Source organism: Arachis ipaensis, chromosome B4, assembly GCF_059453495.1.
Source record: "Arachis ipaensis isolate K30076 ecotype BB chromosome B4, ASM5945349v1, whole genome shotgun sequence".
Classification (NCBI taxonomy): domain Eukaryota; kingdom Viridiplantae; phylum Streptophyta; class Magnoliopsida; order Fabales; family Fabaceae; genus Arachis; species Arachis ipaensis.
The window spans coordinates 126,996,902-127,068,990 of record NC_142439.1 but is presented as its reverse complement, the minus strand read 5'-3'; the positions used below and the strand labels follow the sequence as shown (position 1 = coordinate 127,068,990).

Here is a 72,089-nt window from a genome sequence, read left to right as displayed (position 1 = left end):
ATTTAGTCTAGTTTGATTATCCAAAAATTCAAATAGATATAATTTAAATTAACGTTATTTTTTTAAATCAAATAAATATAATTAATCATATGAGTATAATAATACGAATATATATAATTTTATAAATCATTAATTTAAATTATATTTATTTAAATTTTAAATTACAAACTAATACAAATTTTATAATTTAAAATTCTAATTATTTAAATAAAATTAAATTGATTAAAAAATAAAATATATCAAATCGTATTAAAACGTAAAAAAGTTTGCTGAGTCTAGGGGTGTCGGGTGAAACCGGGTTTGATGTGACCCTTACCCGACCTGAAATATTTGAGACCCTTACCAGACTCTAAACTCGGTGAAATCACACCAAAATAGCCCCTAAAGTGTTCGGGGCCAGGCCGGGTCTTCGGACTAGAGCGGGCCATGCACACCCCTAGCTGAGTCTATAAACAAACTTTACGTAAATAAATAAGTTTAGTCAATGTGATAGGTGAATTTTGTGCACTTTATGAAAACACAATAAAAAAATTAAATCCTAAAAAATAACATGATTTTTTTAGAGTTAATTTTTTTTATATTTTATAATAGAAAAAAAAAACCTAATTAACATTGAGCTGGTCCAATATATTAGATAATTTTATTTTTTTAATAATTTTTAATTATAATTTTGGTTAAAAAAATTATATAATAAATAATTAATTACAATTTCTCAATTTAATTTAGTTAAATTATTTTTAAAATAAAATACGGTAAAAAATCTAACATTCATAGTTATATCAATTGATTTTTTAATTAAATCATTTATATAAAATAAATCAATTTTTTTTAAACCAAATAATAACACTGTCATCCATCCAAAAATAACTTTATGTGAAGTTGACTGTAAGTGAGTTAACATTTTCCTATCTTTGTCGGTTGGGTTGTTGTATACAGAAATAATCAGACAAATAAGAAAAAGAGATTTTAGATATCACACTTGCCCGTCTAGCTCAGTTGGTAGAGCGCAAGGCTCTTAACCTTGTGGTCGTGGGTTCGAGCCCCACGGTGGGCGTAAATTTTATTATTCTTTTAAGGCTCTCTGAAGCCTCCCAACGTCTTCGCCAAATTGCACCAAGCTTTCCAAACGGACCTAACATTAGTCGACTACATATTTCGACTTATATCCCAAATAAGCAATTCGAATGATTTAATAAAAAATAATAATAAAAGAACTACTAAAATTGCTATAATCATTATGGTGCCAAATGAAGTTTGAAACCGGTTTCTTTACGTGTTTTAGTGTTTACTCTTACAATATTCCCGCATTTATATTATCACATAAGCCTCATTAGCAACCAACATTGTCTATGTATTCTCATTTGAAACAAAACCAGCAACATTGTCTATAAGTACTATGAAATTGTGAGGTTCAAAGTCTAAGCATCAACAGAACTCTGCTTATGTATTTCTGGCTCATCCTTTAATTTTTCTTCCAATTTTCCGTGGTACAAACCATGCAGCTTTAACCATTTTGTAAAGTGACAGAACCAAAGAGGAAGAGATCAAAGCTGAGAACTTTTGAAGCATTCACTAATATAAATCAGTCGTCAGTGGGTGCTTGGGCATCCAAAATATTGCGATTAGCACACTAGAAAAGCGGTCAGGTTCAGGAGAGCGATGGAGATGCCCACAACTTGACTTTCTTGTCGGTGCTGGCTGTCGCCAACACCAAGACTTGTTCTTTTCCTGGAAAAGGAGCAACAAAATTTTCAGATAACAAAGAAAATTCATGCTCGTTAAGCACACCATACAAGCTAGGTATGCAGACACACTTCTGTTTTTTCAAGACAAAACAAGAATATCATTAGAATGAAGAAATGAATGCTACAGGGTGAGAGGATAAGAGATCCTCCTAACAATATAAAAAAAATAAGAATAAATAAAATGATCAAAGTACAGCTTTTCAAATGCAGACAGACAATAACAATAAGCAAGCAAACACAAAATGTATTGTGGTACACTTCAAAAAAATATTCATTGTAAAGATACCAATGAAATTTTGTGTAGTCAACTAAACTGCTTGGACAATAAACTACCAAGACATAGATCTAGCTGAAATTTTGTCAAATAAACTATGTTAAAAAATCAGACATGAAGAGTTAGATCAGCAGCTTTACCCATTGGAATACTTTTTGGTGCCCAGGACATGCACGTAATATCACCTGGAAGTGAAAAAATTAAAATAAAAAATTACTAGATTTTTCAATTGCAAGTATAGAAAATCCCAAAATTTGATACACGTGCATACCATCATGGGCTTTATCAGCTGTATCCAAAACCTTTCCAGTCTCAACACATAGCCACTGCAGTGTAGAACCATGGGTTGCAGCCAAAATTTTTCCATCTGGCGAAATACTAAGGCGGTCATAGTGCAAAGTAGTACCAGCAGAATCATGAAGAGGAATTGGAAACACCTTCAGTGTCTTTGGATCCTCAGAGAGATGATAGCGAACTTCAAGTTACAGGGAAAAATATTAGGTGAGAATAATTCAATTAAACATCAAAGAATGCACAATTTCCAAAAGAATGCTACTCACAGTAGAGGGAAGGACACCAGTAGCCAACCAAACAATATACACTCTTTTCAAACAATAGCCAAAGCAAATAGTAACATAGAGAAAAGAAAACATGCCTACGATCAGCCATAGAATATTATTATCCAAGTATTACTTTGAATTTTTCATTTAATAAAAGCATGACATATTTTTGTCTTGAACATTTAAACTATTTGCAAAGGTTACTGAGTTGAGGTTTTTTTTTTTTTTTTTTTTTTTTTTTTTTTTTTTATAGGAAAACTAAAGCAAATTTGACAAGTGGAAAATAATCAACTCTCAAATTTTGCTTACCATTGATATTCCATATTCTCATTGATCCATCCTTTGATGCTGTGATTATTTGCTCGGAGTTTGGGGAAAAGCATAACCAAGTTACTGCACTCTGACACAAAAGGAATAAACAAAATCATTGAGAATACCAAATCCAAAATAAAAGTAATCCATCAAAATATATGAAAATTAACATATAATATACCTCTTTGATAATGGAAAAATGAATCACCTAATGATATATATAATCTAAAAATTTTTTGGCCAGCAGATATAAATGGGAGCTTGATATAAATGTGAAATCAGTAAATCACCCGAAACTATATATATTATACCTTATGCCCCTTGAGCTGCATAACATTTGCAACTTCTTTGGCAGATCCATCCTTTGCATACACAATCTCCCAGACCTACCACACGTCATAAAAAAACATCAAGTAAAGAAGATATCAAGGATTCCAATGATAAGGAAGCAGTCCAATTCTGATCTTTTTCAATCAGAAAATATAGCAAAAGGGTATGCATTATTATGCTAATGGTTCATTAAAAGGCTCCTTGGTACATCTAACAAATTGGTAGATGACTTTACATCAAGTATGAACTAAATTGTAAGTGATAATCTCACTTGGATAAATTTCAGAATATTAAACCTCCATCTATGTCAATTCCAAAGAACAAACAGAATTAAGAAGTGGAACAGCAATGCATCGCATATTTAACTGATTTTGGCTTGCCAGTATTGTTCTTCAAAAGAAAAATTTATAGAAAGATATCAGATAAAAATGGTAGATCATAGAAAATATGTTGATCATTATACACTTAAAAGCTTCACTTGGCAAACTAGTACTACACTACTACAATACTTTGCATTACTTAAGCTTCATATTCTAAAGTGATATTAAAGTTCCTATTAAACTTCAATCTTTTATTTTGTCCCAAAACTTGCCCAAGCACAGCCTAAGGCATGATGTCTTGTGTCACAAGGATCAGCACTGGCTTCAAAATCCAGTTTCTGTTTTCTCCATCCTGCTCCCACTCATCCACCAACTGACTCGCTATATGTCACCAAGTAATTTCCTACTTTTTGTTCATTCTCTTGCTTCAAAATATCTCCATACTCCCATCTTTTTCACTCCTTTATCTATGTCAAGTTTCTCTATAAATTCCATTCTCACTCACTGGCCACAACAGAGAATTGTTAGGTCCCAAAATTGAAACATTAACAAACATAAACACTAATAAATAATTAGACGAAGAGAGAATAATAGGAGGGAAAGATAAAGTTAACGTGGTTGGATGTAGTTTAATACAAAAGTAGGGAAAGAAGGAGCATTACAAGCTACTTTCAACTTAAAATGCTAGAAGATATATAATAATCAGTTTACCAACTGCTCCACAGAACAAGGTTTATCACGTATCTTACCATAAACTTTGTACAAATATATATATATAAAAATGAAAGTAGCAACTTTTCCATGTTGCTTATTATCAATTGTTTCAATTGAATTGAAATAAATACAACAGGATACTTTTCAAGGAAAGCACAAAATATATTAAATACTACTGGGTGCAGCCTCATTGCATGGGCTAGGATAAGGGACTAAAACTGGAATTCAACCCTAGTTAGTGCAGGAATAGGAGAGGAAACTTAAAAGGCTACCTCCTACCTCCTATAGCATAACGCTGGTTAAGTGCATGTGAGACACAAAAAAAAAAGATTAGAAACTCTGTAACTCACAGAATTTACCTTAACATCTGCAGTAAAGGCCGCAGCCGCAATAAAACGCCCATTGGGTGATATAGCAGCCATGTTATTTTTCAATTGATTAGTATCGACATGACCCACATTCTTCCCAGTTCTTCCATGCCAAAGCATGATATCAGTCCCTGCATCAGAAATTAAAATTTTGGACAGACTGTAGAAAGCAACCATCAAGCAGTATATATTGGTGTAAAGATAGGGTTGATATTTTCATTCAGCTAGATAAAGGCATAATAAAACAACATACATTTGAATAATAAATAAAAGCATAAAACATGGTCTGTTTGAATCATAGAAACGTAAGATCGTTTGTGGTACTGGTAGCTGAAAGCTGTACAGCAGTTTGCAGTCATATACAAAGGTCCAGCCGTTCAGACAAGCAAAGGCAAGACATATAGGAGCCCGTATTCTATTCTAAATCCTTTTACCATAAAACCCAATTCTTTCTCAACAAGATATATTTAATTAACATTGACATTCCCTTTATAGTTGCTGAATACTATTAAATGAGAGCAATATATAAAGTGTGACATAACATTTTGTCTATAATTCCAACATGGCATTATGCTAAAAATACCTTCTGAACATGAGGCAATAATTGTACTTCCATCGGCACTTCCATAACTTGCCTTGGCTCCAAACAAAGTTATTATAGCTCTTCTGTCATGAACTTTGTGATGTTCCCACTTAATTTCGGGGAGAGGAAGCTTTGTTTGTGTGTTGTTTTCAGAAGCTTTAGGTTTCTCTTCCCCATACATGTATAATGAACTACCAGAGAGTGTATGAGATGCCACAACAATGGAGGATGTATCACCAGAAAATGCAACAGCCATTGGATGACCTCCAGCAGGCAAATTGATTCTCATAAACCTGCACAAGAGTTAAAAGGGGAAGATAAAGATTAGGCAAATAGAGCATCAATAATATCAAGATGACGTGTAAACATACGAAGAGATTTTTGAAATTCACATACTTGAAACTTTTACTTGAAGCATCCTCCAACTTAAATATCCTTATTATTCCATCCGCACAAGCTGTTTGCAACAATAAAACATTGTAAGAACATAAGAAAAAGGTTCATATATTATGCTTAATAGCTCAAACAAGTAGAAAAATAAAACAAAATTGATCATTAGAAAAATTGGAACAGTTAGGAATCCTAGGTTATATTAAGGCAGTCCAATGCACAAGCATCCTGCATTAATACAAGGTCTGGGAAATGGTCGTACACAAAGGGTGTAATGTACGCAGCCTAGCCATTACATTAGTAGTTGTTTCCACGGATTGAACCCGTGACCTTGAGGTCACACGGAAACAACTCAATCATTGCTCTAGGGCTCCCTTTCAATCCTAGGTTATATTAACTAGAAAGAAAATAGCCTACAACAGTGACGCATTATTTATAACTACATGTCAGCAAATGTGAAGTGACAACTAGGTATGTGAATATTGAGGCAAAAATATGTGTTGCAATATGTAATTTTAGGAGATACTTTGCGTCATGGGCAGTTTGTCCGCAACTTCAAAGGCCTTATGGGATAAAAGCAGGTGGGTTTATGGCTACCCAGCTCATAATTTCGTTACACTTGACAAAATAAATAAATAAGTCCACAATGAGGTTTGGATGTGCATTTATTTGTCAACTTCTGTAGAGAAAGTGTTGAACTGGATTTTTTAATCAATCATTTCATAATCATAAATCATATCCACGAAAGCTGTGAGATTTATCTTCACGACTCTTCACTTGAACAACGTACATATATAAACAGAACTATGGAAACATATTTTTTTTGCTACAGAAATTTTAAATCTAAAATTAAACTTGAACAAGGATCATGTATGAGCATCCATGAGGGTTGAGAAAATCTCCTTTAACTAGGTAGTAAACTACTGGCACAACTAAACAGATGTAAACAGAATATCCGAATACCTGTTGCCAGATTTTGCCCATCAGGAGAGAAGCATAACCCATTAACAGCATCACCATGGCCTTTCAGGGTGTTCAAATCCAATGGATGATGTCGCTTGGTTTGATCCTAATGTGACACAAACAGAAAAACTTAAATCCAGACCCCATAATTTCTAAACAAGTAAATTACTCAACTATCTCAATCACTACCCCCAAATGACCAAAACAGTAAATACAACCACTAACATAACCCATTTTTTCTCGAACATATTAAACATTATTTTGGTTGATAATTTAGTTAGTTAAAACTTACAACTAACAACTACTTAACCGTACAAGTTGAAACTAGCTCAATAACTTCAACCATAATTAAACATTCAAACATCATTGCAAAAAAATAAGTGTAAGACATAATAATACATCATTGCAGACACATCCATGAGAGGGAAATGGATAATTTTTTTCACATCACTAAAGAAATGCATGCAATGCCAGAGGAACTAGAAAAGAGTGAAAGAATACATACTACATAAAATAAATCATTTTTAATCGATAAAAAAAAGGGGGAAAAGGGACCTTATCGGAGTGGGAGTGGGATTTGGAGTGGGTTTTCTTGGAAGGAGGTGGGTGGGAGGGTTTGGAATGGGAGGAGGGGGGTTTGAGATTGATATTGGGATCGGCGAGGGATCGAATCTCCGATTGGCGGTTACGGAAGTAAGTGTTGAAGAAGAGGAATGCAATGATTGCTCCCAGGATCACTGACAGTGCTACAATCGGCATAATTGGATCCATTTCTTCAGATTCTTTATTTGTGATGCGATGCGATGAAGAAGAAGAAGAAGCAGTGGAACTTGGGGATGGGAAGAGGAAGAACTGAAGCAGGGGTTGGGGATTAACCCGATAACCCGTCACACCATATGTGCCGTCAGGGGAATTGGCGGTGCGGTTTAGACCGATTTTGAGCCAAAATTTATTTTATTCCAAGATTAATTTTATTTGTAGTGTGATTTAGATTTGATGATTTTTTAAAAAAATTTTGATTTGATCTAAACTAATTTTAAGCGGTTCAAGTTGAATTAGATTTACGATTTTATTATTTATAAATTAAAAAAATTAAATATATATAACAAATTTTAATATTAAATTTTAAATAACTATCAATAATATAACAAATTTTAATAATATCTTACAAAATTAATAATAACATAACAATAGAAATAAAATTATAAATTAGTTAAAATAAATAAATAAATAAATTATATTTTAAATATAAAATATTTATTAAATAATAATAATATATGAATAATATAAAAATGTATAACAAATTAAATATGTTGTGAGTATAATTATAAATATAATAATAAAATAATAATATTATAGTACATTGTACGGTTTGAATTGAATTAGATCAATTATGAGAAGTAGATCCAAAATCTGATTCGATCCAACAGTTTATAAAAAATAAAATCCAATCAAATTTAAATTAGTGCAATTTTAATCCATTTTCAATTTAGATAAAATTGGATAAACAATTTAATTTAAATCAATTTAGATTTAAACATCCCTACATACAGTATTAACTTTTTCAAGAAAAATACCAACCAAAAAATAATTTAATTCTAATAACTATCGGCTCATCCACAAAAATAACTATTTTTAAACGGTTGGAATGAATAGTTATTAAAAAAATTTAATTATTCAATCAAGTTGAGTTGGTCTAGTGGTTAGCTCACTAGTTCGCTTAAATAAGTGTTGGGGTTTGAATCCCACCTTGTGCATGTAGCAATCCATTGGCCAGCAACAAACCCTTAAATGGATCTCGGTACCGCGATAGATTAATCATTGACCTGTTGGACTAGGGGATACTATGGGAAACTAAAAAAAAATTAATTATTCTCTTCATTTTTATAGATTTACTAAATTTTTAATTAAGTTCTATATTTTTTAGTTAAATTTTTATATTATATTAAATTTTATAAATAAGTTTTTATCATAAAAAAAATATTAATTACAATAGAATATTCAATCAAATGTTAGACATATTTATTTTATTTAATAAAATATTCTGTTAATTTTAATATTTTTGTCACGGTAGAGACTTAATTAAAAAAATTAATATAATATAGGGACCAACTTAAAAAAAAACTATAGAGATCTATTTAAAAATTTGATAAAACTATAAAACCAACAAAATAATTAAACCTTAAAAATAAATATAATTAAATGATTTTATAAAACATTTTATATTGTGGAGTGTATTAAAATTTAAAATTAAGAGAAAATTTCACTTCTTTCTCCAGAAAGATGTTAAAATGACACTTTTTTCTTTACCATTTGTAAAATATACATTCATCTTCCTTATAACTTTTAAAAAATCTTCTCTTTAATCCATTTTAAATTTTTTATATTAACTAACGTTAACTTTACTTATTTTCCAAAAAAAAAAAATTAAATATTTTTTATCAAAAAATTTATTTTTTGATTAAATTTTGTTTATTAAAATACTTTATAACAAATGATTTTTTACCAATTAAATTGTATTTTTACTAAAATTTTTTTAAAAAAATTTTAATATTAAATTATTTTTTTTGAGATAACAAATTATTTTTTTAATATCAAATTAATTTAAAAAAAAAAAAACACAAATGACAGATTGACAGTCACCCTTGTTTCTAAAAGTTGTCCTTAGAGGATCAATACTTCTCCTTCTCTAGATGACTTTTTTTTTTTTTAAGTTTTTTAAAAAATATTTCGGTATAAATATAATTTAATCAATAAAAAAATTTGTTAAAAAGTATTTTGATAAACAAAATTTAATAAAAAAAATTTTTGTTAAAGGATATGTTTTAATTTATTTTTTCTTAAAAATGGATAAAATTAATGTTAATTAATACAAAAAATTTAAAATAGATTAAAAATAATTTTTTTTAAAAATTATAAAAAATGAGAGTGTATATTTTATAAATAGAGGGGAGAAAAGTGTCATTTTAGCATCTCTAAAAAAAGATTAAAATTTTTTCTAAAATGAAACTAAAAAAATATAAAAAATTTAATGCTCAATTTGAGTTAAATCAGTACTGAAAGATCGTACTAACTTAATTTATTTTTGAAAAATTTATCAATTTAATTTTTAAAAAAAATGTTAATGAGTTATAGTTCAAATGACATAATCTTTTTATTTTTGTTAAAAAAATTTAAAAAAATCTAAAAAAAAATACTTATACGAGTTAAATAGGTTTTTCGATTAATTCTTATTAAATCATTTTGATAACTTATAATGTATATGATATTATGTCTCATATTTTTAACCGAGGGTTGCTACACATCCAAATCTTTTTTATCCAAATTCATTCAAGTAGGTCTAACACCAACAAAAAACACTCTCATTAAAAGAATGTAATTACACGGGCATCTTCTTCTTCTTCTTACGCTCATTTACGCATGGAGCTTCTTTCGTTATTGTCATCACCAACAACACCAATATTTTACTAACAAAAATCAACATTTTGAATTTGAATTTATACAATGGACAATGTTCGGTTCATTTAGTATTATATAGTGGTTTCGCTTTGATAATATTTTTGGTTCATTCTAGACGCAAGTGTTTATGAATTCAAATTTATATAATGGATAAATGTTCGGTTTATTTGGTATTATACAATGGTTTCGGTTTGATAATATTTTCAGTTCATTTTAGACACAGGTGTTTCTGAATTCGAATTTATATAATGGACAAATGTTCGGTTCATTTGGTATTATACAATAGTTTCGCTTTAATAATATTTTCGGTTAATTTGCAGTCCAGATGTGTTGTCGATGAATAATTTGTCCCAATGGTTAGAATGGCTTTTAAGACAAATTGAATGGAATGTAATGAACACTACAACAAAACAGCATTTTGGCGACGGTTTTTTTTAATGCATGGTGACGGTTTTAACTGTCACTAAATGGTTTTGCGACGGTTAAAAAAAGCGTCACAGATTTGAGCGTCGCCAGCTGACATAGTGACGGTTTTGGACCACCGTTGGTAAGGAGTGTCGCTAAATTGTTTGTAACGGTTTTTAAAATATAAAACCGTCACTAATTTTTAACACTTGTAAAGGTGTTTTTTGTACTATATTTCGCGATGTTTTAAAATTGTCGTTAAATTACTAAATTCTGTGACAGTTTTTTCTTATAGTTCATGACTATTTTAAACTGTCAGAATATTTAGTGACGATTTAAAACCGTCATTAAATTACTAATTTTTATGACAGTTTTTAGACATATTTAGTGACAGTTTTTCGATTTAAAGCCGTTACTAAATTACTCATTCCTGTGACAGTTTTTTCCTGTATTTAGTGACTGTTTTAAACTGTCATAATCTCTCCAACATCAAAAATTTCTATTATCAAAAGTTGAATTCTCCAAAAATGACATTGTATTTCAACAAATTCAAAATCAATCCCACAAGTTTTACAAAAATAACAACAATGTGAGGCTAATTTTTCCCCAGCCATTTTATGGAGTGGAGGGGCTCAAAAAAAAGAGAAGAAAAAAGCTCATATATACTACTAAAAATTAAATGCATATAGCATAGCGAAGGGGTATGAAGGAAGCATATTGTTAAATGCTATTAATTTCTTTCTTAACCAAGGTGCCATCTGGAAATTCTCCATGTAGCAGTTGGTTTAGTGGTTCTTCTTCGATGTTATCTTGTAACACTTGTTGCCCAAAAAGCTGGGTTGATTCGTCGAAGATAATAGCCTAGCCCACATTCTATTTTAATAGGAAAAGAAGATAAACAGATTAAATTCGTCAAAGATAAAAGAAAAAGAAGACTAATCAGATCAAATTTGAATAAGATGAAGCAAAAATTCATTCATACCAAGTTCAAGTGATGGACGTGTGTTAGAACCTTGAGTTCAGCAAGGAATTCTTTTGATGCTTGCATATCCATTCTCTTAGTTGCCGCTTTCTGCAAAATAAATGAGTATAGAATTGCATCTCAATCTAGGAAACATTCTTATGATTTAATAGAGATTTTAAACAGCATGTGACATAAATAAATAGAAGTAGCGCCGGATAATAGAAGCCGAACTCTTCCACCTAAGCCTTGTTTTATCTGTCATAAAAGAAAACATCAATCCAATTTATAGGTCAAATTTCACCAACAAAAATCACAGTAAAGTGCAGTTACCTTATCAAATACAAGCCTATCAAAAAATGGTGCTGCTTTGTCTTGTGGAAGACCCTTCTCTAAGTATTCTAACTTGCTGTCATCAGAATCTAGACTAATTACTTTGCATGATATTGGAAATTAAAGGTCTAAAATAGAATTGTTTAGTGGTGAAACGTACTAATTATATGCATACTGAAACAATGCACTTCCGAATGCTCCTCCGGATGAAATTTGGCTATTGATACCTTCAGGAACAAGTCATTAGTTATAACTAAGACATTTATGAGTTAAGGTAGCAGTAGGACAAAAGTAATGTCTCTCTACTAGCATAAACACGCTCGAAAACTCTAGGAACACCACAAAATATAGTTAGCTTCAACACCTGAACATCCTCTATTAAGTACCTTACATTCTGAAACAATTAACATGGAACGAAGCATCAAAATGAGACATATACAAGAAAGAGCAAAATACTAATGATGAAAACTGAATCCGAATCTTACGCCTTGCCAGAATCCAATTAAGGCTCCCCTCTAAATGGAATAGGTCTCCATTCTCTGGTCATAGACATGAGCAAGAGGAAGAAAAGAGAAGTACACATCATCTTTGCTTGCCTGCAGCAAGTAGTATATATTATGAGTAGAGAAAATTCGAAACAGGACAAAGTGTGGTATGAAACTTGTGAACATTCAAGAAGATTGTTATCTTACTGCTTTGTCTGTTAAATGAAGTATCTGATCAATAGACAAAACTTCGCTATGAAAGCCTCATTCTTAATTATGACACCTTTCAGTTCGCCTGTGGTTCCACTTGTGTACATGAATGTGCAAATGTCAGTCTTCTTTTTTGGTGGTAGGTCCCCTGCATGCAGAGTAGAATATACAGGATTAAACAAATCAAAGTGGTTCAAAGTTTTTGCTTTTAAACATGAATATGAAATTAAAAATCAAGCTTTGTTTCCTACCAACTGGAAAAACTCTTCCCAAGAGAAGCAGGATGTACCATATTCCTCAGCTTCCTTCTTTTGCACGGTCGAAACATTACCAAAACTCACAATAGCTATATTATTAGATTGTAGAAGTTGGTTAGCATTGAGAAGAAGGAAAGATTAGCCTTAATATAACAGAAGCTCAGAAACTGAAAGAAAGTAGAATCATTTGACATACTTATAAGATTTGAAGAACACTGACCAAAATAAGACAAAATCTGTGAAATATAGAAACAGTTAATCATCTCCAACAAATTGAAGAACTAACTCAAATCCAAACTCAGGAAGTAAAACTCACAGAAGGAATCTTGTTTTCCTGTACAAATGCTATTGAAACTTGAGCATGGTTTATGATAAACTCCACTGCATTTGGACCTGTTCTTAGGTACCTCAAGAATCATTAGGGAAATGCTTGGAATAATAAAAAGCATCTAAAAATCAATGAGAAAAGGAGTGAAAAACATACCAAGTGTGTCATATAATGGGACATATGTTACTGAATGGCTATTACAAGCCTGCAGCCACCAAATTTAAATCAAGTTTAGTACTAAACAGTTTCTTGCTGATCAAGTATCATTTTAATCTGAACAAAATTTGAAACCTTGTTGAAATTAAATAAAACTTTTCTAGAGCAGTAAAAGCATGGAGTTACTGTGCAACCCTTTTAATCTTGTGTAAGACTTAAAACCAGTATTCTTCAAGCATTACTTGCACAAGTAACAAGAAGATAAAACTTCAAGCTTCACCGCGTTGACTAATGATTGCATCAATTTCATCAAGAAATATGGTTGAGGGGGCATGGTGTCTTGTAAGCTCAAATAACACCTTTATCAACTTTTCGGAATCACCTGCAACCTAGAATAAATTCTGTAAAAGTGTAGGCCCAGTTGCCCACTATATTATAAACTAAACAGAGAAGAACAAGGAGCACTTTGAAAGCTCTTTCTCTTCCTTACAAGATAAAGGCAATTTAATCCAAACAAAGGAGGAATCTAGGCATTCAAATGAAGCAATGTCATCTAAAATACAAGAATAATTCTAAAATACAAAGGAGGAATCTAGGCATTCTCATCTGGCCAAAGATCTTGCTTACAGCCTAAAGCTTTAAGATCTTTTCGAGCATTGAGGTGGTCTTTTGACTTGGTGCTGTCATTTAGCAACGTGTATATCACATTATCACATACATTTTTTTCTATATGCATCACATCAAGATTGTGACGCAATAGGTTATACTTCCAATAGGGAAGTTCAAAAAAAATGCTTTTCTTCCTCCACTGCTTAGCACCTTCTGTAGCACGCTCACCACGTCTTCTTTTCCCCTTAACTTTTGCCTCTTCTTTTCTACCAAATGTGACATTGATGTCCTTGACATGCTCAAGTATATCAAGACCAGATAACCTCTTCGGTGGATTGCGAAATTCTTGCTCTCCATTAAATCGAACCCTATTCAATCTAAACTGATGCCTTTGATTAAGAAAATGACGATGTCCTATGAAACATGATTTTCTACTATGAGGAAGTTGAAAAGGAACAGAGTCGAAGTTACAAGATAGACAAGCAAGTCCAGTATACGTGTTCCACCCGGAGAGAATTCCTAACCCAGGAAAGTCACTTATAGTCCACATCAACGCCGCATGCAATTTGAACGCCTTTTTCTCAAAAGAATCATATGCATCCACACCCTCATTCCATAACTCTTTTAGCTCTTTGATCAACGGTTGTAAGTAGACATCTATATTGTTTCCTGGCATCTTTTTTCCAGGAATTATCATTGAAAGAATAAAAGACGTCCGCTTCATACAAATCCAAGGAGGAGTGTTGTAAGGAATGAGAATAACTGGCCAGGTACTAGAATTTGCATTCATACTACGATAGGGATTAATACCATCAGTAGCTAATGCCAAACGTATATTTCGTGGATCCTCTGCGAATGAAGTGTTTTTTAAATCAAACATCTTCCAAGCTTCTGAATCTCTAGGATGCGTCATTACACCATCTTCCTTAGGAGCAACATCATGCCATCTCATGGCCTCGGCTGTCTTTGAAGACAAAAATAACCTTTGCAAATGAGGTTTTAGTGGAAAGTAACGAAGAACTTTAGCAGGCACCTTCTTCCTAATATTCCCATCATTTGATTCTTGAATCTCACCACCCTTTGTATCTAGTTTCCATCTAAACCTATTGCAAACTTTACACATTTCTTTCTCCTTGTCTTCACCCCAATATAGCATGCAATTGTTTGGGCATGCATGTATCTTCTCATAATTTATACCAAGCTTCATAAAATGAACTCGGAATCTCTGCATGTTCAAATACATCATGTAAGAGTTCAAATATCATCGACATTGCCTTGTCAGTCATCCCACATATACACTTAATATGATACATCTTCACCAAAAAGGACAATCTTGAATATCTTGTACACCCTTCATACAAAGGTAGTTCTGCATAACTTGCTAATTCTTCAAACTCCGCTGCATCAGCTACATCTGGCATCACTCTTTCAACTCCATCAATGTCTTCATCTGACTCTAATGAGACTTCATTTGCCCAGTGCATATCAGTCCCAAAAGCATCTCCAAGCATGTCATGAATAGAATCTTGATTAAACAAAACATCAAAAGCATTTGAAGCATCACTATTTGAGACGTTACTACTGGGATCCCCTACCTCAGTCTCTCCGTGATAAAATCAAAGTGTATATTCTTTCGGGAATTGGGTACATATCAAGTGATCATACATCTCACCCTTTGTCACTTTTTTTCTAAAACCGCACTTCAAACAAGGGCATACAGTTGCTTCAGCTAAACTATTTTCGAAGGAAAAATCAATAAACCTCCTAACCCCTCGCTCATACTCTATTGAGTTTCGTGGCTTTGTGATCCATGACTTATCCATTGAACCAATATAAGAATATTCCTTCAAATTTCAAACAAGAGTATATCCTTAATTCTATCTACAATGCAATAAATACTAAACTATGAAAAGTACCATGCAAAAAAAATATAGTTTGTGCAGTAGTAAAAATGAATATAAACTAAGAAAGGCACTCCCAAACACAGTTCATAACAACACTTACAGATGAGAGGCTAAAATTTCTTAAGAGCAGATGCAGGTTCAAGGCTTGAGGGTAAACTTGCCAGGCTCGGTGTATTTTGCTTCTAGCTGATCAACTTTGTTAAATTTAAAACCCCTGATTCTCAATACCTCAGGCTCCTTGGAATCCTTATGGTCGACAGTTTCAAGGGTCCAACATTTGTTCTGAACTGAACCACTTGCATTAACCTATTAAAAAAGAAGAGAAAAAAAAAACTCGCATTAATCTAAACGTTAAATAAAAAACAAGGTCTTCCATGCATGTGTATTAATATTGAACAAGACAAATTTCAAGATTTGATTAATTTGGGATATGTAAAAATAAAAATGAAATAGAAACAATGCAATTATAAGGCAAATGACAATATAAAGTATTTAGGATATTCATAAAAAAATTCAAAACTTTTATTTTTTAAAACTGGGATATCTTCACTAGTTATTTGGATAAGTTGGAGTCCAGTAGATTGTAGGATTGACTTGATTTTATTTTAGTCTATATCTGTTATGGTGTTAAAAATTTAAATTATTATCTTCTCTCACCAAGCTCTAATTATTTTATCTGCGCTACATCTAGTAACTATTCCTTCTAAGCTGTAATTGGTGGAAAATCTGCTAGACTCTTGTGGAATAATAATAAGGTTTGAAAAGTAATTTTAATAGTTAGAAAAGTTTTGATTCTTAAAAATAAATCCTTATCATAAAAAAGTCAAAGTATATATATATATATATATGGGAAATGCTTTAATTAAATTTGACGGTCCAGGATCCCAATAGTAGATGTCTTAGTTCTATCCTTCCTGATCCTGGTCCAACATTGAAAAACACTAATTCTGGTCCAAAACTGGTATTAAAGAGAAAGAAAGCACTACTAAAAATAGCAGCAGCAGTAGTCTCGCGATGTGAAATATATTAGCAATGGAGAATTGGAAATCTCATATATATATTAGCAATTTTATTTCTGTCTCATGACACATATGCTACATTAATTTATTTCCTATAATATAGAAGGAGAAAAATATGCCACATTATTTATATGCAATTGAATAAATACATGATTATTACCTTCAAAGGAAGTTTCCTTTCTCTTCCTGTTGGATTAATCACACCCTTCTCCTTTAGATTCTTCAAGGCCTTGGTCCATGCAAATATCTATCCATCCCTCTTCAGAATTCAGATGCCTAACGTAGTGCAAAGCAAAAGTAGTGCAATCACAAATCATATAAAATGACCAAAGATATATTAGACACATGGAAAAAGCTGTGCCTTTGTTCTTGAAACAAGAAACACACACAAAAGCTAACTCAAAGAACAACATCATATATTATGATAAATTTTGCATTGCACAAACCAGAGCTGCAACTCTGAAGTTGGTTACAAGATTAGATTGAAACCACAAATTCTACCTATGACTAATCCACAATATAAACTCTGAGCCAACTAAAAGCATTGTTAAATACTCAATTGAAGAGCTAATTCACAATATAATATGAACAAAAGTAAAACATCAAAGCGGAGACTATAATAAAACTTAATGATAAGAGCATTTTTAATGTCAAACTTGTACTACAATAGCAATAGAAATAAGAGAAGGCAAAGAAAAAAAATCAAACAACTTCGGTTGAAGCATTTCATCGAACATGTTGAATATTATGGTTGAAAGAGAAGAAATGGTTACCGAAAAGAGCCCAGAGGTTAAAGAGCTCCTGCTGAATTTAATCACACATTGAATTTACATCTCATAAAGAGGCAATATCAAAGATAATCTAGTAAAATAGATCGATGAACAAAGAAATTTAAAAAGTTGAATCCATATATGTTAACACATCAAGTCATCAATAATCGATTAATCAGAAAACAAGATCTTGAGAGAGGCACAGAAACTAGACGAGAGCATATCAGTGGAGAGAACTGACCGAAGGCGGGAGAGTTCAGAGGCAGTGACGGAGATTTGAAGCAAATTGTGATGACTCCTTCTAGTGGGGGATCAGAGCAGAGAGCAGAGCAGCGGCGGCGAGAGCAGATTTGAAGCAAAAACAGAGCAATGGCGGAGAGAGGCACAAAAGAGAAAAAGAGAGCAGATCGGAGATTAGCTCAGAGGTGGCGAACGATAAATGCTAACTTCCTAGAGATTCAGATTCAAATCTGCGAATGCCATCTTTCATCTCATCTCTGCAGTAGTAGGACTGAACGACGAAGAAAGCTGAACCACGAAGAACGCGAACCGCGAAGAGCACGAACACCATTGTTACCTTCTCATCTCTTCTCGTATAATCTCAACTCCAATTGCTACATGACCAATTGAATCAGTTAGGGTTTTGGAAAATAGAAAATAAGAAGAAAAAGAAGCAAAAGAATAAATTGCTATGTTTCTTATTACTAGGACACCTAAATTTTTAGTAACTCTAAAAAAATTATATAAATAAGTGTCACCATTTTATTTAATAACAACTGTTTAAGTAAGGGTCATAAAATAAGTGTAGTTATTTATCTAATTTGGTGTAGTGAAAATCTAATGCAATTGAATAAAGTGATAATAAATAATTTCATTCTTTTTTGCTAAAAAAAGACTCAATCATTAATAAAAATACATCGAATTCATTTCTAAATCCAAATGAATCTTAATTAAACTAAGAAATAAATCAAAATTACTTAGGAAATAAAAAGTTTGGTCAATACTTATTAGTAGTGTCAAGTGAATCTCAATTAACACACAAATGAACCAAAACAAATTAAGAAATGAACCAAAATTATTTAATGATGGCAGCAGAGAAAATCATAACTAATAAAGATGTTCGCAAAATGTTGGTATTGTTGGTGATGATGACAATAATAAAAGACGCAATATTGAAGAAGAAGAAGAAGAATCTGCGTGTGTGAATTTATTTGGAAGAAAAAGAAAAAGAAAGAAGAGGAGAAGAAGAAGGAAAGAAGAAAAACATGCGTTACGCGAATTTAGAAGAAGAAGAAAACGGAGAAAGAAAAGAAGAAAGAAGAAAACGTGAAAGGAGAAGGAGAAGGAAAAAAGCGTCTAATTTAAAAAATTGTTATAACAACTTGATTAGATTTAGTTAAATATTTTGGTTAAATGTATAGTTTTATTGATTCTTAATATATTAATGGAGCTCTTAACAATCGTTTATTAAAGAAGAATTTATAGAATAACTTATTTGATTCATATCAGCAATTTTTATGGGATAAATTGAAGTATTAGATATTTAAAAATATTATGTCTATATAAAAAATATCTATCAAATTAATTAATAGTCGTATATTTGAATATATTTATACATATTAATTCACATCAATTTTAATTTTTTAACAATCAGTTACTGGAATAATTAAATTTGTAATAGATGAATAATTAAATATGTTTACAATACTATAATAAATTTTTTTATAAAATGCCTCGTACTTATATTTAATTATTTATACACATTAATTGATTAGTGACCGATATTTTTTTTACATCTAATCTAATATAATTATTAAATCTTTAAGAAAATAAATTGACTCGTGTGTTATTGGACATCGCTAATCCATGTAAATTAAATTAAACTGGTTTTCAATAAAAATCTTGAGTTATTGACCAAGATGGATGTTAGTTAATTTAAGAAACCAATTAGATTCAATTAATACTTTCTTTGGAGAAAATAGTTTAATTATATTTCATTAATCAAAAGAAATGAACTCAACACTATAACAATAATGCACAACAAAATTATTCATAAAACTCAAACCTAGTAGTATGCATGCAAGAGTATCAATACTCTAATTAGCAAGGTAAATAAAATTAAGACCCATCTAATTTGGTAATCAACAGGAGTATTGACTCCTAATTAATTTCGAAAATTTCGAAATTTCATGTGAGAGGATTTAATAATACTGCACCTATTGATCTAGTGATTGACTAGTAATACACTAATACTTTCATATTATAAATTTGGATTCAAATCTCATTTTTTACTTTTAACATAAATATGATAAATTAACTTACATCTAGAGTCAAATATCTGGGCGTGATGGGAAGAAGGATTATCTAAATGTTAAAATTTGCAAAACAGACAAATTTATTAAAGAAAAGCAAACGTTTTAATGTAAATTTGAAGAGACTTTGGAGAGTTTTCGACCACCGTAGAGACTCAAATGAGAGAACATAAAATGAGAAGACACTATATCCAACTCAAAACTTTAAGGTAATAAGTTAATGAGTTTCTCATCTTATAAACTCCTCACTCTTCCTTACTTTTTTTGATGTGAGACTAATTTCATACACTCTCACTCTTACAACATTAACAATCCAAAGGATTATCTTGTTGTTGCAATATGCAAAACAGAAAATTTTATTAAATAAAAGCAGAAAAAAATTCAATAGAGTATATAATTTAGTTATTAAATAATTAACTTACATATTAGTTGCATCATCTTGGTGTTGTCTGTTTTTCTTTCTTTACAACTTGATCATCTTTCTTTTGTCATCTACAAAGCACATAAATTATTTCCTATAGCACAATAAATTTTGAAGAATAGTACTAGAATTTGGAGACTTATTATTTTCCTAGCTCTTCTTGTGTCTTTCTTTTCCTTATAAAAATGTTTCTAATAAAACTATAGAATAAATTTGACATTAGAACTAAAAATATATTATAATGGTAAATATAATTTAACAAAAGAAATAAATATAGGTTAGTATTTAAAACTCACGCTACTGGAGCAACAACAAGATCATTTTCTCCGCGATGAGTACTCGTTTGTGTTGGGTTGGTGGGTTATTTTTGCTTGATGGATTAATTTGTATTTTGTGGTGATCTAAGGAGTAAATGACAAATAAAATTAGAATTTAAAATAAAATAAACTTATTCATTTGAAGCCTCCATACTTCTTTGTTTTTCTTTCACAATTGTCTTTTTTTTTTTTTGTGTATTGTTCTTTTTATAGTCTCTGCAAGCTTTGTTGCTTTTGTCTTATAAAAATTAAAAAAAAAAAGTTTTAGAAAACTCAACAACTATATTGAAGACATAGGAAACTTATTAACAAATGGACATCATAAAAAATTTGTTGTACAACACCTAAATTTATTATCATAGTACAAAAATATGGAAAATTGTATGGTATATAAAATTTATTGTCTTTGTTGTCCTTCAACATTTTTTTGTTTGCTTTGTATTTTCCTTTTTTTGTTGGTATTCTTCTTCACTACTAATACTACTTAAAAAATTGTTGAATAAGAAAGACAAAAGAATATTAGGAATTAATGTGAATTTTACTCAAATTTCGATTCAATTTTAGATGAAGAAAAAACTTCTATTGTTTTCTTTTTTTTTTTTCACTTTTTTCAGTCTCTAGACGAGCCCTTTTTCTCCTCCTGAAACACATGGTTATTAATCATTGATTTATACCATAATATTTAGATTTGTGAATATGTTAAAACTTACCTCATCTAATTTGGGTTCTTGCTCAATCTTCTTTATTATCCTTTTCCTGTTCTAATGTATTACCCATGCTCTTTGAGGGGCATCTGGACCTGACTCAATACCCCTCTTTGAGCTATGGAAGTATATTATGATCAGGGTATATAAACAATCATTAATAATTTTTTTTTTCGCAATACAGATAATTGGAAAAAATATAAGACAGCTAAAAAAGAGACAAAAGTGGCTGTAAGTAAAGCAAGAACAAAGTCCAATCTTTAGGCACAAAGAAAAGAGAAAAATGTATATATAGAATCGTAAAGAGCTGTGAAAGAAGAACGAGAGACTTGAATCAGGTTAAGTGCATAAAGGATAAAGACGGAGATTTTGGCTCAAGATGAGAAGATCAATGAAGGGTAGAAGAGCTACTTCTACAAGCTATCTAATGAAGGACAGAAGACTCTTCTGAGCCTTGGTCGGTTATGCACGAGGAAAGAAGATCAAAACTTTGACTATTATCATAAGATTCAAGACTTCGAGGTAAAAGAAGCTCTAAAATGGATAAAAAATGGCAGGGCAGTAGGACCTGATAATATTCCGATTGAAGTTTGGAAGGGCCTTGGAGAGAAAAGTATCAGTTGGTTAACCAAGCTTTTTAATGAAATTTTAAGGTCAAAGAAAATGCCAGATGAGTGGAGAAAGAGCATCGTGGTACCTATCTACAAGAATAAGAGGGATATTCAGAGTTACAAAAATTATAGAGGGATCAAACTCATGAGTCATACCATGAAGTTATGGGAAATGGTGACAGAACGGAGACTGAGACAAGAGACACAAGTAACAAAAAACCAATTTAGTTTTATGTCAGACAGATCCACCACTAAAGCTACATACCTGTTAAGAAGGATGATGGAGAGGTATCATAGTAATAAAAGTGATCTATATATGGAGTTCATTGATTTGGAAAAAATGTATGATAGGGTACCAAAGGGAGGTCTTATGGAAGGTTTTGGAAAGGAAGAGAGTAAGGATCGCATATATTCGTGCAATTAAAGACATGAATGATGAGGCTACAACTAGTGTGAAGAATCAAGGTGGTGTGAAAGAGGAATTTTCTATTGGTATAGGATCACACTAGGGATCATCCTTAAGTCCATACCTTTTCACATTAGTTTTGGAAATACTCACATAGCATATCCAAGAGCCTGTGTCATGATGCATGCTTTTTGCTAATAAAATATCGTCCTTATGGGAGAGTCAAGGGAAGACTTAAATAAGAAGTTGAATTTATGGAGATAAGCTCTAGAAGTGTATGGTCTGTGCATAAGCCGTAGCAAGACGAAATATATGGAATGTAAGTTCGGCCGCCGAAGGGAAAATCCTAATACGGATGTTAAGATTAGAGAAACATCCTACGAAAAGTTAAAAGTTTTAAATATTTTGGATGCATCATTCAGGATAATGGAAAGATTGAATAGGATGTAAATCATAGGATCCAAGCAAGTTGGTCCAAATGGCGGAGTGCGTCTGGTTTTATATGTGACAAAAAAATGCCTTTAAAACTTAAAGGTAAATTCTATCGCACTGTTATCAGACTGGCTATGCTTTATGGTACAGAGTGTTGTGCAGCTAAAGGAGAGTACGAACATAAGTTAAGTGTGGCAGAGATGAAAATGTTAAGATGGATGAGTGGTCATACGTAATTGGATAGAATAAGGAACGAAGATATAAGAGAGAGAGAGAGAGAGAGAGAGAGAGAAAGAGAGAGAGAGAGAGAGAGAGAGAGAGTTGGAGTAGCACCTATTGTGGAAAAGATGGTAGAATTGCGTCTCAAGTGGTTTGGACATGTGAGAAGAAGATTGACAGAGCACCCAGTCAGGAGGGTGGATGAGATGGAAGATGGACAAGGGGTAAAAGCCAGAGGAAGACCTAGGAAGACTATCCATGAGGTGGTCAAACAAGATCTACATGTAAATGGTCTCTCTGTAGACATGATACATAATAGAGCTCAATGACGTCGTATAATCTATGTAGCTGACCCCGCCTAGTGGAACGAGGTTTCGTTGTTGTTGTTGTTGTTGTTGTTGTTTTTTCTGAAGCTTTCAATTCTTTTCAAGAGAAAGTTATGGACATGGCTTACTAGTTCATCTATCTTATATTTGCCATGTTCAAGATGGCTAGGAGATGTGAGTTGGTGAAATTATTTTTGGTGCTGTTGTTGGGCACAAAAATCTCTTCTGAATAAATAGCACAAAAACTCTTTTAAATTTTGTTCTGTTATCTTTAGTATCAATAGCTGTTTGTAGAATCATTTGTTTCAGTTCTTCATTAGTGAGTTAGCCTCTTTTAACTTTGTAGCATGAGAGTCACTTACAAAAAGAAATTAAAAAATTTGTAGATAATAGTAAAAAATATTAAACAAATTGAAGTATTTTAAAAAAAATATGAATTATGCATTAAAACTACTTAGTACAAAAATTTTATTTCACAACACTATTTTTTACCAAAACACACAAATTCTTGAAAAAAAAATATCTTTTGCTAATACTTTAAGAGTCTGCACAATCTTTATTGTTATGATTGAGGTTATACTATAGAAAATACGTATACTATTGTCATCCTTATTTAAGCGTTTAATTAGCTCCATTTGAAGCTTATGGTTCAGGTTCAACGTTGAAATTATATAACACAGGATAGCGGTGAGTTGATCGCCTATGTGAAAATATCTCAGATTTTAGAGTTTTCTTCAAAAAAAAAAGTACTACTTCAATGTGGTGGTTGGAGACTGATGTATGTTTCTCATTTTCATAGCATCTATATAGTTGGTACAACTTAGTTCTCTTCCCTCTTTGCAAATTCGTAGTTAGTGGTGGTTGTGACGATGACAGATACTTCTGGTTTGCACAATTGTGATTCTCGGTACACACTATAATTTACTTCTCTGCGTGCTATTCTGCATCATTGGTAAGGTGGCTTTGCTCCTCTAAAATTTTATCTCATAATCCTATGTTTTTGGCTTGCCATGGTATTTAATTCTTCTGATTTTCGTTCAACTTTGTGTTTCAAGGTAAATAAAAAATTTAGGGTTCTTGTTCAGCAAATTCTTTGCCTCGTTTCTTGCGAAAAATACAAATCCTTTGTATTTATGCTCGATTAATTACTATGATTACTTATTATGGTAGGTTGTTTCTGTGATGATTAGTTCTTTGATCTCATAATCCTGTATTTATGGCTTGCCATGGTATTTACTATTTCTTATTTTTGTTCAATTGTGTTTCAAGGAAAATCAATTAGGTATTTAGGGTTCTTGTTCAACAGATTTTTTGCCCCATTTCTTGGGGAAAATAAAAATCCTTTGTATTTGTTCTCAAATAATTACTATGATTACTTATTATGGTAAGTTGTCTTTGTGATGTTTAGTTCTTTGATTTTCATGTCATTTGTATTTTCTTTTTGTTTTCTTGAATATGGTGCACCATGTGGTCAGTATGCTCATTGCTGGTTTCGGTTATCATGAGGTGATTCTTCCTTCTTTATGTTTTAAAAGCAAGGGGTTTCTACCTACTACTTGAATAGACATGATTTCTATTCAATTTAGTTTCTGAATTGTGAATGAATTGCTTTCTCATTTCTTATAGAATGTTTATTTTTATATTCTCTTTGATAAGATAGTTTCCTAGAAGTTTTATATATCAGTCAGCCTTTCTTTCTTGTTTGTATGCTTTTTTTGTGCATTGTTTTTTATCAACTCTTAGGATATTCTTTTACATAGTTAACTTTTATTTACCGAGATCTTTTGTAGGGTATGTTGTAGCTTACTTTTATTGGATAAAATATTAGTAAAATTATTGCTGGGTATTGTTATACAGGGATTTCCATGTATATAATTTTTTTATCTTTTCTAAAAAATCTTGGATAGTTATTCTTATTATTATACATTTTTCAGTTTTCTTTCTCCTTAATGTTTTAGTCTTCTGTTTCCTATTTGTTGTTTAGCTCATTTTTTAGTTATTATTGTTCTATAATTTTCATATAGATTAATTATGTGTTTTTTCTTGTTTCATTCTTTTTCTTTCAATTTCTGAATTCAACCAAATCAACTCATTCATAATTTAAATCATACTATTCTGTGTAGTACGTCAACAGTTATTATCAAATCAATAGACTCTAAATTTGGTGGTAGTTGGTGACTGGTGAACGTCAACTTCATGATTTAACCCTAGAGATGGTCTTTCTTTTCTCTTCCCATATGTGTTCTGATTTTGTAGATTGTATTTCTTCTTATTTGAAGACTTCTTTTAAGGGCTATGTATAGCCTATATGTTTACAGCGATATGTCTTGTTTTTCCTCTATCATCTTTTTTTTTTAATTCAAATTTCAACTTCTTCTGACAATTTGTCTATAAAAGGAGAGTGCAGTTGAGTATGTTGTGTATAAGTTCCTTTTCGTTATACATTATCTGCTGTGTTTATCTTTTTTAGCCTATTCTTATCATCTTTCTTGCTACTTTCTATTTGCTTTGCATCCTCCTTTTGATATGATTTCTAAGCTTCTATGGAGGCATGAAGACTGAGAGTAAGGGTGTTAAGGCTATGGGTTGTTCACTTATTTGGAAATCACGATGTACCTAATTCAATGGAAATGATTTTGGTTGATGAGAATGTGAGGATTTGTTCGAATTATTTTTTTTATGCATGATTTTCTTCCTTTGCTTTGTTCATGTTTCTTTTGCTTCAGTCATATCCTTTGTGTTATTTTTTACAATGTAATTTTTGTTCTTTGTAATTTAATTTGTTGTGTTTTGAGTTTTATTTTTCAACATAGATGGAAATAAAAAGATTGTATGCTTTTTAGACTAATATATTTTCGCATGTGTTAAATTTTCAAGGTACAAAAGTTCAGGCCACAGTGAAAAAATATTTAATCAATAGGTTTAAGGAGCATATTATTGAGGGTCATGTTTATCGAATGTCATACTTTAGTGTTGTGGAAAATGTAGGTAGTTATTACAGGGTTACCAATAATGAATACAAGCTAGTTTTTCTTAATCATGCTGTTGTTATCAATGTTTCTGATGATAACATAATAGCTAAGGCTTGTTTTAGCTTTTTTCCTTTGTTGAGCTTTTGAAAATGACTGAAGGCTATAACTACTTAATTGGTATGTTCTTCTTTTCTTTACTATTCTTTCATCTGATGTGTTTGTATATTTTTTGTGGTACTTAAATATTTTTTTTGCACTTTTTGTTAGATATTATTGGTCTTCTAATTTCTGTGGGTGAAGAGAAATAGTATTCCAAAGATGGCAAAATTGTAAAGATGATTGTTATTGAATTGGCTTCAAAAGAGTATGTCTATATTAGATTGCTCTCTTTCTAATAGTTACTTCCAATAAATCACATATTCTGTTATTCTTTTAATGCATTCAACTTATTTTGTTCAGTCTTAATAATATTAAGTTTCTATATTGTTCAAGTTTGAAAATGCGTTGTGCCTTATTTGGCGAGTATGTTGATGAAGTTAACCGTTTTTTAGCTTCTGGTTATGTTGAGCAACCTATTGTGGTCTTGCATCTTGCTAAAGTCAATTTTTAGGAGAAAATAATTTGTGGTTGTTGTTATGTGGTTTTAAATTCGAATTTTGTTAAATTTATCTCTTTAACTTTTAATTATTTTGTTTAGGACAAGTTGGTTTTCGAAATGTGATGCATGCTACTCAAATCTTATTTAATCCTGACATATCTGAAGCAGTTGAGTTTAAGAAGAGGTAAGTGTTGTTTCAACAATTGAACTGCGTTTACATTTTTTCTGAATGATTAATGAAAACCTCATTAATTATATATATCTTTGTTATTTATGATGAGAATGTTGATATTGATTAAATTTCTAAACATGGTAGAAAATTGTTTAACCTCCTATTTTTTATGTCTTCCAAAATTGTCAGCCTTGTGATTGTGTCACTTTTTTTTATCAACAAGGATTTCAATTAGTCCTCAACATATGCAAGACATTGAATTTGATATGGATGCTTTAAGTGCTGCACATGATATTGTGAAACTAGTGCGCTCTTACTTATCATTCTTTTTTTTCTTTTTTATTTGTTCATTTTGTATAAATTCATTTGCAACCTCAGTTTCTTATTCTTCTTTATTTTTTATTATTTAATACAAATTTGGTTTAAACTTAGTATTCATATGTATAAAAGGTTGGAACAATCTCAAGTATTGCTCATGATACTCCATGGTGGTATTCAATTTATTTATGTGGCGAAAAGATTAATGTTGGGCATTCTTTCTCATTTTGTGGACTTTGCTTAACTCATGCTTCTGATGATATACCAACGTCAATTTATGTTTTATGCTATTTTTTCTTTGTCATTGTTTTTTATTCAGGATTATTATCTATATTGAATGAAATAATTAATAATACTTCAATTATATTCATTAATTTACTATTGATTCTATAGATATGAAGTGAAGGTGTTTGTTACACATTCTCAGAATTGTAATATTTTCATTCTACATGAACAAGATGTCAGTTTTCTTATGAAAAGAAAATGTGCAGATATGCTTAACGATGAATCTTCATTTGATATGGTTCGTCAGATATAAATTATGTCTGGGTTATTCAATATGTTAATTCATATTTTGTGTATATAATTATTTTTTGTTCATCAATGTATTTATGTATTTGCTTTTAAATCCAAATTGTTTTATTTTGGTAATTATTTATTTCTTTGAAAATCAATCTGAAATTAATATATCTTCCTGTTATAGTAGAGTTATCAATCATCACAACATGAAATTACTGGAATAGCGACCGATTCTGGAAATTAGAAAATAGCGACCAACTTCGGTCACCAACCATTAGTGACCAATTTTTGAACAAGGCCACCAAGCCCCTCACCAAAGAGTATCGGTCACTAAATCGGTCGCTAACATAATCGGTCGCTAAATGGTGACCAAATTTTCCGTCACTAAATTGGTCGCTGAGTAAATCGGTTGCTAAATAGCGACCCACTTTTCGGTCGCTGATAAAATCGGTTGCTAAATTGGTCGCCGATGCCTAATTTGAAAATAAAAAATGGTCGCTAATTTCTTAACTAAAAACTAAATTGGTCGCTAAAGCGATCACTGTTCCTAATCTTATAATTATAAATTTTTACTAATTTCACATTTACCACTATTAAAACTTAATTTCATAAATAATTATATTTCCACAAAATATAAAAAGAATCAAACATAGATCAAATTTTCAAATAAATACCAAAAACATTCACAATCTACATAGAAATATAGAATTTAAAATATTGAAAATTTTTAAATACATAAAATTTATAATCCACAATCTAGATTAAAGGTAAAAATAATTCATGAATAACAACTCTCTATTCATGAACAATCAGTAAGGTTCAACAATTTTTGCACTAGTTTTGTCTCTTTGATTTTTCCACTACTCTTGGAGCTGCAACCAATACAAACCACAACAGGCACAACTTTGTTCTTCACCAAGGTTGCTAAAACACTGTCACAAGAAAGAAAATGAAAAATGAATGAAACTCACTTAAACCAATTTAATTCAAGTCTCAAATCATGTTCAAAACTCAAAAGTTTCACAAGGAAGCAAAAGTTTCACAAGGTTGGATACCTGCTGATAGGAGATGTGTACTTCCCATCCCTTATCTCTCGTTTATTCATGACAGTCCATCCGAAAAATGCAAAATTTCACAGTATACTCATTTATTCATTTATTCATCACTGATTTAATGGATTATTCATCAACGGAGAAAATTAAAGAGACTACTTAACAAGAGGTACACATATAACACAGAACTTCAATTTTGCCTGACATCTATAATGTAGTTTAATTTTAACAATTTTTACAGGAATATATCAAAAGTATTATCAGCTATAATGTTAGTGTCTCTTTACAACTTTGTATTGGTCAACTTCTATATATTCTTCTCTCTCAATGCAAAAAGGGAACACAAAAAAAAAACTCTATCTATAGCTTAGCCAATGAAGAAAAGAGAGTGAAAACCAGATTGATGCCAACGACATGAAAATAACTGGAGCTTATGGTATTTGCACAGAGAATGTCAAGCACCATTAGCTTGTGAATCATTCTGCATGTTGAAGTTGAAATCAGGCCAACGGAATGACATATGTACCAAATACTACAAGCTGAAGTTATGTTTTAATTTTTATATAAGGAATATGATTTACATCAACTTGTTGTAAAAGATTCTCAAGTTCAATCGTTATCTCCTGGAAACTCGGCCGGTTGCTTGGATCTGCTTCCCAACATCGTTGCCTCAAATATAATAGTTTAGGGTGACCATGCTTTGGAAGTTCTGGGCACAATCCCTAGAAAAGGATAATCTATTTAGTGCATGTATGCTCCCATAAGCATGCATTCTTTGAACTTAGCATACTTATTTATGTAAAGCCAGCTCCTTTGGTAAAGTTTTATTTCTTGTAAGACGCTGTAATTAATGGTTTATATACATGAGGAAAAATAAGACTTGAAATGATTGCAAAACAACATTTATCTCTAAAAAAATTGCTAAATAGTTATTTCTCAATAAAAAAAAGGGTCAAAATTTCTATCACACAATTAATTTGAGGGCATAAATATAATATCAATTACTGATTAACATTTTGGTTGATTTGATTTTGAATGAGAAAATCCCAGTTCAAGATTTTTGAACAAGAAAAAAAATGCTATGTTGCAAAGAAATGGTGTAGAACGGTAGATGCACACTGCTAAGTTGACATGTACCTTATGGTTCTAATTTATGAGGTTTTCAATTTTAGAGTATAATAATTTTGCTTAAACAATATAGTCTCCCTTCGAGGAAAGCAAACCTGTCTGACACCGAAGGCAGCTTGTAACGGAGTCATTGTATCATAAGGCACCTGAAATACCAGATGAACGTGACAAATAATTGATTTTATAACAATCTATTTTTATATGTCAATCATACTATTCAGAAAAAAAGAATAATTGAATAAACTAGTATCATTTCAATTTATTAGGCCATACCTTTGCCGTCACTAGTTCCCAGAGTATTATAGAAAAACTGAACACATCTGCTTTCTGATCATAAGGCTGATGGTTTATAACCTTGAAAAAATCCAACAACATTAAGATACTGAAAGTAAAGCAAGAATGAGACAAACAATTGCTATATCCATTTATATAACGAGTATAAACTACACTAGTATAAACTGCATTAAACTACATTATAGACTTCAATCACAAACAATTCCTGTATACATTTATATATATTTAGATAATGAGAATACTATATACATTTATATATATTTAATAAGTAAATGTGAAAAAAAAGTCTTCCTATCTAGAAAAGAAACTTATACAAGACTTATTATACTGATCACCACCTATAAAATTGTGTAACAAATGTCAATTGTTGAGTTTTCTGTATTACTGTATTACCAACATGATTACAACTTCAGAAAGATGAGATGATTGTCGCATAACCAAACCAACATCAACAGATTCAGAGGAGTTGGAAGGTCTGCAATCTGTACAGAACCATAATGGTAAATTTTTCTACCTTTCTACAAGGAACTGTCGAATGCTTGGCTTCAAGGATATCCAAAGCTTCAACTTCATCACTTCTTCCCCTATTTTACATTACAAGAAACGAACCAAAAATTCAAGTAGTTAGATCATAGACTCGTGCTTTCTAGGAAATCGACAACAAAAAATAACAATCAAAGATTATTCACTCAACTAGGACAAGGAAATTTCAGAGGATGAATTATCAAAACCAAATTTTGCTATAGAAGCTTCACTCGTACCTAATCAAAACCAGCAACAGCATAATTTACAAACCTTCTTTCATGCGTTCCACTGCATAAGTTATGGTTATTCCTCCTTTCATGTGTTCCACTGCACAAGGCTAAAATAGTAATAATAGTAATGGTAATTAGTAGAGATGCATGCTGTAAAGATGGTGTTAGGATTCAGCAGTTCAACAAGTAATAATGAGAAGGGGAAAAGTACCGGGAGGAGTAGGTTGAGGAGGAAGAAGAAGAAGAAGAGAGTTGCATTTGGTGACAGATTTGTTGAAGTTGTTGGAAGAAGATGAGTTAGTGCGATCGGAGAGAGGGTATCGTCGTCTTCTCGGCTTCGCACCTTTCATTTCCATTTTCACTTTGTCGAGTAATTAGGGGAAAAAACCAAGCCTAATAGAATGGATCAGAATCGACGATTAGGAGGTTACCTGCTTGAAGACGACGAAGACGGTGCCGAGATCTCAACGACGAAGGCGACGACACCGATAGTGCAGAAGAAGACGGTGACGAGATCTCAGAAGATGACGCCGAGACCACAGAAGACGATGCCGACGGGACCTCAGGAGACGGTGGCGAGACGCAGAACACGGCGGCGAAGAGGACGACAATGGTGCTGGGAGACGACAATGGTATCTGATTGGAGAAGATGAGAATGGTGTGGGTGAGTTAAGGTTAATAAGGGTAATTCAGATAATATCATTTTTTTAATTAGTGACTGTTTTCGTAACTGATTAGTTTATAAAATCGGTCACTAACTTAAAAATTAGCAACCGATTTAGTGACCACAACTTTAGCGACCGAATTAGTAACTAACCACGTTTCATTCTATTTACCTATATATAGGTTGCAAAATCGGTCGCTAAATTAAAAAATAGCGACCGATTTTGTGACCAAGAGTCCCAAGGACATTCATTCTTTTGTTTTGGTTGCTAATTCGGTCGCTAAATTAAAAAAAGGCGATCAATTTTAGTGACCAAAATTATTTTGGTTTTATAAAACTTATTGGTCACTAATTCGATTGCTATTAGTGACCGATTCAATTAGTTGCTAAAATCAGTCGCTATCTTAACAATTAGCAACTGATTTAGCGACTAGTATCTTAGCGACCAAACAGTTGTTCACTCTTTTTACTATCAGTTGCAAAATCAATCACTAAAGTAAAATATAGCGACCGATTTTGTGACCAACTGTCCCAAATACGTTACTTTTGTTTTGGTTACTAATTCGGTCGCTAAATTAAAAAATAGCTAGCGATTTTAGCGACCGGTTTTATTTTGGTTGTATTTAAAACTTATCGATTGCTAATTTGGTTGCTATTAGCGACTAACATTTTTTTGGTCCTGAAAATTCTATACCGATCACTAAATCGATCGCTATTAACAACTAATTTTTTTGGTTGCTATTCCGATACTTTCTTGTAGTGCATGCTTGGAAGGAGTATTATCCATAGAAAGCTTACTGGGTAAAGAGTTAGTTTACATGGTTGATACTCAACCTATAAAAAATGAAGACTGTGCTGCATTCAATGTATATCGAATTTGTGGTAAACCTTCGTTTATTAGGTTTATGAAAACCGCTGAGAATCGTGCACGTGTTGCTGTGGTAAATTTTATGCTATCAATTTTCTTATATTTTTTTCCATTAAAATAGTTTTCATCGATTTTTTTATTTCTTTTTTTCCTATGATCATTTGTTTCGTTATTATGTAATCGTGTTTTTTCTGTTAGCGATGCTTCTGTTTCATTTTTCAATTTGTATGTTCTTTTATCTACTTTTCAATATGATTTATATCTTTTATATGCAATGCAAATCCTTATTTTTTAAAACAGTTGTGTCAGAATTTTTATTCGTGTCATCCCTCATAATAGGTATTCTTTTTTAAATTAAACATTCTTATCAAAATGTTTTCAATCTTGAAAGTAACATGTCTTAATTATTGAATAATACAAAATTGAATATTATTCTATTGTTTATTATAAAATATATTTAATATATATATATATTTCAGTTGTTATTAATGTAAAACAGAATACTGCTGTATCTTCTGAACAAGATCTTGTTCCAAATAAAACTTTGATTATGATATATTACCTTATGCCAATATCTACGACATGAAAATTAGAAGCAGCTTTTATTCGTTGCACTGAATCAAGTTATATTATTGTTAAACTTGACATAAATAAAGACAACGATGATGACAAATGAAATTGAATTAATAATGTTCGGTTTATGTTATATTTTGTTATTTAGATACTCTTGAGGTTTTCTCATCTACTTATTTTCTATTATATACGGATTATTAATATTGTTCTATTCAAAATTATAATATTATGACTGTTATAACTTATATATTTTATTCACTATAAAAAGTATTATCGTATGTATATATTTTATTAATATAAACTAAGTCTTCAGTACGAATTAGTATATTAAAGTTTCATTAATATTATTCTATTCCTTTTTTTTTTTGTATTATATTAAAGTTTCATTCTGTGTAAATGATTCACAATTATTAAACTCAAAAATAACCATTATAATGATTATTCAATTTATTACGTATTATTCATAAAAAGAATCAATTAGTATCTAAAGACAAATTGAAAAATAATATATTTAGTTACATATTAAAGGATCATTTTATAAAACAAAATCATTATAATGTAGATAAATATATGAAAATTTTAAAAAGTTAAATAATAAAAATTTACTGTCAATATAATTTAACTTGTGATCTTTATTTAAAATATACGTTATCTTTAACTTAATATTCTGATTATTCTATATTTTGTTATCTTTAACTTGAAAATTTTGTTACAATTATTTTTTTATTTTAATAATTTGTTGAGCATTTATTAAAATAAAAAAATTTAAATTTTTTTAAATAACAATCTTAACTTGTATTCTTAGATATAAGAATTAATAATAACTAAATTTAAAATTAATTAATATTTTATCAAAATTAAATACTAAATAGAATAAAAATATTTTTATATGAAAATCAATCAATCATCTGCATATTATCGTGGTTAATAGATTCAATAATGCTAACTGACCAACAAAATATAATGTTTTTGGCAAATATTTCACTAATTTTAAATATTAAAGACTAAATTCTAAATCTTAATAAATATTTTTAGAAAATATTTTATTTTTAATAATTTATAAAAAATATTTATAATTATTATTTTTTTTATTTATGATTGAATGTACTCTTTATTGAATTCATTATGGATATTATTAAATGTACTCTTTATTGTACTCTTTATATACGCTTGGATCATATATAAATAGATGTAAATTAATTCGATCTACTATGGTAAAAAATTAATTCGAAGCTGACCCATTCGAATTACTAGGGACGTCCTAACGTGCATAATTTGAATCACCCTAATTCGAACTACCCTAAGACTACATGCAAGTATAATTCAAATTGGACAAATTCAAATTACAAGCATTACTACTAATTCGAATAGGACTAATTCGAATTAGTGTTGGTTTGTCTAATTCGAATGAGACTGATTCGAATTATATAGGAATGTGCTTTTGGGAGATCCTGGTAATGTTTTTCAATTTGGTAGAATTGTGTAATTTGGTCATCTATTTGATTTAATTGTGCATTTTACCCAATATATAAGGTGCCTATAATAACTATGATTAGATATAAAGTATACAACAAAAAATTGTGTGGCAATCAAATGTGTTCATATGATATATATAATTATTAGCGCTATATACATCGAAGAGACATTTCGGTTGGTGGTAACATGACATTGTTAAAACTTTTCCTTCTTCCAGGTTCCAGGTTCCAGGTTCGAAGCGGTTTAACGATTGAGTCGGTTAGACCAACGGACGGTCCGATCTTATTCTAATAACTATGAATGGAAATACTAAAATTTGGCGGCGGTTGCAAAACAAATGCTATTGTCGTTTATTTGCTATTTAGCGGCGATTGCAAATCACCGCAAAATTGATAGACATTTAGCGGCAGTTATTCCAACGGTTAGTTAAAACTGTTGCTAACCGTTTACTCGCGGCTTATTTTCCAGCATTTGGTTTAACCGCCGTAATATGTTTGGCGACAGTTAAAAACCGTCGCAATATGGCCCCCATAACCGCCTCTATCTGCCGGAATTATTGTAGTGATCAATTGTAGTTTATGACAATCTTTTATAGAACAAAAATAATATAGAAAAATTTTCAAATATACCAATACATTGGTATTTTAATAAATTTTAACCGTCAATCTTAATTATAGATATTATATATTTTTTTATAATTAAAATCAAAAATTAAAAATATTAAAATACTAATGTACCGACATATTTGAAAATTTTTCAACAATATAATAAATAGGGGAATGTTAGGGAGGCAATGACTTTATTGAACAATATGAACAACCACCAATCAAATAAAAACACACTACACCTCCAAATTAACTCTTTAAATTTTAATATTAAAATAACCATCCGTACACTAGTAAAATGAACATTCAATATATCTATTATTTACATTGTTTAATATTTTCATTGTTTACCTATACTTTTCCTAATAAAAAATACTATCAGATGTTGTGCAACTACTGCACGGACTATCAGCTAGTGTGTCTTAATTAGCTGAAGCCCATTTTATCTACAATGTCTATCATTGCTGGAGTGATTGCCTTGAAGATTTTCACAAACATCTTATATCATGAGTTTTTTTTGCAAAGATTTACATAATCATGTTAGATCATATTTCACATATTTAATGAAATAGAATATATATATCATATTTTCTCTTTGCAACTCTTTTTCTTGCTATTTTATCTAAAAATATCAAAATTATTAGATCAGAGAAATTAATAATTTGTTGAAATATAAAAATAATTGTTCATAGCACTGAAATAACTCATGATATATAGCACAAAAATTAAAAGGCATTGGACTGCTAGAAAAATAATAAACCACGACACAAAAATATATAAATGTTTGGAAGCCAATAACAAAATAGCCAAAACAGCCTAAAATTACTATTTTTATGTTCTTTAATTAAAATATAAACATTAAATTAACATTTATTATCTAACACACGTTGAATATAAACTACTACTCATTCGCACCTAATCCTTTCTTTTAAATGTTTTCCTTCCTTTCTTATATTATTCATAACAAGTAATCAATTTTAAATTAATTTGTCCAATTAATTTGAAATTAATTCAGATTTTTTCTTATTCTAAATTATGTATTTCCTTTATTATTTTATATCAATTTTACTTTAGTTGTTCTTATCTTTGATCGGCCAAGATTTTATTATATATAGCTAATTTTTATATAAATATTTTAGATTGACGTCTTATTATAATTCAAATAGGTTATAAATCATCAATTTTTTGAATTTGAAAATAATAATTTTATTTCTAAAACATACTACATAATCATTTACTGTCTTTTTCCGTTTTCTTTAACATCCATTTTTTATTATATAATGTGTATTTTATTTCATTTTTAAATCTTCTTTACATTAAAAGATGTTATATTAACACAATATATTAAAAGATATTAACATCTATATTTTTTCAAAAAATAATAAAAAAATTTACCATTCATATTTTAAGTACATAACTTTACTTGAGTAAAATAACATTCAAATATTATAATTCCATCATTTTTATATCACACAAAAATTTTATGTGATAATATAATATCCGAAAATTCAAGATTTAATATCTAAAAGGACATCAATAATAACATCCAACACAACCAAATCCTATCACCTCAACTTTCCTAAAATTTGGCTAGGCCTTGCTTATATGTCATATATTATCTCCTTCATAACCTCTATTATATAGAATAGAATGCATTAGCCACCAATTTTTTTTTTTTGTAAGATTAAGCAATTATATTAATTAATGGCATAAGTTTTAAAGAAAAAATATCTATAACACTAAGGTAATTAATATCCAATATTATGGGATGGGTATGTCTAAAATAAACACAACAAACATGCGTAATACATGTGCCACATTTATATACAATATTAGATTTCATTAAATAAAAATCAAAGTTCGTTTAACATAAAAGAAGAGTATTAATAGACTCTAATAAATACAGAATATCCTAGTACATAAATAAATATATTTTAATATACAATACTTTAAATGGTAATATAATTTTTTATTTTTAAATAGATAAATATAAAATATATAAATACAAAAAAATTAAATATTTTTTATTCATTAAAATTAATTATTATGCAAGAACATTTTTATAATATAAAAAATTATATTTAAAAAATATTTTAAACTTTAATAACATAAAAATATAAAATAATTAAATTTTATTTTATATTACTTGATGAATAATTAGATTATTATATTCAAAATTTATTAACTAACTATTTTTATTAAAAATATTATTATATAATATAATTTTTATCAAAATATTTTTAAAAATATAATTTATTTAAAAGTTATATATAATACATGGAAATAAATAATATGTATCAACTACGTATATGTATTATATGTGTGTATGTAATAATGACTGATATATATTTTTTTATTTTTCAAACTTTCTAATAATATATATTATTTCATGGCTCTTTCTTCTAGTTTTTATTATTCTTATTTATTTTGTGGTAATATTAAATAAATAATAATTTAAAATTATTTTTAAAATTTAATATTTATAATTTTATATATATTTATTATATTTAATATCATCTAATTATTTCAGTAATACTTAAAAATTATAAAATAAGAATATATTTTATTTTCTATTATTTCTAAATATTTTTTTATTTTAATTTACTAGTTAAATTTGTTATTCTTTAATTTGACCAGACTTATATATATATATATATATATATATATATATATATATATATATATATTAAAAACTTAATGTACAAATGTCTTTTGAAAATATTTTTTGTCATATATAATTTATTAAAAATATATTTTATTAAATCTAAGAGTAAAACATAATATGTTACCTTATTTCAATATTATCATATTATTATTATAATTATTTAATATATAAAAAATTAATAAATAGTATACAGATTAGAAAAGTAATTACTTATTTCATTATACGAAGGTGGAAGTTTTTTGTTCCAAAAAAATATAAAATATATAAATATAAAAAATATAAATATTTTTATTTCTTAGAATTAATTATTATGTAAAAAAAATTTTATAATATTAAAAAATATATTAAAATAATATTTTAAATTGCAATATAAAAATATAAAATAATTAAATTTTATTTTATATTACTTGACAAATAATTAAATTATTATATTTAAAAAAATTATTAACTAACTATTTTGTTAAATATATTATTATATAATATAATTCTTTAACAAAATATTTGTAAAAATATAATTTATTTAAAAATTATATATAATACATAAAAATATTAACTTTATTTGTTTTTTCAATATTTTTTAAAAAAATTAAATAAATAATATAATTTATTTTTTTAATTTTTTTAGACAAATTCATATATATGGGTATAATTATTTTTTTCAATTGTATAATGAGTGTATGATTATATTTTTGTAATAGTCTGACTTTGTATACAATTTTTAATATTTTTAATTACATAAGTCTCATTAATTTAAGTCTTACTAATATAAGTAAATATATAATTGGTAGCTAGGCATACATTCAAAAATATATTATTTATTCATTTTTTTAAAAAAATATTAAAAAAACAAAAAAGTTAATATTTTATGTATTATATATAATTTTTAAATAAATTATATTTTTACAAATATTTTGATAAAAAAATTATATTATATAATAATATATTTAACAAAAAAAATCTAATTATTCATCATTTTTAACAACCAAAATTTTTCAATTCTAACCTAAAACAATATAATACAACATAACATCCAAACGCCTTATTATTAACATCCAATTATATAACACACATTAACATCCTAAATAAATTAATATTGGGGTGTTATTAAATTTCACATACAGCACCTAAAACAATTATCTAAAAAAATTAAGACAAATAATAATAAGTCAATTGTGTGCAAAACAAGCAAACAAAAGAGCTAAACTAGTAGATCTCCATTAGTGTCCAAACCCTATATCTATGTCTCGTCAAGATGTTAAAGTGGTGAAGCCCTCTCTCTCCCTTCTTGGAGTTTTACTCGACCTTTTTGTGCAATAATTACGTCAAAGGCCTCCTTTCAAATTGTTTCACGCTAGAAACTTCAAATTATTTTGGATATATGAGATTGGGTAATTGTGCGAGTATGTTTTGACTTTTGAGTGTGATTCTATTTAGATGTTGTTCCTGTGTGAAAGTGAGTTTCGAGGTATAGCTCGTTTTGCTTATGCTTAAACTGGCTTTTTTTGGAGTAAAGAGTGGGGAACGTCGTTTTTTTGTGGGGAGGCGGCGTTGGATATCTGTAAAGGGACTCCAACGCTCAAGTAAGTATGAGTGTGAGAGTTCAGAGTAGAAACTAGAATGAATTGCATACCTTTAGATCAGTAGTTCATGGGTCTTTATAGTGAGTTGTTTGAGTGGTTTGTTATATGGATCAGATTTGTTATTCGTATCTTTGTTGCAGGTTTGACGGGGTCTGAGGTTTGTTATTCATCCGGATTTGTTGGGATGGTACTGGCCTGAGTAGGGAGGTTGTTCGGGAGAATATATCTGCCAGCTATACCAGGTTCCGAGGTTATAGCGGTTGTGGGCCAGGATTGAGTAACGGATCATAGCCCCCAAGCTTGACCTGTTTTTCTGAGCCGAGGTATAACAGGTCGAGCTTATTGTATAGCTCGGAACCGGGTATGATGGTAGCCCCCAAGATCGACATGTTTTGGTGTTGGCGTTTGAAAAAATGGTTCAAGCTTGGTGTTTTGGCGGTAAATTGGCTAGACATTTGGATGAGAGAGAAATTGTCGGGAAACGTGTGAAGTGCTTTTAAAGTTTTATTGGGAATAGGGATAGTCATTGATCAGAGACGTTGATTTTGAAAACGGTAATCAAAATCAATGGTAAGGGTTTGTTTGGGTGATTTTTGCTGTTTACCTGAAGATTAGGTTAGTTGGCTGGTGGATTTTGTGGACTTTTGGGTTACTGCTGCTATTTTTACTTCTTCCCTGCGATTGAAAATGAGCAGAAAAGGTTAGTGTTTTCTACTTCTGCTTCTATCCTATTGCTTTACTAATGGATAAGGGAAAAGGGGTTATGGTTGAGAAGAAGGTTAAGGGTAAGAAGAAGAAGGGGGTGGTGGATGATGTCGACAAAATTGTTGAGGAAGTTTTTGTTTGGGATCCTGCGGATCCTTATGGGTGGGTTTCTGAGTCTGTGAAGGGTTGGGTGTCTGTGTTTGACGATGATCGGAGTATTTCTCAATTGGGTTCGCCATCCTCTTGGATTAGGGTAGGTAGTGGGGTTAATCTTAGATTTTTGCCATGCAACGCTTCTGACCGTGTCTTCCATTGTGGTGAAAGTTTTGAGTATTTTTATATGTATAGTGCTGTTTTTGTAGGGTTAGGAGTTAGGTTTCCTTTTTCCGAGTTTGAGCGTGGTGTGTTGATGCAGTTAAAATGTGCGCCATCACAATTGCATCCAAATTCTTGGGCGTTCGTTAGGGCTTTCGAAATTTTGATGGGTGTATTGGAGATTGAGGCATTGTTGAAGGTTTTCTTTGCTCTGTTTCAATGTAAGGGGGTAAAGAGGGGTTACTGGTTGAACCTTGCTAGTGCCCCGGGCCGTGCTATCTTCAGCTTATACCGTTCTTCCTTTAAGGGTTTTAAATCTATGTTTCTGAGGGTTGGTGTTGTTGAGAGTGATTTTTTGTGGTATATTGATGATTGTTTGTTAGAGACATTTCCTTTATTCTGGGTTCCAAGACCTAGGCAGATTTTTGGTATGGATAGGATGGAGTATGAAAATGAAATGGTTGTTGAATTTCTGGTAAACCATATATCCTCGTCCTCCCTTCTTTTTGTTGTTGATATTTTAGAACTTGAAACTGATAGCGATGCGTTATCTGAATATATAGGTAAATAAGCTTGTTTCTTTGTTTGTTTATGTATTTTGTAGTTTTTGGTTGGTTTTCTGATTGTTTCGATTTGTGCAGTTGGGAGGGCTCCTAAGGTCACTTCTGATAGCTTGCGGCTGTTTTTCCGTAGTAAGAACATGAAAAAGCAATGGTCTAGTAGCCAGACTATGGCAGAGAAAGGAAGGGAGGTAAATCAGCCTTCTCCAGTTAAGAGAATCAGCTTGAAATGTAAGAGGGCTGATGCAAAGAAAGGTGAGTTGAAGGAGATTGATCTGGAGCAAGTTAAGAAGTTTACGGATAATCAAAAAGGGTTACATGGTTATAGTGGTGACAAAGATATGACGTTGCTGTGGAGTGAGCATTTCCCGTTTACTATGCTGGCCGATGAACATGGTCAGAGCCCTGCGGATGTGAAACTTGTTCATGAAGTCGGAGATGTTGGGGTGGCCCAGTACTTGCAGGTGATTAGTATTTTAGTATGTTTGTAGATGTATTGGTTTTGTTGTGCTGATGTTGTTTGTATGTTCTGTGTCAGGTGGTTGGTGCTCGGTTGATGTGCATTGGTCGGACTGAGGAGCTGAAGCATTCGAGGACTGCTTTTGATAAGGCTGCGATGGACCAACTTATGTGGGAGAACTTGGAGAAGAGTAGCAAGCTGCGTGATACATTGGATATGGTGAATCAGTTAGGGGAGAAACTGACTACTGCTGAAACTTCGGTAAAGAAATCTGGTGAAGAAAAAACAGCTCTTGAGGCTAGGTTGGTTGTGCTTGGTGCCAAGAAGAAACAAGCGGAAGCTGAAAAAGAGGACTATGGCTTGGAAATGTTTTTGGCTGGGTTTGAGAGGGCGGTTGAGCAGATTAAGTTTTTAGTGCCTACTGCTGATTTGTCGAGGATGGACCCTTGCAAGGTGGTCGTAGGTGATGACTTGGTGGATGATGAGGATGGTGTCGAAGGTGAAGGCGAGAATCCTGGTGCTTAGTTTGTAACAGATTTTCTTTTCGTATGTAGATTTTTTTAACTTTGTTTGACTCTTAGCCTTTCGGCTGTTTGTTATGAATTGCTGGCTTTTAGCCGAACAACTATGATAATATTTTGGCTTTGTTCGTATCTCATATTTAAGTTTGTTTGGAAAAAGTGTTGATATATTAGTGTTTGTTTGTAAGAATCGAATTATTAGGATATGACGTATGGTACAGGGTTTTGTTTTTCGTACCTCTAAACAGCTTGCATTTTGGTTCTGTGCATAAGACTGTGAAACGAAATATGCACGAGCAGTGCAATTCATAGACTTTTGACTGTGTTTATTTTGCACTATGTGCATTTGGAGGAAGTTTAATAAGTTGAGAACTGGGTTTGATAAACGTATGTGATCTTTGATTTGTTTTGCAACAGATTGAATGTGTCGAAGAGTTTGTATTGTTTGTTTGAGTTTAGTCCCGCGAATGAAATGTAAGATAGGATATAGATAGTTGTGTTTCTTAGTGTGAAATTTGATTGCAAAAGGTGCGGGGTGGTGTGCCTCATTAAAACCTCTCCAGCAAAACCCTCCTTAGGGATAAAATTTGGTAGTAGGAAAAAGAGTGCATCACCATGTCTGACTTATAGACTAACTGAAGTACATTTTCAGAGAGGATATGTTCCAAGTGTTTGGTAGTATAGTTCCATCGAGCCTTTGTATTTTGTATGCTCCCTTGCTGACGACTTTGTGTATTCTGAATGGTCCTTCCCAATTTGCAATTAGTTTGCCATGTCCTTGTGGCTTTCGTATGTCTTCAACTTTTCGGAGTACGAGGTCTCCTTCTGAGAATGTCCTTGTCTTGAGCTTCCTATTGTATTTCCGAGCTATAGCTCGTTTTGCCGCTGTCTGTTGTAGTGCAGATTTGTCTCAAGTTTCCTCTACGAGGTCGAGCTCGGCTCTTCTGTTTTTGGCATTGTCGCTTTCGCTTGTATGTGTGATTCTGCTGTTTGGTAGGGATACCTCGATTGGTATCATTGCGTCGCTTCCGTAGACTAGCCTGAATGGTGTTTCCTTTGTTGCTGATTGTTCAGTTGTGTTATAGCTCCATAGTACTTCAAGAATGAGCTCAGCCCATTCTCTTTTTTAGTCGTCGAGCTTCTTTTTAAGGCCTGCAAAATGATCTTATTGGCGGCTTCAACTAAGCCGTTAGTTTGTGGATGTTTGACAGAAGAGAACTGTTGAACTATTTTGAAATTTTGTAAAAAATTTGTGAACTTTTGATCTATAAATTGCCTACCATTATCGGTGATGATGGATTGAGGAATACCAAAGCGGCATAGTATGTTTTTCCATACGAAAGAAATCATTTTTTCGGAAGTGATTTTTGCCAATGGTGTAGCCTCTATCCATTTTGTGAAGTAATCTATGGTGACAATTAAAAATTTAACCTGGTCTGGAGCGGGTAGAAATGGTCCGAGGATATCTAGCCCCCATTTGTTGAACGGCCAGCATATCTCGGATGTATGTAACTGCTCAGCTGGATTATGAATAATTAGTGCATGACGTTGGCAGTGGTCGCAATGTTTGACTTTATTCATGCAATTTTGTTGTAACGTCGGCCAGTAGTAACTAGCTCGGAGGATTTTGGTAGCTAGGCTTCGACCGCCGATGTGTGTGCCACAGACTCCTTCATGGACTTCATCTATTGCCAGTTTGGCCTCTACTGTATTTAGGCATCTTAGCAGAGGTCATGTGAATCCTCCTTTGTATAAGTCGGCTTCGAGCATTGTGTAGAAATTCTTTCTTCGTTTGAACTTTCGTTGATTTTGGATGTTGCTGGGGATGTGACCTGTTTGTAAGTAAGTGATGAAGGGTGATCTCCAGTCGTCTTCCTGCGAAATACTCGAGATTGATGTTAGTATAACACTAGGTTCTTCGAGTGTTAGTTGGGATAAGGTAGGTGGTGTGATTTGACTTCTTGTTGTTGCTAGTTTTGAGAGAATATCTGCTCTATCATTTTGTTCCCGAGGTATGTGGGATATATTAAATTTATGAAAATTTCTGACGAGGTTATTTACTATGATATTGTATTTTTCTAACAATGGGTCTTTTACCTGGAAACTACCTATTACCTATTGCACCACAAGGAGGGAGTCGCATTTGACGTTTAAATGTGCTATTCCCATTGTGTGAGCCAATCAAAGTCCTGCTATTAAAGCTTCGTACTCTGCTTGGTTATTGCTTGCATGAAAAGTAAATTGCAGGGATTGCTCGAATTGTGTTCCATGTTTGTCTTTGAGGAGTATTCTTGCTCTGGAACCTTTACTGTTTGAGGCTCCATCAACATATAGTGTGCATATGTTATCTTCAGGATCTTGCTCTTCTGTAGTGAGTTCTGCAATGAAATCGGCTAGTGCTTGGGATTTAATGGCTCCTCTGGATTGGTATTGGATGTCATACTCTGACAGCTCGATCGACCATTTGATTAATCTTCCTGCTAGCTCGGGCTTCGTCAGTATTTGTCTTAAGGGTTGTTCTGTTCAGACCACGATGGTGTGGCTTTGGAAGTAGTGTCATAGGCGTCTGGCCGTTGTGACCAGAGCTAGAGCCAGTTTCTCTATCTTTGGGTAATGGATCTCGGCGTTTTGAAGAGATTTGATGATGAAGTACACCGGGTATTGCTGCTTTTCTGCTTCTGTTACAAAGACAGAACTGATAGCCTGGTCAGTAATAGATAAATATAGATAGAGCGGTTTACCAGCTTTTGGAGTTTGGAGGATTGAAGGGGCTGAAAGTATGGCCTTGAGCTCGGTGAAAGCTGTTTCGCATTCCTCGGTCCAGTGAAACTCTTCTTGTTTCCGTAAATTTTTGAAAAAATGATGTGATCGGCGGGCTACTCAAGGCAGAAACCTGGCTAAGGCTGCGAGTCGGCCAGTTAGTTGTTGGACCTCCTTGACTATCTTTGGGCTTCTCATGTTTAAGATTGCCTGGCACTTTTCGGGATTTGCTTCAATACTTCGGCAAGTGAGCATGAAGCCGAGGAATTTTCCACTATGTACTCCGAAAGCACATTTATCAAGATTAAGCTTCATATTGTACCTTCGGAGTTGTTGGAATATCTCCGTTAGGTCTTTAACGTGGTTTGCCGTGTGTGTTGATTTTGCCACCATATCATTGACATAGACTTCTATGTTTCGTCCGATTTGACTTGTGAAAATTTTGTCCATGAGTCGTTGGTAGGTAGCACCTGCATTTTTTAACCCAAATGGCATAACCTTATAACAGAAATTTCCATTGTCAGTAATAAAGGCAGTTTTATCTTGGTCAGATTTATGCATAAGGATTTGATTATAGCCAGAATAGGCATCCATGAAACTTAAACATTGGAAACCAGAAGAGTTATCAACAAGTTTATCAATGCACGGGAGGGGGTATGCATCCTTTGGACAGGCCTTGTTAAGGTCTGTATAGTCCACACACATCCTTCACTTACCGTTGTTCTTTTTTACCATTACCACATTGGCTAACCAAGTGGAGTATCTGAGTTCTTTGATGAAGCCAGCGTTGAGTAGCTTTTGAGTCACTTCCAAAGAGGCTGCTCTCTTATCGGTGCCGAGGTGTCGTTTCTTTTGGGCTATAGGTCGGACTGTTAGATTGATGACCAACTTATGGCAAATGACGTTAGGATCTATTCCTGGCATGTCTGCTGGGGTCCATGCAAATAGGCCAGCGTTGTGTCTTAGTAGCTCGGTCAGTTGATTCTGTTCTTCTTTTTTAAGTGCGTTCCCGAGGTATGTACACTTGGATTCGTCGTTCTTGGTTAATTGAATTTTACTTAAATCATCTGTTGGCATCGGCCGCTCTTGGTGGTTAGTTCTGGGGTCCAGATCAGCCAGGGCAGGCAGTTGATCCGAGTTATATACTGCTTGGACGTATTGTTGTTTGGGTTGTTTTGGCTGTTCATTTTTCAGACTGGCGTTATAGCACTGTCTGGCTTCTTTCTGGTCTCCATGGATAGTAATGACTTTGTGGTCCTGTGAAAGAAACTTAACACAAAAATGCACAGTAGAAACAATAGCATTGAATACGTTCAAAGATGGTCTGCCTAAAATGATGTTATATGGACTTCTGCAGTCTACAACAAGATACTGTATGTCTATTGTCTTGCTGTTGGGATATTCCCCGAAGGTGGTTTGTAACCAAATATAATCTCGAATGGAGACACGCTCACCTGAGAAACCTACCAGTTCTCCGGAAGATGGTTGGAGGTTCTTGTCGCTTAGTTTCATCTTTTGGAAGGTTGAGTAGAAAAGTACGTCGGCGCTGCTTTCTGGGTCCATTAGGATCTTCTTTACTAATGGTTCCCCGACTTGTGCTGTGATGACAACCGGGTCATCTAAGCTTCGATCGTTTGCTTTATAGTCTTTGGGGACGAATGAAATTTCTGGCTTGTCCTTGTCAACGGGTTGGGATGGGGTGGATTCTGTCATCGTCATCATAGCTCGGTATGACCTTTTTTGTGCCGAGTTTGTACATCCGCCACCTGCAAAACCACCAGAAATGCAGTTTATTATCCTACATGGTGGATTGACATCGCTGTCTACCTTCTTCCCTTTGTCTCGGGAATTTTCAGTTGCTTTGGGTTGTTGGCCGAGGTCTTCCGCATTCCGCCTTCGTCCTCGGGTGTCAATGTATTTGTCGAGCAGTCCCTAGCGGGCCAGCTTCTCAAGGACGTCCTTTGCTATTACGCAGTCGTTTGTGGTATGACCGTACTTTTGGTGGAAGGCACAATACTTTGATCTCTCCACATGTCGCTGGTCCTGGTATGTACCAGCTCTGTTTGGGGGTTTGATGATCTTTGAGTGTAGTATGTCCTTTATAATATCCTCCCTTTTTGTGTTAAGGGGGGTATAGCTATCGAACTTAGGAGTTAATCTGAATGATCTCTGCTCTGTTCTGCCGGTTGGGTGTCTGTTTCGTCTTTCTTCTTCCCTATTTGTGGTAGGTTTTTCCGCTCTTCGCAGTGCTCGGAATTCTTTGATTTTGATCTGATTCGTTGCCTTTTCTCGAAACTCGGCCAAGGTTTTTGGTTTCGCAACCACTATGGACTCCTGGAATTTCCCTGGTCGGAGGCCACTTTTTAGGGCGTGGAGGTGTACTTCAGGGTTTAGGTTGGGTATTTCGTTGGTTGCTTCAGTAAATCTAGTCATGTAGTCTTTCAGGCTTTCGTTCGGTCCTTGTTTGATGGTGCTCAGGTAATCGAAATTGTGGACATATATTTTGGATGCGGCGAAATGATTGACGAACTGGTCGGCCAGTTCATCGAAGTTTGAGATGGAGCCTTTGGGTAGGTTGGAGAACCAGATTAAGGCGGCTCCGTCCAGGAAGGTTGGAAAGGTTCGGCATAAGATCGGGTCAGACTCCTTATTCATGAACATCATAGCGTGGAACTTGGTGACGTGGACATTCGGGTATCCTATTCCTTGGTAGGGTTTGAGGGTTGAAGGTAAGGTGAAGTTTTTAGGCATTTCAAAGTTCATAACTTCTTTTGTGAAGGGGTTGGTTCTTTTGGTGGTTGTTTTTGTGGTCTTTGGGATGGTGTGTTTAGTTTCCGAGGTGTGCTCGTCATTGTCGTCCTTGTTTTCAGAATTTTTGTGCTCTCCTTTGCTGTGCTCATGCTCCATCTGTCGTAGGAGTTTGGCCGTTCTTTGATTTTTGGCCCTGAAGGCCTCATTGATTGCCAAGATCTCCGCCTGATTGATGGAGGGAGCGTGACTGTGCTCGTCCGCCATCTCTTGTGCCCTGCAAAAGGAAATGAAGAGATATACAGAATAAAAAAAAGTGGGGTTAGAGAGATTTGAGCCCCACGGTGGGCGCCAAATGTTCCTGTGTGAAAGTGAGCTCCGAGGTATAACTCGTTCTGCTAATGCTTGAACTGGCTTTTGGTGCGGAACTTTATAACCACAAACTAACCGGCAAGTGCACGGGTCGTACCAAGTAATACCTCAGGTGAGTGAGGGTCGATCCCACGAGGATTGATGGACTAAGCAACAATAGTTAAATGATTTACTTAGTTAGGCAAACAGAAAATAATGTTTGAGAGTTCAAAGACATTAAATAATAGCAAGAATATTAAAGAAAGGCAAGTAAATAAGTTGGGAATAAAATATGGAGAAACAGTTAAGGCTTCAGAGTTATTTATTTTCCAGATTGACTTTTCTTATTAATTTATTTTAATTATGTAAGATTTAATTCATGGCAAACTATATGTGACTAGACCCTAATTCCTTAGACCTTTCTAGTCTCCTCTAAAATTCATCAAACGCTAATTTCTTGGTCAATTAATTCCAATTAGAAGGTGAAGCTTAATTCTAGTTTATTATGCCACAAAAACTCTAATTACCCAAATAAAAGAGGATTATATGTCACGTATCCCGTTAAATCCAGATAATTAAAATTTAGGAGAAATTGTTTTCAAGCTGTTATTCAAGTAAACAGCTTTTCCAAGTTTTACAAGAACTCAATTAGAAAGAGGGTCATACTTCCGTTCTACCCAAATTCATAAAATAAAGAACGAAGACAATTCTTAAATATAAGTCAATACATGAATTAAAATAGAAAAATAATAAAATCAATCCATACAATAGACAGAGCTTCTAACCTTAACAGTGGAGGTTTAGTTGCTCATGGTTCAGAGAGAAAGTAAGGATTGTAAATTGGGCTAAGGTCCAATGAAAAGTTAACTAATTTCCCTTTTATATATAATCCTAATTAATTTAAAATCTATCTTTCTAAAACTAAAATTAATATCTTTTCCTATTTAAAATTTAAGTTTAAATTTGAATTAACAGGAATCAGCGTTTTCTGCATGTGACGGACGTCACGCGTACGCGTCAGTCACGCGTACGCGTCGATGGTCTTCTTCGCGTGTCACGCGTATGCATCAGGTACACGCACACGTCGCCATGGAAAACTCCAAATCACGCGCACGCGTCAGGTACGCACACGCGTCGCTCCTCGCTGTCATCTCCTTTAATTCTTGTGCTGCAGAAACTCCATCAAATCCAGCCGAATGCTACCTAAAATAAATAGAATTGCTCAAGACTCAAAGTAGCATCCATAGTGGCTAAAAAATAGTTAATTCTTGATAAAACTTAACAATTTAAATGCAAATTCACTAGGAAAAATAGGAAAGATGCTCACGCATCACAACACCAAACTTGAATTGACCAAATTAATATAAGCTTAAAATGTGAATTTGCACGAGAATGAGAGTTCGATTAAGATCATGTCTCTTCTTATAGTGAGGTTTACAACTGCAATCCTGAATAGTTTTGGCATCTCACTCTCCTTTGAATCAAAAGGATGTCACTGTCATTCGGAATTAGAATCCGGATAATATTATGAATTCTCTGATCTTTTGTAACTCAATTTAACCCTTGAACACAGCAATTTTTTCTTTTATTTTGTGCTTTGCACCTTGAGCCTAGCCGTGACTTTAAATGTTTTGTCTCAAGTTTTACTTGACACAGAAACACCAGAAGCACTTAACTGGGGAATTCTCTTTAAGTTCTGACTCCCAGACAGTGGTGCTCAAAGCCTTTGGCATACTCTGCTAATTGCAATTGATCTCGACTCTAAATGTTTTGTCTCAAGAATTACTTGACACAAGAACACCACAAGCATATAACGAGGGAAACAACTCTTTGAGCTTTTAATCATGTCTGACCTCCCTAGTCATTGATGCTCAGAGCCTTGGACCTTGCTTTTATATCTTTTTTTTTCAATGCTGTTTCTTTTGCTTCAATGATTAAATTTTTGTTTATTTCAGAGAAGTCATAATAATTCTCTAAATCCCTGTTCTTTGTACATCAACATTCTTTGATTCAAATTTAAATATGCACTGTTCATATCATGCATTCAGAATCACAGAAAATACCACCACATTTAAGTGAATAAGACTACTCTTCAATATAAACTCAATTTCTCATGCAATATATCACTTATTTTTCTTTTTCTTTTTAGATTCAAGTTCAGTGAGTGGTTCATGAGACAAAAAACATAATGAAACTAATTCTAAGAACTGAAAGTACTAAAGACCATGCACGCAATCAAAGCAACAGAAAACAGAAAACAACAAAATAAGAACGAAAGAGAAATAGAATGAAAGGAACTCAACCACCTCAGTTATGCTAGTGGCCATCTCATTCCTCCATGAAGAACATTCATCTCCCTTTGGTGCTATTAAAATAAGCAGAAAAGCCATAAGCGTAGCGACAACACCAAACTTAAAGGTTTGCTTATCCTCAAGCAAAGAAAAACTGAAAACAAAAACAAATAGTAAGATGAAAGAAGAATAAAAAGATAAAAGAACAAGAGAGAATTAGGATGGGGGGTGGATGATTTGAAATCAGGCGCTGAGGGGTTTAATTTGGGTGTTGCATGCGACGCGTACGCGTAAGGGACGCGTACGCGTGCATCGCACTAATTTCAAGCGACGTATACGCATGGATTTAGTTTGTGCGAATCGTGCGAAGGCGGCCGCGCGCACGCACAACTCTCTGTTCGCGTGGCCTGGGAACCAAAATTTTCATATGACGCGCGCGCGTCATGCACGCGCACGCGTGGATGGCAATTAGGGGAAAGGACGCGCACGCGTCAGGGACGCGTACGCGTGATCAAGTTTGTACCTCTAGCACAATTCCATCCCCAAGCCAGCACAACTCTCTGCCCAAACATTCATTGACGCCGATTTGCAGGGTCACGCGTACGCGTCAGGGACACGCATGCGTGGGTGGCCATTTGCACAAACGACGCGCACGCGTGAGGTACGCGTATGCATGATGCGGCTTATGCGCCCAGCACAATTCTAGCCCCACTCCTGCTCAACTCTCTGTTAAATTTTATTTTTCACGCACACACATATGACGCGTACGCGTCAATGACGCTTGCGCATCGTGTGCTCTCTCTTTTTTTTTTGTCGCCTGAAGTATTCGGTTCCTGTTCTAAAATAGCTGCATGATCAGAAAAACAGTAAAAACTCAATAAAAATCAAAGAAGTAAGAAAACTACTACTACGAAAGATGACTAAGGATACGAAATTATCGGGTTACCTCCCGACAAGCGCTTCTTTACTGTCACTAGCTTGACGGTCAGCTCCTCTAAGGAGGAGGATCATAGGGGCTCAGCTCTTCACCCCTTACTTTGAACTTCTTTCCTGTGTCTCCATAAATTAGCTCAATATGCTCCAGAGAGAGGATTCTGTTTACTGTATAAATCCACACTGGATTGCTAGTCAACACCACCTTCATTCCTGGGGAGAAACCTTCAGTGGGAATCTTTTTGTTTTTTCATCCCCTGGTATTTTCTTCTTTTTGGGAACCTCCTCCTTGGTGGATGATGCATTCCCGACACTAAACTTAGGTTTGATATCAGGAGGGATTTTATTGGTTGTCACTAAAGGAGGTTTGAGCTACAATTTCTACTGTGCATCATCAGGGGGTTCTTGAAGGTTTGGATCAATAAGCTCAGTCTGCATGCACCTCTCTTCTTTACCTGCTGAATGTATATCTTTGAAGACATGAAAGACCAGTTGCTCATTATGCACTCTGAGCACTATTTCACCAACTTCTACATCAATTAGAGCTCTTCCAGTGACTAGGAAAGTTCTTCCTAGGATTATAGAGGCATTCTCATCTTCCATTGTGTCAAGAATCACAAAATCTGCTTGGAGGAAGAACTTACCCACTTTGACCAAGATATTTTCCACTAATCCATATGCAGGCTTCATAGATTTGTCTGCCATCTGTAATGCTATCCCTGTGGGTTGTGCCTCTAGGATTTGCAGCTTCTTCATCACAGACAAGGGCATTAAATTGATGCTTGCTCCCAGATCACATAATGCTTTCTCAAAGGTTGTGCTCCCAATGGTGCATGGAATTTGGAAGCTCCCTGGATCTGGCATCTTCCTTGGCAAGTTATTCTAAATTATGGCACTACATTCCTTAGTCAGGACCACTGTCTCATCTCCTTTTAAAGGCTTCTTCTTTGACAAAAACTCCTTCATGAACTTGACATAAAGAGGCATTTGTTCCAAAATCTCAGCAAAAGGAATATTGATTTGTAACTTTCTGAAGACTTCCAAGAACTTTGAAAACTACTTGTCCTTGGTCTCCTTTTGAAGTCTCTGAGGATATGGCATTTTAGGCTTGTACTCAGGAGCCTTTGGCAGTGTAGGATAAGTGTCAAGAGAGTCTGGAAATGGGTTGTCTGCACGTTTTGGAGAGACGTGCTCTATTTCTTCCTTCTTCTCATCTGAAGCTTATTTTTCAACTAACTCTTCATTGACCTTGGTCTCAGAGCCAGCTATTTTACCACTTCTCAATTGAATAACCTTGCAATCTTTTTTTTCAACGGGCTCCTCATTAACTTGTGCTTCTATACTTTTCACTTGTCCACTTATCAAGGTGATAGCCTTGCATTCCTCTCTTGGATTTGAAATTGTGTTACCAGAAAGGCTATTAGTGGTCCTCTGATCAATTTCATTAACTCTTGTGGCTATTTGACCCATCTGAATCTCCAAATTCTTGATTGATGCTATGGTTTCCTGCACAAAACTCCTCATCATCTCCCAATTAGAATCTTCTTGGGATTTAGAATTTGCCTGCGGAGGTGGTTGTTGTTGATGAGATAAAAATTGGCGTTTATTGTGATTTTTCTGTTGGAAGCCTCCCTGAGAATTATTGTTGAAATTCTGAGGTTTCTGAGGTTGGTCCCTCCACCCAAAATTTGGGTGATTTCTCCACCCCTGATTGTAGGTCTGTGAATAGGGATCATTGTTGGGATTTCTAGAAACACTCCCCATGTAATTGACCTATTCAGAAAAAGATTGAGCATAATCATAATTCTCATTTTGTACAAAATTACCTGTCTTGTCATAAGAGACTTCCTGAGGTGAGTTTTGGGTGTTGATAGCTGAGACTTGCATGCCACCCATCTATTGAGTAAGTAGACTTATTTGCTGAGACATAAGCTTATTTTGAGCAAAAAGAGCATTAAAAGCTTCTACTTCCATAACACCCTTCTTCTAAGGAGTCTCAGAGTTCACAGGATTCCTGTTAGATGAGTATAAATATTGGTTGCTAGCAACCAATTCAATTAGCTCAATAGTCTCCTCCGGTGTCTTCTTCTTGTGCAATGAACCACCTGCAGAATTATCTAAGCACATCTTGGACATTTCACCCAAGCCTTCATAAAAGATATATAGTTGGGTCCATTTGAAGAACATGTCCGGAGGACATTGCCTAGTCAATAGCTTGTATCTCTCCCAAGCTTCATAAAGAGTTTCACCATCCTTCTGCCTGAATGTTTGAACCTCCACCCTAAGCTTAGTCAGCTTCTTTGCTGGGAAAAATTTAGTAAGAAACTTAGTAACAAACTTGTCCCAAGTATCCAAACTCTCCTTGGGTTGGGAATCTAGCCATAGCTTTGCTCCATCCCTCAGAGCAAACAGAAAGAGCATGAGTTTGTACACCTCTGGGTTCACTCCATTTGTCTTCACAGTATCACCACTACTACATAATTGACTTTTACTAACATTTAAAAAATGTTACCAAATTATATTAAAATGTTACCTATGTATATTAGTAACATTTTAACAAATGTTAAATATACCCTATGTTACTAAAGAGTTTTACTAATATTTTTCTAAAGATTTAATAACATTTAGTAAAAATATTACAAAAGATATTCTATAGTAATATTTTGAGAAATGTTATAGTAGATATTTCTTAGTAACACTTAGAGAAATGTTACAATAGATAGTTTTTGCAACACTTAAAAAAATATTATCATAGATATTTTTTGTAACACTTAAAAAATATTACGATAGATATTTTATGTAACATTTAGAAAATATTACCATAGATATTTTTTATAACACTTAGAAAAATGTTACTGTAAATATTTTTTGTAACACTTAAAAAATATTACAAAAGATCTTTAGTAATATTTTTTTAGTTATATTATACTATTTTTTATTTTATATTATACACAATATAAATATACTAAAATTAATTACTACAACATAAAATATTTCATTAAATTCACAAATTCACAAAATAAAATTTTTATAGACTCTTTTATTAATTAATAATTATTGTATAAGTTTGCTTCATGATGCAAATAAAATGAGAAAAAAATACTTATAGCACTTAAACTCTATTTCCATTGCGAATATCGCATTTGACAACAACTGACAAGTCTCCTACGCGCTCTTCATGCAGAATTGAACTTGGAGAATTTGATTCAGTCTTTATATTGGATTCCATGACATGCTGTATTGCCTTGATGGCCATGAATATCGAGGTATCAACAAATTGACTGTGCAGCAAGAAAGCTTTTCTATCTCTGACCACTCTCTCCTCTTTAACATTCCCCCATGTAAGTTCTATCTCTATATCTGACTGAATCCTCAAAACAGGCACTACAAGTTAGCTCTAGATAAACCAAACATCTTATGTCTTAAACCGAAATACAGTAACAACAGCAGCGGTGCACAAAATTCATAATTCACCTGCTTCACCGGATTATCCTCGCCTACAAGTTCGTATCATCATAACGATCTTCCTATGTAGCAATTCCTGATAGGGGTGTCCGCGGATCAGATCGGATCGGATATGGCCGAAAATTCGATCCGATCCGCACAATTTCTATCGGATCGGATCGGATATGATATCCGCACTTTTTAGTGCCGGATCCGATCCGCACATTTGCGGATCGGGTCGGATCGGATATCGAATATATCCGCATAATTAAACCTTCTCTTTTTAATCATATTTCTATGTAAAAATATTTCGATAAAAATATTTCTTTCATACTTTTAAACTTATTTATTCCTAAAATATTTTTAATCAAACTCTCTCTAAATAACAAAAATAAAATAATACAATATATGAATAATAATTACTAACTAAAACATACAAACAAGTAAATATAATACCAAACATATATATTTATTTATTTTTTAATTATTATAGTGCGGATCTGCGGATCCGCGGATCGGATATGCGGATGTAGAGCAAATATCCGCGATCCGATCCGCAAATGGTGCGGATCGGATCCGATCAATTTGCGGATCGGATCGTATCCGCAATTTTCGGATCGGATGCGGATATTTACCGCGGATCTGCGGATATGATCCGATCCATGGACACCCCTAATTCCTGAAACAAAGTTTTAAGTTTGTCAGCTTGGCATGCAAGGCAACTCATTTCATATCACCAACAAATAATTGAATAATCATTGAGATTATCCTTAAATCAAAACATGAAGTTAAGTTTATATTCATGAATGAAGTATGCAAGTTACTTTTAAGTTCTAAGTACATATGTGACTTCCTCAGCTTTCGCAGCCACAACTAGATTATTTCATACAAGATCAGATAGAAAGGTCACATAAATGTGAGGAAAACTATTCACTGTAATGTACTTGGAATTCTAGGACCTGAATTGAATGATATCTCTCTTATATGCACTCTTACTAAAGAATGCCAACTTGTTTTCATTTAGCTAAATGGTTTCAGATTTTTCTAAAGGAAACAATGAAATAAAAAAATCTTGTAAGTCGTATCACTTCTAAAATCATGAAACGGGGAATACAATGAAAACAATCTGACATCTTTATAATTAATCTTAAAAATAAATGAAAACTATTTGGTTATTCTTATTAAAGGCTTATAAATGGGGTTAATGAATTTTGAGCAAAAGTATATAAAACTTCGACAAGAAATTGTATAATGATGAGATAATAAAACTTTTCAAAATATGCCTGGATAACTTCACTTAAGGACTCAAATATTTACTTAAAATTACGGTTTGTGTGATTCGGTTTGACTTTTTATCCTAGTCATAAATTAGAAAGTTTAACTTCAAGGAATGAATTGCTATTTTTGAAATATTGAGGACTAATTTGAATTTGGCTGCAATCTCAAAAGTCAAAATGATCCTTTACTTAAGGCACTAACAAATTGCCTTTGAAGATGTTAGCAAAAGATTTCATTAATCAATATATAATAAAAAAAGTTAATCGAATGCAGACAAAATTTACATCTTCTTTAATGAAAGAAGCATTCACCGTGAAATGAAAAGAAGAGAAATTATGAAGAAAAAAATTATCAATAAAATACCTTAGGTTATCCGTTGAAAACACCAGCTCTTTATCATTGCCTTGATAATATTGATCAAAGTTTGAATCAGGAATAGAGTTTCTGATTCTTCATGGCGACGACAACCACTTGAACAAAGCTAGTAAGTAAGCTGCTCCTTGGTTTAACTTTAACATACAATGGCGAACCGATGATGAAACAGAGCAGATATGAACATTAGTCCTGTAGGCACTCCAAAGCCAATTTTCCATCCCAGGTTTTCAATGAACAAAATTTTAAGTTTCTAAATAATATATACCTGACATAGAAGATGTTGAGTCACTGACTTTATGTGACAATCTTAGACGTGGATAGGATCTTGGTGACCACTTGTTAAGCAATGCCTGAATAATTTGAGAAACAATCATAAACTGCAAGAGCGAAACTCAGATACAAATCACATCCTAGACTTTCAATTATTCTTCTATTTTTTAAATAAAAATTTTTTAAATTATTTCCATTGGACTAGAATTAGATTTTCCATTGGGTCAAACCTATAAATAATTCTAAAACTAAAAAAGATGGCCAAATGGCTGTCAGTGATTATCAACATCTGGTCAGCAATAAACAATGCGTTAAAACACAGTATATGAAAGAACAAAATTGTGTAAGTGTTAACCAATTTTCTCATCAGTTGGATTGCAATGAAGAAAAGCAAAAAGTAGCAACAAGTGGATAATTAAATTATCAAAGGGTACCTAAAATATGTTAGGAGCCATGATAGTCAAGTGTAGTGACCCCAGCTACCACAGAAGTGAGCATATATCATTGCCCATATAGCAGGGCTTTGGAAAAAGGACTTCCAAGGCACATCTTGCATTTGAGAAACAAGACATGAAACAGAGGTCCATTCCAAAACTATATTACAGCACAAACACATCACAACTCGTCTGTCGCATTCTCTCTAACACACATATCCTCAGCAGTTACAATTAGGGGCTGTTATACTTGGTGCAAACTCCTATGATATTCCACTCAAGAATAAGGACCTGACCCGATGTTGCAGTGTCTGAAGTTAGAAAATTAGATATTTTTAAGAGGAGGAAATAAAAGAAAATGCTAGAAGGGTAACATGATGCAAAACAAAATGAGATCCAACAATTAGTTCTTAAAAAATTAAATATTAGAATATCATAATCCCATCCAAAGAGAACTGGCAAGTCACTCCTTCCTTCAAGAAGACAAAATAGAAGCTCAAAAATTGTCATCCAGTATTGAATATACATTCAAAGAGCTGTTCAATACCTTTAGAGAACTTTTCCATGATTGTGTCATGGTACCTTGGATGCTTATGGCTGAGACAATTGAAGGCAAAAATGACAATAACCCAGTAAACCGTAAGGCTCAAAATAATAAGTCAAAACAAAAAGGGGTAAAAAGTAATGAAAGGTATCATATGAAGAAAACAAAAACAAAAGACCATGAGTACTCACATGAAAGAGATCCAGCATTTAACTGCGCCTCACCTCCTTCAATAACTTGATACGCGAAAAACCTTTAAAATTCAACTCAACAAAACAAGCCATGATTTTAATTAAATTTGCAGCTCAAGAAACTTATTTGAAGAACTTCACTTCTTTGAACTAATAGGCATCTGAAAACTTGTATGAGATTCAGTTATTTCTACTTACTATGCAACCCCCCAAAAAACCAAATAAATATTAGTTAATGAGATCAAATGTAGCTATCCATGTTCACTACAAATATAAGACGCCATGGCACATGTATGTTTCTTTTGTGAGATACAAGTTTATAAAGGATATATAGTTACACAAACATCATAGAGATGTGTATTTTGTCTCTATTTTGGTGAGGCAAATTTCTAGTGGTGGACACATATTGTACACAAGTTTTGTGTCCATTGACAGGTGGAAGAAAACGTAACACATGCACTTCTAATAGACGTGATCAACGGAGCATATAATTTATGTGTATGTTTGACTCATTAAATAATTTATGTATAATTCTATTTTTCATGTAATTTTTTATGTGTATATTTGTCTTCTTTTTTTTTTTATGTCATCTAATCTTTCATATGAGAATTTAATCTTATTAAAATATACGAATGAGTCTTCTAAAACTAATTATTAATCTTAAAAAATATTTTATAGCAGACATTAGAATAAATTATGTCTAACTAAAGTTGATAAAATCTTAAAACAAAGGCCATACTAAGATCTCATTAACTTTGTTACTTTACCTAGTTAGCTGCTATAATTTTTTTTTCCTTATGGTATTGACCTGCAATGGTATTGACCTGCACATGGCTTCCATTCAAAAGAGTAAGCCTTAGAATCAAATACAAATACAAAGCATAAGTTAACCAAATAAATAGTTGGCTAAGGCAGTAACCATCTATTTCCTTTAGAAGTTGGATTTCGACAGTTGCTCCAAAAAATTGTTCTTAATGTTTTGCATCTTTATTTAAGTTTGAATTATTATCTTCACAAGAGAATTTACAATTATCCGAATACAATGAGGGCACATTTGGTTGGGGTTAAATTGATATGGGTCAAAACAAATAAACACACTGTTGAAAAGTTATAAGATATAAGATATATAGTAATATAATGTTCTTTAAGGCATTTCTTCAAACACCTTAAATGCACTCCCAAAAGCACGAAGAACTTTCGTAAAAAATGTTACCTGTGAGTAACTATATATCGTTTTTCAATTGTAAATCGAAATGAGTAATTTTAATTGCAGATCATGAGAAATTTCAATCAGTTGAGTGAGAAATACAATTAATTAGTTACTATCGATCTGCAGAAGTTACTATTTTCATTTCTCATGCAATTACTACTTTAGGGAAAGATAAGAGAAGTAATAAGTTTAAGATTTACATACCTCGAGAGTTTCCAATTCAGATCTTAGAGCAGGAATTTTAGATTAAATTCGAGATATCCTTGCCTATCATCACAATGGCGGTGATGATGGCGGCGACTTCCATGATAGTAGCGAATGAGAGAATGAAGAGGCAGATTCAGGTAGAGCAGGCGATTTGTGGTTTCCATTTGAGAACCATGAGATCGACGATGGGAGCCACAAATTGAAGAGGTGGAGCAAGAAATTGAAGAGGATGGAGAGGTGGTTTCACCATTTCAGAGCACTAGTAGCAAGAATAAGGAACTGACAATGAGAACGAAAACGCGTATTTGGATTTTGGGATCTAAGTTGAGAATAGGCAACACTTTTTTATAAGTTTTTCAAAAAATTAAAACATTTGAGTATAAATGTTATTTAATATTTAATTTTAAGATAATTACTAACATTTTAATAAATATTACAAGGTAAATGTTACTAAAAGTCTAAAATGTAGTAGTGCACAAATCTGCAGAAAGTTAGAAATAAATTGATTTGGGTCTTCGTGGGGCAGACCATGATACTGGCAGTTTTGTTGCACCAGGATGACCAATTGTGGCTTCAACTCAAAGTTGTTCGCAGCTATAGGAGGCACCACAATACTTTTTCCATAAAGATCTGCAGTAGGAGTAGAGTAAGAGCCAAACACTCTCCTTTGTTCTTCATTCCCATTCGGATTTGCCACATTGGCATTAACAGCATTATTGTGATCCATAGTGAATTCTGCAGCCTTGCAAAGTCTTGCTTGTTGCAAACGCTGCCTGAGAGTTCTTTCAGGTTCAGAATCAAAGTCTAAGAGATGTTCCTTGTCTCTGTTCCTGCGCATAAACAAACAGAAGACAAGAAAAGATGGGATTCTCTATGTCAGAGTGCAGAGAAGTCCCTGTGAAGTAACCTGTGTAAAATAATAAAATAAAAATACTAAATAAAATAAATAAATAAATTTCGAAAATGATAACTGAAATTAGACAGAAAATTCAAAAATTAAAAGGGAAAATAAACAAGGAAATTAAAATAAAATTAACTAGATGACACCAAACTTAATTTCAGAAATTAAGGAAAAATATTGGTGCTATTTATTTATAAAAAAAATTTCGAAAATACTAAGCAAAAATTAAAAAAAAATCAAAACTAAAACGCCTAATCTAAGCAATCAAACAACTTATAGTTGTTAATCACTATCAATTCCCCAGCAACGGCGTCAAAAACTTGGTGCGGAATTTTATAACCACAAACTAACCGGCAAGTACACCAGGTCGTACCAAGTAATACCTCAGGTGAGTGAGGGTCGATCCCACGAGGATTGATGGACTAAGCAACAATGGTTAAATGATTTACTTAGTTAGGCAAACAAAAAATAATGTTTGAGAGTTCAAAGACATTAAACAATAGCAAGAATATTAAAGAAAGGCAAGTAAATAAGTTGGGAATAAAATATGGAGAAACAGTTAAGGTTTCAAAGTTATTTATTTTCTAGATTGACTTTTCTTATTAATTTATTTTAATTATGTAAGATTTAATTCATGGCAAACTATATGTGACTAGACCCTAATTCCTTAGACCTTTCTAGTCTCCTCTAAAATTCATCAAACGCCAATTTCTTGGTCAATTAATTCCAATTAGAAGGTGGAGCTTAATTCTAGTTTATTATGCCACAAAAACTCTAATTACCCAAATAAAAGAGGATTATATGTCACGTATCCCGTTAAATCCAGATAATTAAAATTTAGGAGAAATTGTTTTCAAGCTGTTATTCAAGTAAACAGCTTTTCCAAGTTTTACAAGAACTCAATTAGAAAGAGGGTCATACTTCCGTTCTACCCAAATTTATAAAATAAAGAACGAAGACAATTCTTAAATATAAGTCAATACATGAATTAAAATAGAAAAATAATAAAATCAATCTATACAATAGACAGAGCTCCTAACCTTAAGAGTGGAGGTTTAGTTGCTCATAGTTCAGAGAGAAAGTAAGGATTGTAAATTGGGCTGAGGTCCAACGAAAAGTTAACTAATTCCCCTTTTATATCTAATCCTAATTAATTTAAAATCTATCTTTCTAAAACTAAAATTAATATCTTTTCCTATTTAAAATTTAAGTTTAAATTTGAATTAACAGGAATCAGCGTTTTCTGCATGTGACGGACGTCATGCGTACGCGTCAGTCACGCGTACGCGTCGATGGTCTTCTTCACGTGTCACGCGTACGCGTCAGGTACGCGCACGCATCGCCATGGAAAACTCCAAATCACGCGCACGCGTCAGGTACGCGCACGCGTCTCCTTTAATTCTTGTGCTGTAGAAACTCCATCAAATCCAGCTGAATGCTACCTAAAATAAACAGAATTGCACAAGACTCAAAGTAGCATCCATAGTAGCTAAAAGATAGTTAATTCTTGATAAAACTTAACAATTTAAATGCAAATTCACTAGGAAAAAATAGGAAAAATGCTTACGCATCAGCTTTCCTTGGAGTAAAGAGTGGGGAACGTTGTCTTCTTGTGGGGAGGCGGCGTTGGATACCTGTAAAGGGACTCCAACGCTCAAGTAAGTATGAGTGTGAGAGAGTTCAGAGTAGAAACTAGAATGAATTGCGTACCTTTAGATCAATAGTTTATGGGTCTTTATAGTGAGTTGTTTGAGTAATTTGTTATATGGATCAGATTTGTTATTCGTATCTTTGTTGCAGGTTTGACGGGGTCTAAGGTTTGTTATTCATCCGGATTTGTTAGGATGGTACTGGCCTGAGTGGGGAGGTTGTTGGGGAGAGTATATCTGCCAGCTATACCAGGTTCGAGATTATAATGGTTGTGGGCCAGAGTTGAGCAACGGATTAGATGTGATTTTCAATTTGAATGTGGAAGAAAAAATATAGCATATTTGATTGATTACAAGCACAATAATTACCATAAATTTGAGGATAACGGTGCATTTATTATTTCTTTAGTTATAGATGTTGTTATACACGCGTTTATTGTGAATTTGGGTTTAAAAACAGAATAAATTATATCTAATATTCTAATTAAACTCATATGTGACCTCAATAAAAATTTGGTTAATTATTAATTAATATATTTTGGTTACGTAGCACTTATAGACAACAACGCAAATAATAGACCACAGAAATGGAAGAGTTAGGATAGCGTTAGGTCGTTACAGAAACATTGATTGTAGGCATTAATAACACACTATATATGATGATCAAGCTAAGCTGCACTCAAATTTAGTCTTCTCAAGCAGTCTACATGTAAATAATCTCCACTTCATTAATATTGTCCTTTTATGTTCATTCCTCTTAATTATATGTCTTTGCGAGTAAAAAGTAGAAGACATTGAACTGGTTGAGAAATAATAGGTAACAACACATAAATAATACACCACAGCATAAAAATAATAAACCTGAGCAAACAAATAATTGAGTTTTTGTGTTCTAATGTTGAGTCTCTTTGCTTAGGGTTTGAGATTGTTGATATGAGAAGATTTTGAGTGTGTGGAAAATTTTTCGATTTTGAACGATTTTGAATTTTGAATATTTTATTTGGAATTAGTAGATGAATGGTTTTGGTTTTAAGTAAATGAAAATTGAAAAGGTTGCTGAGTATTGAAGTAAAGCGTGTGTACACGTGTATTCTTGAGAATATTTTTAGTTGCGGTTGGATTAAATTAGTTGAAGTTAGTTAATAAAAAGAATTTTACATATAACATCACACACATATATATGCGATACGGCATAATAATTTATAGTATGTCTCACACCTAGGGTTCAGATGATTAAACATTTATACATTTGCCATCTTCTATGAATTATTGCTTATTAAACCACTTTTAGAGTTTTAGTCATTGTCTTAGATAGTGAAGTTATTATTCTTTTCTTAACTTATTAATTAATGGCTTTAGTAGAGAACTAGAGATCTCAAAGAAATCCCTTATCCACGCAGCATTCAATTGCATCCTTAAACATATCCTCAATGCTATTCTTGAACTCAAATCCAGCATCCATGAGTTTGTTTGAGATTAGACGTGGAAGCTTGAACCCCTTAATTTCCTTCAGCTCACTGCACAACCAAATCAATTCAAATTACATCAAATGTATTAGTTTAACAATATCATTTTATTTTATTTCTGTATCTATATATCATGATCACCTATAAAAATAATTTTGATTAAACATACATTGTTAATCAAAATATTTTACGTACATTATCAGTATATATTAAAATTAAACTATTAATTAATAATAATAATATAGCATTCTAAATGTCTTTCTAAATATTTAAAATTTATCATTTTTAATTTTTGACGTTTTAATATATATATATATATATATATATATATATATATATATATATATATATATATATATATATATATATATATATATATAGCGAACTCACTGTGTTGCTGGTATTTCAAATTCTGGGTACATGGCTGAAAGAATTTTAGCCATTTCTTGAATATCTATGGAAAATGGTGAGCAAATATATCTCCCTTTAGGGTTAGGGTGCTCAAGCAAGAATATATGTGCTCTAACTACATCATCAACATGCGCCATGTGGAAACGTGTAATCCCAATTTTATCCTTCTTACCTGCAAATTAAATAACATTAATTAGTTTCTTTCAATAAGAACTTTGTACGTATTATAATAAGGAACTTATTAGCTTTAAGTACTATTAATTCATCTATATTTAACAAAAAATCTAAAGAACCAATTATAATATGAGTCAATTTGAATTAATTTTTTTATTTTTAATTTTAAAATTTTAAAAATTAAGATAATAATAAAAAAAATTATAATAGATTTATTTTTTAATTAATTAACTCTAGTTAGCTACCCTCTTAGTTAATTCCGTAACAAAACTCATTAATTATTAGAAAAAAAAACAGAAAAAACAGTAGTATAATATTCCATGCTTAAAATATGCTTGATTCTTAGAGAAAACTTTTGCTAGTTGTTATAAGACAAGGATTCTTAAAAGAAAGAAACAAAAAAGAAAAGGTCGAAGGGGATATAATACAAAAGGCAAAGAAAATGCCACTCTAAACCATACAAACACCACCGTAACCGAGCATATAGCAACAATGAACAGAAAAATTCAAATTAAACATAGAACCAAAAAAAAATCATCTAACCAAATAATACCATTATTGCATACCTAGCTCATAACTATAAAATACAATTACCATCATATTAAGTGTGTATTAAAATTAATGACTAAAATTAATTATTAATATAAAATATTATTAAAATATAAAATACACATAAAAATAAATTTGATTATACATATAAATATATAAATATATAATAATTAATTTTTTATGTACACATAGTATTTTTTAATATAACTATAAACTATCACCACAATTAAGTGAGGGTGATCATATGATGGACCTTTAAATAATTAAAATCAAACTATTTGGGAAACAAATTAAATAAACGGAGCCAAATAATACCACTGTTACATATATATACCTAGCTCATAATTAAAAAATAAAGAATAACAGAGAGTCGGTAAAATTTATTATTTTTAGCTAATAATTAATTAATAATATTTAAAAATATAAATTAAAAATATATTATTAAATTATTAAATTAAAAAATTACATTAATAAAATATAACTATAACCATAACTAAGACTTGATTTGGTAAAATTTTTTGAAGAGGTATTTGTATTTTTTAAAAGCACAAACTCCTTATTTTGTATTTAGTAAATCAAAATGATTATGTGCTTGTACTTACAGCTTTTAAATTAAAAAAAAGTAAAAGACTATGTGTTTGTGCTTGCAACTTTTAAAAGATCGGATAATTTTTAAAAGCACCTAAAATAGAAATTTTTAAAGTTGACTTGTATTTTTCAAAATTTAGAAGTCTAATATAACCTCATATGTTAACTAATTTTCAAATTTAATGCTTGCATTTATGTTTATTATAGTATTTTTAAATTTTAAAAACTATTTTACCAATCGCAATTGTTATTGTTTGTGTTTATTGAAAACTACTTTTAATTTCATTTACCAAACTAAATCTAAGTGATGAGCGCCATATGATGGACCTTCAATTCAAATAATTAACATCAAACTAAATTTCTAAAACAAATTAAAAAACTTCATATATATCAATAATAATATATTTTATCTATTATCTATTATTTATTATTAATCCATCAAACCACATTTTAGTATCTTTTATGGATATATACTTCATCTTCTATGATCAAAACATCGATTTGTATATACCCAAAAAATTATACTATGGCTTTTTGTAATAGTAGCTGAAGAACGAGAATTCGATGGCGATTGTAATAGTAGCATCCACCGAAGAAGAAGGAAGAGGATGAGGGTTTTAGAAGAGGTGAAGAAGAGGACGGTGGGATTAGAGAATGAGGCTCAGGTTGTTGAGTTCTTTAAGGGTTTGAAGGGAGAATGGAATAGTCAAAGGAAGAAGAAGATGACTATGGAGGCAAGTGAGCTTGGTTCTTTTTTACTGGCTGGGTGGAAGATCTTGCTCTCTCAAGAAGAGAGTCGGTCATGCTTGCATTGTTTGTCGCCGTTAATAAGGTGGTAATGGAATTTTTTTAGTGACAGGGTTGAGGTTGAAGACAGATGGTGAAAAAATTTTAGGAACTTTTTTAAAAAATCAATAAAAATATAAGATTTAAATATTTTTGTCATACACATTTTGGGTTAATGTTCAAATTCGCCTCTAAAAGATCACACGATCTTTATTTTTGTGCCCAAATAATTTTTTTAATCAAATTAGTCCCTAAAAGATAAATTATTAGTCAAATTAGTCCTTCCGTCAGTTAGATAATGACGTGTCACGTTAAGTGCTACATGGCATGATGACGTGGCACGCCACGTGGCAGGTCAGTATGCCACGTGTCACTTGACATGTAAAAAAGTTTTTTATTAGTCAAAATAGTCTTTGTAAGTCCAGACGTAAGTCATTTTTATCCCTTAAATTTTAAAAATTAGTCAAACTAGTCCTTATATTTTTTTTATAATATTAAATTTATAATATTTTTTATATTACTAATTTTAATATTATTTTTTAAACCTTAATAAACAAAATTCTCTTTACATAAAATAATAAAATTTTTATAAAGTTATTTTGTCATTTGTATTTTAAAATTTTATATTTTCAAATTGTAATTTTTTATGTGAATTTTTTTATTTAAATGAGTTTATCAAATTATTATTGATTATATATTTAAAAATTTAATATTTTAAATTTTACTAAATAATATAGTAATTATTTTAAATTTTAAATCTTTTATATTTTTTAAAATTATAATTTTTATTATTATTTAATTTATATAGTAAAACTCAATAATTGAAAAACTGGTTTATCACTACCAGTTTATATAGGAATTGAAGCAAAATTTGTGAATCTTCTTAAATTTTGACTCTAAGTATCACTATCATTACATCCTATATGTAAGTAATACCGTAATGGAAAAAAAAAAGATATAGTAGAAAAAAATAATGGTATAATTTTGTTTAGGTATATAAATTTTGATTTTGAGCATATAACTTTGTTTAGGTTAATAAATACATACATTTTAATTTTGAGTATATATATATATATATATATATATATATATATATTCCACCAAAATGCAATAAGAAAAAGATTTTAGAATAGAAAAAAATAAGAGATATTTTGAGAAGAATTAAAAGAGAGAGATAATTTTATTGAAAAAATTTTTTAAGAAGAAAAGATACAATTACTAATGTTTTGTTTGTCAATTACATTTCTATTAAAATTAGTAGTATCAAAAAATATTTCAAATTTAATATTATGAAGAAAAATTAAAAAAATATATATAAGGACTAGTTTGACTAATTTTTAAAATTTGAGGGATGAAAATGACTTACGTCTAGACTTTCAATGACTATTTTGACTAATAAAAAAATTTTTTACATGTTAAGTGACACGTGTCACTGACCTGTCACGTGGCGTGTCACGTCATCATGCCACATGGCACTTAACGTGACACGTCATCATCCAACTAACGAAAGGACTAATTTGACTAACAGTTTATCTTTCAGGAACTAATTTGATTAAAAAAAATCATTCGAGGACGAAAATAAAGATCGCGTGATCTTTCAGAGACGAATTTGAACATTAACCCTACAAACTTTATTTTTTTATAAATATAACACTAATTTTCTTTTTTTTTTATAGGTAATTTTTGTATGTCAGCATTAAGCTCATAGATATAAATAGTTATTTTTCCTATATACTATTATTAAGCTTAAAGGAAGATAAAAAAAAAATTTAAAAATGATGTTGCAAGAGAGCTAGAAAGAAAAGAAGGATCTATTATATGACACAATTTTAATGGTTAAATATTGTGTAAATTAAAATTCAAAGTAAAAGTTGAGTCTAAAATTTTTTAAAATAACCATTTTAGAATAATTATTTCTTAATTACAGTATAAATACTTTACTGTTTTGATTAGTTACTTATTTATTATTTTTATATATATTTAATAAATAAAAGAATAAATTAATAATCATGTTAATAATTAATATTAATAATAATAATAAGTATGTAAAATTTAATTTAAATGTTTTATGAGTATAAAATTATTCCAATCATATAATACTACTCATTTTAGTAAAAATAATTTTTTTTTATGTGGTCGACTATATAAATAATTATCTAAAATAAGTATGTAAATTGAATTACTGTAATAATATTAATAGAGGTGTTCAAAATCGATATGAATGGAATAAAATTGACCAAATAAATAAAAAAAAATTAAAAATAAAAAACTGAAAAAATTAAAAAATAACATTTTGCTATTTTTTCTGCAGTTCAATTTGGTTTTCAATTTTAACACTAAAATCCTAACCGAATCGAACTTATTCACATAAAAACCCTACCAAAATCAACACCCTAGGCCCCAAATAACCTAACGCCACCCTCTCTCACTCTGACTCTCACTCTCAGCGTAGAACTCCTTCCTCTTCCCACCTTCCACACTCCAACTTCCACTCTCTCTTATTATTTTGCTGATTGTTGTTCAATATATTTATTTTTTATTTTTTTAAAATTGTTAATAATTTTATTTTGTTGTGTTTCAGCTTATGTTTTTCAATTATTTGTTCAGTGTATTTATGGTTGATTTTTTGAAATTGCTAATAATTTTATTTTGTTGTATTTCTGCTCATCTATTCAACCTATTTTGTTTAATTTATAGATTGATAGTTATTATGAGTTCTCCGTTATTCATGAAATATGTCAAATTGAGCAATAAAAAAATAGAATGGAATAACGGGTAAAATTTCTTTGCGTTATGATTTTAGTTTATAGATTTGTTCAATAATTGATACTTTTGCTTGAACAACAACATTTTATATTGCAGGGAATTCTTTATTGTTCATGTTATTTTTGTATCTGTTGTATCTTTTTATCTCCTCATGAGATCAGATTTCTTCAGTGACGATTAACGTGAAGAGCTCATTGTTTATATATCTTCTACTTTCTCAAATTCTATTATGACAAAAGTTAATTTTAAGTCTATCTAATTTATGTAATGACATATTCCATGTAACGGAGGTAATAAAATATGTAGACTTATGATAATTATTACTGTTACTTTGCTGCATACAACATATTTAAATATATTTTTCTATGCTTTAATTTGTATTTAGCTCCCTTTTTTGTTACTGAATATCTCTTTCTCATAATCTTCTTAGTAATGTTATGTTTTAGGAGTTATTACTTTTTCTTTCCTATATTTATGTAGGTTATTTTCTAACAATTTGGCAATGATTCTTTGGTATTATCCAGCTTTGATTAGGTATGGAATATGTATTTTGACAACACAAGTTTTCTTACTATTGATGATGTATTACATGATATTGAATATTATGTTCTTTTAACATCTCTTTTATTTTCAAGATGCATTGCATTCAATTGCAAGTTGTGATTTAGAAGTGACATTTAAATATTGATGTTCTAATTGCATATAATGTATCTTGTCTCGAATTCTAAACTTTACATTTAGTTTGGTCTGAATAAATTAATTGAAAAAACCAAAATGAACCAAACTAAATCAATTTTAATTGGTATAATTTAGTTCAATTGATTTTAATATAAAAATCGAATCAAACCAAATCTAAATTATAATAAACAATTTGATCAAATAGCTTTTTCTTAAATAACCGAATTAAATGGCACCGCGAATATTCTAAGTATTAACTTATCAAAATTAGTAAGTATAAGTATTAAATATATTTACCTAACACCAGAACAAGTCCTTTCTCAACTGAATCAGGAAGCTTTGGAGAGATGAATGGTCCAACAATAAGAGGAGCAATCAAAGAGACAACTTCCAAAGCATTGTTTTCTCCAAACTGAAGCATAGCTTTCTCCGTCAATGTCTTTGAAACCGCATAGGACCAACAAAACGGCTTGAATTTCCTAAGAAACTCAACATCACTCCAACTACTCTCATCAAAACCATCCTCCTCCTCCTCCTCAGATTCTTCTTTGCAGCAAACAGCTGAGCCACTTGAAGTGTAAACCACCCTCTTCACTGTCTTTGAATTCTTGCATGCTTTTAGGATCCCTAAGGCTCCATCAATGCTTCTCTTTGTCACTGTTTCTTCGGCCTCCTTCACTGCAAAGTCTATTGGTGATGCCACGTGGAATACCCCCATGCAACCTTCAATTGCTTCGTTGAAACTCTCTGGCTTGCTTAAATCTGCATTGAACACTTTTAGCTTTTCTGATGCTTTTGATAGCTTTGTGAGGAAGCTTATGTCTCTCTTCTTTTCTGCATCTGCCCACAGTCTTGTTAGATATATAAATTTACGCTTAACTCAATTTTAATATATATTTTATATTTTAATATATATATATATATATATATATATATATATATATATATATTTTTAGGAAGTTAAAAAATTAAATTTTTTTAAACAAAATCAACTTGGTTTTCAAATATTTTATTTATCTTAAATTAAAAATTTTAAATTATAAACTTAAATCATAAAATTAATTAACATTGGTTAACTAAAAAATATTTTTTATACTTTTCTTTATTTTTTATCTAATAAACTGATATTTTTAGATAAATAATTTTATGATAATATCAGATCATAAAGTACAATTATGACCAAAAAAATGAAATAAATAAAGTACAACTAGCATTGGTGCATCTGCACATATGTTGTTGCGATGGAACTGTTTCTGTTCGATCTCTTTATAAAATCTTAAACTGATGTTTGGTAATTAATTAGAGAAATTTAAATTACGATATAAATATAATATGTCATATATATATATCATGAAAATTAATTGAAAGCTTACTTACTTGGATCAAATCTAACAGTGGTGTTAACAGTGTAACCATCCTCAAGGAGTGTTTTGACGAGCCATGAACCAAGAAAACCTGTGCCTCCAGTGACACAAACTTTACCCTTATTATTTGCATGTGCCATTTGGACACTATACTCTTCCTGTGGCAGAGTCTTTAATTTGATTTCTCCTTCACTCTTTGTGCTCTATGTTAGTTGTCCTTGATGGGCACGTATTTATAGTGTGGCCTGCCGTTTAATTTGAAGTAATTGAGAATATTCTCATTTTATGTAAAAGATATAATCTTATTTTTATTAAAATTATACTCAAATAAATCTCCAATAATTTTTGCATCACAATTTCGTTTCCAATTAAATTTTATTATATTTGAGGTTCTTAAATTTATTTTTGTAAGATAAATAGTTAAATAAGTCCCTCTATTAGTCAGAATCATTAACTACTAACAGAAAAATTCTAACTACATAACTATTAAGTGAGTGACGTGGTTTGACAATGCCACATGTCAATAGCAAGACAAAGATCCATACTAAAATGTGACAAATATATTTTACTAAGAAAAATAAGCCACTAATAGGTGCCTCCCAAATAAAACCTATTTGTTTAACGATACAAATAATTAAGAGACCAATCTATATTGTAGTATATATGATTTGTTTGGATGTAATTATTTTTTAGAATAGAGTACCAATTCAACCTCTATTCATTTGTTTGAATGACAACGCGATTCATTTCTGCTCTGTTAAAGAATAACAGAAATTACTTATATGTCTCATTAAGCTATTGAGGGTAGAAAGTTAAGGTGATGATAAGGTAGATATTAGATGTTCACGTAACTTGTTAAAAAGATCACGTGAGCAGGAACGACACCGTTTTACTATTCCCAGAAGACATTATTAGATGATTCTCCTCGTCTCTTTCCCTTTATTTCATGTTTAGAACCCTAAACCTCCATAAGCAATAGCAGAGAGCGTGGAAGTAGAAGAGATGAGGTGAACAATAAAATAGTATAATTTAATTGTGATTCAGGTTACAATCTCTGTTTGGGGAACAAACTGTGAAAGTGAAATTTCATTCCCTTGTACCACTGGAGTTCTTTTCTTTGAAACTGATTTAGGTAGTTTCTTCTTCTATATTTTTTATCTTTGTCTACAGTTATAAATAACATACAATTCATATAAAAATAATGATAAGATTATGGACACAACTTTGAGAGATATAACTATGAATTTACTCACTACTGGATCTATAGTAGTACTGCAGAATTGACATTCTAACTATTTTTTTTTTGCTCCCTGAATCTATATAAATTATTGTTTAAATATGATCAATTAAATATCTGAGCATTTTATTTATAGACAATTAAACCCCTCATCAAAACTTAGCTTTTCATATATAGGACTAATTGAACCCTAAGTGATTATACCATTGTGGTGTCGGTAGAGTCCACTGATGCAACACTCTCTTTGCTAGCTCTTCTTTTCTTCTTGGTCATATGCATTCAAGTAAGATCTTTAGGGGGATTAGAGTAACTCTTGTAGTAATGACCTTTTTTTTACCACACTTGTTACATACAAGTGACTTCAAATGTCTTCCTGACCTTGTTGGAATGCATCTCTCCCTCAATATTTTTTCTCTATATTATCAATTATCTCTGGCAGGTCTACAAGATGATCAAACATATATAAAATTCATCCATACTC

General features: G+C 31.8%; 4 protein-coding genes, 1 long non-coding RNA gene and 2 other non-coding genes across 10 annotated transcripts; 2 read left to right on the top strand and 5 right to left on the bottom strand.

The window, feature by feature from the left end:
• The first annotated feature begins 981 nt into the window (after window positions 1–981).
• On the top strand, window positions 982–1,054 carry TRNAK-CUU (transfer RNA lysine (anticodon CUU)). The gene has a single exon. It is a non-coding gene; the product is annotated as a tRNA-Lys (tRNA).
• Window positions 1,055–1,239: 185 nt separating this feature from the next.
• On the bottom strand, window positions 1,240–7,497 carry LOC107639763 (Transducin/WD40 repeat-like superfamily protein). The gene is made up of 10 exons (XM_016343362.3): window positions 7,115–7,497; window positions 6,560–6,665; window positions 5,603–5,663; window positions 5,207–5,499; window positions 4,615–4,754; window positions 3,203–3,277; window positions 2,889–2,979; window positions 2,291–2,494; window positions 2,160–2,204; window positions 1,240–1,728 (listed from the first exon to the last, which is right to left on the bottom strand). The coding sequence occupies exons 1-10, from the start codon at window positions 7,328–7,330 to the stop codon at window positions 1,649–1,651; spliced, it is 1,311 nt and encodes a 436-aa protein (XP_016198848.1). The 5' UTR covers window positions 7,331–7,497; the 3' UTR covers window positions 1,240–1,648.
• Window positions 7,498–13,745: 6,248 nt separating this feature from the next.
• On the bottom strand, window positions 13,746–15,008 carry LOC107639764 (uncharacterized). The gene has a single exon (XM_088483362.1). The coding sequence runs from the start codon at window positions 15,006–15,008 to the stop codon at window positions 13,746–13,748; it is 1,263 nt and encodes a 420-aa protein (XP_088339488.1).
• Window positions 15,009–46,695: 31,687 nt separating this feature from the next.
• Window positions 46,696–47,778, bottom strand: LOC107636996 (uncharacterized). The gene has a single exon (XM_016340456.1). The coding sequence runs from the start codon at window positions 47,776–47,778 to the stop codon at window positions 46,696–46,698; it is 1,083 nt and encodes a 360-aa protein (XP_016195942.1).
• Window positions 47,779–53,268: 5,490 nt separating this feature from the next.
• LOC148569139 (small nucleolar RNA R71) lies at window positions 53,269–53,375 on the top strand. The gene has a single exon (XR_015882449.1). It is a non-coding gene; the product is annotated as a small nucleolar RNA R71 (small nucleolar RNA).
• Window positions 53,376–54,127: 752 nt separating this feature from the next.
• LOC110268619 (uncharacterized) lies at window positions 54,128–59,379 on the bottom strand. 4 transcript variants are annotated; one of them, XR_015880721.1, is made up of 9 exons: window positions 59,037–59,379; window positions 58,390–58,446; window positions 57,623–57,684; window positions 57,435–57,484; window positions 56,888–57,198; window positions 56,449–56,533; window positions 56,172–56,317; window positions 54,561–55,209; window positions 54,128–54,450 (listed from the first exon to the last, which is right to left on the bottom strand). It is a non-coding gene; the product is annotated as an uncharacterized LOC110268619 (long non-coding RNA). The 4 variants fall into 4 exon arrangements; XR_015880723.1 differs by having other exon boundaries at window positions 54,561–54,627; XR_015880724.1 differs by having other exon boundaries at window positions 56,888–57,178.
• Window positions 59,380–62,847: 3,468 nt separating this feature from the next.
• LOC107638006 (vestitone reductase-like) lies at window positions 62,848–70,511 on the bottom strand. The gene is made up of 4 exons (XM_088485142.1): window positions 70,385–70,511; window positions 69,305–69,847; window positions 63,446–63,638; window positions 62,848–63,106 (listed from the first exon to the last, which is right to left on the bottom strand). Exons 1-4 carry the CDS (start codon window positions 70,509–70,511, stop codon window positions 62,965–62,967), a joined length of 1,005 nt encoding a protein of 334 aa, XP_088341268.1. The 3' UTR covers window positions 62,848–62,964.
• Window positions 70,512–72,089: the final 1,578 nt, after the last annotated feature.

Bases quoted from the DNA above. Each gene is read 5' to 3' on its own strand.
- LOC107639764 (XM_088483362.1), bottom strand. From the start codon at position 15,008: ATGATGTATTTGAACATGCAGAGATTCCGAGTTCATTTTATGAAGCTT.
- LOC107639763 (XM_016343362.3), bottom strand. From the start codon at position 7,330: ATGGATCCAATTATGCCGATTGTAGCACTGTCAGTGATCCTGGGAGCA. The intron at 3,278-4,614 runs GTAAATTCTGTG...GACGTGTGGTAG, and splicing joins CCTTTACTGCAGATGTTAAG to GTCTGGGAGATTGTGTATGC. The intron at 2,495-2,888 runs GTAAGCAAAATT...TGTAACTTGAAG, and splicing joins GAGAATATGGAATATCAATG to TTCGCTATCATCTCTCTGAG.
- LOC107636996 (XM_016340456.1), bottom strand. From the start codon at position 47,778: ATGGCGGACGAGCACAGTCACGCTCCCTCCATCAATCAGGCGGAGATC.
- LOC107638006 (XM_088485142.1), bottom strand. From the start codon at position 70,511: ATGGCACATGCAAATAATAAGGGTAAAGTTTGTGTCACTGGAGGCACA. The intron at 69,848-70,384 runs GTAAGTAAGCTT...GACTGTGGGCAG, and splicing joins CACTGTTAGATTTGATCCAA to ATGCAGAAAAGAAGAGAGAC. The intron at 63,639-69,304 runs GTAAATATATTT...TTTAATTTGCAG, and splicing joins AGGACTTGTTCTGGTGTTAG to GTAAGAAGGATAAAATTGGG.